This window comes from Anguilla anguilla, chromosome 10 (assembly GCF_013347855.1).
Source record: "Anguilla anguilla isolate fAngAng1 chromosome 10, fAngAng1.pri, whole genome shotgun sequence".
NCBI lineage: Eukaryota > Metazoa > Chordata > Actinopteri > Anguilliformes > Anguillidae > Anguilla > Anguilla anguilla.
In genome coordinates, this window is record NC_049210.1 from 138,911 (window position 1) to 210,999 (window position 72,089).

Below are 72,089 nucleotides of genomic sequence, written 5' to 3' on the forward strand. Positions count from 1 at the left end.
TCACCTCTCTCTTTCCTCTCGCTCGCTCTCCTCTGTCACTCTCCTCTCTCTTGCTCTCCTGTCTCACTCTCGTTCTCTCTCTCTCAATCTCTTCTCTCTCTCTCCTCTCTCTCTCTCTCCTCTGTCTCACTCTCTCTCATTCTCCTCTGTCTCACTCTCTCTCACTCTCCTCTCTCTCTCGCCCTCCTCTCTCTCGTTCTCCTCTGTCTCACTCTCTCTCGCTCTCCTCTCTCTCGTTCTCTCTCGCTCTCCTCTGTCTCACTCTCTCTTTCCCAGAGTCTATGAAAGGACAATTCAGACCCACTCCCTGTTTCTCCTCTCTATCTGCAGGGTACAGGGGTTATATAAATGGCTTCTGGGGGCTCTAAGTTTGTATCTGAGTAGAATTATACAAGGCTGTGCTGAATATGAACATTAGGATTCTTACAATCTCTCCTGGATACCAGCCATTTCCTAGTTTCTCCCAAATGCCACATTCTTCTGCTGAATGTCCTCAGAAAGTAGTACATAGGGCAGCTAATTATAGGCTCATTTCACAGCTTACTGGCCACAATACACACTAATGAAATGTTGAATATGAGGTTTTGGGATAATTGACTTTAATAAGTACATTAGTCAGATTTAGATAAGCCAGTCCCTCTTCCACACCTCCACCTTTCCACACCCTCCCAATCAGGACAACCATCCTCCCCTGATCATTCAGTGAGCATGCATGGGCATGGCCCCACCCTCTTGCTACACATTTAAATTACTTCACATCAGTTATCTTCTGTTATGGTGGACAACAGGGGTTGACCTGCTGTGTGGATCTGGAGAATCTGAACCTTACATCTTGGTCTGGGGTTTCTAGGTGTTTGGTGTGCAGAGGTTTTTATCCCTGTGTTTTTTTTTGTTTGTTTTTGTTTGAATATTCAGCTGTCTTTTGGTTTTTGAAGTTATTAGCCTTGGTTTTCTTGGGGCTATATTTGGAGAAACAGGCTGTAGTTTGGTATGTTCTTTCAGTCATTTCTTTTGCGACTGTAACCTGTCCATGTCCTTCATCTTTATAAGAGACATTGAATATTCATTGTAACTTAATACATTTCTTAATTTTAATATGGTTGTGAGTTGTACATTTTGATAAAGGTTGATTCGGCCGGTTTAACTGATAATTGATATTGTTGCTAATAATAATAATAATAATTATTATTATTATTATAATATAAGTACCAAATTAAATTCAACATATTTACTCAATGCTCACTTCAATCTGAAAGAAACAAGTCAAAGATTTCACGCTATATAAGTAACACATTTATAAAAGATGAAAACTTTATTTTTTCTTTTAAAATATATTTTCAATGTAGCTGTATAACCAATTCAAAAGCAGCAATGTAGGGATAAAAAAAAAAGATTTACCACAGTTACAGAGCTATAAAAATAAATTGATTGATTGATTGATTGGAAGCAGTTGGGCTTAAACTGTAAAACACAAATGGGCTGGTGACTCAAACGGAGGCAGAGTTTCATCTCTGAAAGACAGCAGCTGTTGGGCCCTGGAGGAAGACCCTAGTGAGACTGCAGAAGTGCTCACAATGTGAAAATGAGAAAAGGCTCCCTGCTCATGGAGCACACCGCAGAGCAGGATGTGATCTCATCTCCTGAGACTCAGAAGCAAACAGCACACACCGCAGAGCAGGATGTGATCTCATCTCCTGAGACTCAGAAGCAAACAGCACGCACCGCAGAGCAGGATGTGATCTCATCTCCTGAGACTCAGAAGCAAACAGCACGCACCGCAGAGCAGGATGTGATCTCATCTCCTGAGACTCAGAAGCAAACAGGACACACCGCAGAGCAGGATGTGATCTCATCTCCTGAGACTCAGAAGCAAACAGCACACACCGCAGAGCAAGATTTGATGTCATCTCCTGAGACTCAGAAGCAAACAGCACGCACCGCAGAGCAGGATGTGATGTCATCGTCTGAGACTCAGAAGCAAACAGGACACACCGCAGAGCAGGATGTGATCTCATCTCCTGAGACTCAGAAGCAAACAGCACGCACCGCAGAGCAGGATGTGATCTCATCGTCTGAGACTCAGAAGCAAACAGCACGCACCGCAGAGCAGGATGTGATCTCATCTCCTGAGACTCAGAAGCAAACAGGACACTAATGAGTGGAAAGCTCTTCAGTGAAAGAGCAGTGCCTGCTACAGGAAAAGCACAAATGTGTTTCTGCTGACCTGCCGAACAGACTGTGCTCCTGCCGAGGTTGCTGCGAGGGCTCTGTGCTGTAAGGCTGTGCTGTGAGGGCTCTGTGCTGTTAGGGCCCTGTGCTGTGAGGTCTCTGTGCTGTTATGGCTCTGTGCTGTTAGGGCCCTGTGCTGTGAAGGCCCTGTGCTGTGAGGGCTCTGTGCTGTTAGGGCCCTGTGCTGTGAAGGCCCTGTGCTGTGAGGTCTCTGTTCTGTTAGGGCTCTGTGCTGTTAGGGCCCTGTGCTGTGAAGGCCCTGTGCTGTGAGGTCTCTGTGCTGTTAGGGCTCTGTGCTTTGAGGCCCCATCAGCACTCCATGTATCAACAAGCAACAAAGCCATGAAATCTCCTTTCTGTTCGCAGACATTTCACGCACTGAAATCAAGACTTGGGGGAAAATAATCAAATCGGAAAGAGAAAAATTAATTACAGACTTCTGGCAAATGGAGTTTTCTGAAATCTGGTCTGGAGTTAGCAGTGCATTCTGATGCCCCTGACTGAACGCTGATCACAATGAGGACACCAGGCTGGGATGGATGCTGGCACCATTTTGGATTGCTGGCCCAGGTGGGGCATGGGCCCAGGGGACAGGTTTGGGTGGGGGAGAGGTCTGGGTGAGGTTCAGGTTCGGGTGGGAGACAGGTCTGGGTGGGGGACAAGTCTGGGTGGGGAACATGCAGCATATCATGTGCTGCTCAAAGTTCCCCTGGAGCTGAAAGACTCTGGGAAATCATGACTCCAGAGGAAGAGGGAGAAAATGTGTGAATGAACGGGACTGTGGCTTTGCACTCTGCCAACACCGATCGAGAGGAAAGGGAGGAATTGACGAGGAGATAACAGCGCACAGCTAAGTGCTGAGCCCACCCACGGACACAGAAGAGATCATTATCTGCAGCCGGTGAGTGGGTGTGCCAGTATGAGAGAGATGCTGGTCTGTATCAGAGGCAGATGCAGGTCTGTATTAGAGGCAGGTCTGTGTAAATATAATGCTTTAAAAACATGCCTTTGTTGGCAATGAATTTGTGGGTGCAGTAATTTTTTGTCAGATTTTTGTACTTTGAAGGCCCCCATCTCATTTAAACAAAACCCATTGACTGCTGATGGTTCGGTACAAAGTGTCACAAGTATATTTTCTTGCTTCAGATACTCAAGAATTTCATTGAGACAATAAATATGATCCCAGCATAGTGAGGTTCTCCCAGTGTCCTATCAGAGGCCAGCATAGTGAGAATCTCTCAGTGTCCTATCAGAGGCCAGCATAGTGAGGATCTCCCAGTGTCCTATCAGAGGCCAGCATAGTGAGGATCTTTGGTGTCCTATCAGAGGCCAGCATATTGAGGATCTCTTGGTGTCCTATCAGAGGCCAGCATAGCGTGGATCTCCCAGTGTCCTATCAGAGGCCAGCATAGTGACGATGTAGGCCTGTGTGGTCTCCGGGTTGCTGACAGGTGAGGTTCTTGCCCTCCTGGCCATAGCCCTGCTGTAATGTACTGCACTAATCAATCCACAGATGTTGAGACTAATCTCTCCATTACTTTCCAAATCCACTGCATGGGACACCCCTCCCACCCCCTCTGTCCCAGTGGTGCTATATCTACCTCGTAGAGGAGTAATGGGTACATCCTGTCCTCGTTATTTTACTCTTCTGAATTTCACGCTGTAATGACTGGCGGCTGTGTGACGTGGCGTACGTGCAGTCCTGGTGGAGGTGTGCAGGTTAATGCAGGACTCGCGTGGTCTCTGATGAAATCTCTGTCCATTGTGGAATGTCCAAGTCATTCCATTTCTAATTGAAGTGGTCAATAGCAGGAACAGGCAGTACTGCTTACAAATGTATTATTTGCACTTTGGATGACTATCAGTGCTCATGTAATGAAGCATTTCTCATTGTCCTATTGAGTCATAAGCCTCAAATGAATCTTCAGGGAGTGGTTAAGTTCTGCCTGCTTCCTCATACGGGTACTTCAGTGCTGTAGCAGGAATGTTGTGACGCGCTGGATGGGTCTGAACAGCCACTAAGGACTTCCCCGTTTACAGTCCCCAGCCGTGAGGATCCACTCGTACTGCATGTCGTCGTGATGCCATGGCGTCTTTAAGTGTATCACATTACTGGGGGATGAAACGTTTCAGCCAGCTGGATTCTGTGGAAAGCAGGAGTGCCCTTTTCCCACGGCTGAGTCTGACGGAAAGTGGAACTCCGACCTTGTTTGTTGTTTAAGCCTTTGTAAAGTAAAAACACTTAAGGGATTTCTCTAGCCTTAGGAAAGCACATCAGATGTTTTATGCAACCTCCATCTACGAGTCCCCAGGGCAGAGGAAAATCCATTAAGGTGCCGGCTTCCACTGTAAGCAGCGCTGCTCTGTGCACACATTCTCCGCAAGGCCTCTTTACCATTATCGCTTAACATACATATTTAATTGGAGCTTGAAATTAATTTCAAGTGTTCTGGAAAAGGCAATACTTATTTTTGTAAAATGAACTTGAGGGAGAATGTGCAGCATGATGTCTTGTGCTTTCTGTGATAGTGTGGACATCAGAAGCACAGACATGTATTTGCATTATATAATTTGTAATAGATTCTTTTCTAAAATATTATATAGTCTGCACTGTTCCTTTATCTGTTTGGCAAGCCATGGCAGTATTTTTATGTCAGATGTGTTAACAACTGACATGCTGATATATCTACAATAATCTTTATAAAATATACCATATCTACTTGCTGGCTATGTGAGCAAGTTAAAAAATGCAAAAGAACACTTTTTTAAAAGCTCATTTTAGATTACATGTGGAGCTGGATCCTCACTAATACATGATAGAAAAACTGGAACGGGACAGAACTCTAAACTGGCATAAAGCTTCCGGTTTATTTGTGTAATTTATGTTTTAAACTCAGCCAAGCGACCATGTTAAAATAAAATGTACTTGTGATCGAACAGATTGACCCAGTCAGGCTGCAGATGGACCCATATGAGCAGAGATTATGTTCTCCACCTGCAGGACTGAGCATGCTAATGTACACCCACCTGAGAGGTAAGCATGCTAACGTGCTAATGTACACCCACCTGAGGGGTAAGCAGGCTAACATGTGAATGTGCACATACCGGAGGGCTAAGGATGCTAACGTGCTAATGTATACCATCTGCAGGACTGAGCATGCTAATGTACACCTACCTGAGGGCAAAGAAAGAGGACACAAAGTTGTTAACCCCAACAGCATATAAATAACAAAGAATGGTAACAATATCATTAATGAAGCAGTAATCAATATTGTGCTAAAATCTAGTGATAATTACTACCATTATATTACAAAGCCTTAATTCAGTTTCACCCAAGATAATCAAAAATCACAAACTGATTTCAAACTAAATATATATATGACATTGACTGAACTCACTCCATAAGATGGGCTTTGTGTATCGATTATTGGAATGTTAATCACAATAGTTCTAATAATACTTGTAGTGTTTGTATTATTAGAGTCTAATAATGTGCTCATTGTATTTAAAAATCATCTTTTGGGGCATAGATTTTACTCATTGTAATCTTGGAATGACCTGGAATAAAATGGGTGAAAATATTGCCTGTGCTGCTGTGTGCCTGTGCTGCTGTGCACCTGTGTTTCTGTGTCGCTGCCCAAAGGACCGGCTTTGTCTGGCTGCCTGTGCATTTGCCTGTGTGTTTATCTCAGTCAAAGCTGCAGTTCCACACATCCAAAATAAATAATGAGGGCTTCTGGGTAAATGAATGTTGGGGGTCAGTCAGCTCATGAATAATGGAGGGTACGGTTGAGGCCAGGAGGGTACGGTGGAGACCAGCGCTCTACATCTTTATTTGTCTTTATGAGTCGAGATCTTCTTTAAATCTCTCCCTTCAGATGATCACACACTCTACCCTGCAGCAGAGACCCAAACTAATGATCCAGACCTCACACCTCATCAATCACTCCTACCACCTTCCACCTCCCCCCTCCCCCTGCCCCTGCCCCTGCCCCACCACCTCCCAACCTCCGCCTGCCCAACCTCCCTCCTTCTGTTGACACATGTATAAGGTTTAGAATCATGATGTCAGGCTCCATGTTCAGGAACATGTTAAAAAGTGCTTTAGCGAAGCCTATTCTCTGTGACTCATTGAGGGAGTGCCCTTGGGGACCTTGGCCTTGGCATCATAAATCACATGACCACTTAGCTTCCTCACAGGGTGCTTTTGTATCTGCAGATGCTCAGCTGTCTGTCTGATCCTCCATTAATCGTTGTGTTTGTAAGGCAGGTGGAGGCACTGCCTGCATGTATAAAATCTATACCTCCTCACAGGCTTTCCTGTGCATTGCTGGAATAGCCGGTACGCTCTGTGAGGCAGGAGGAGTTGTACCATCTTCAGGCTTCAGTCCTCCCTGCGCCCAGAACCATAGGAAGTACTCTGGTCAACCCACTCTCTGCCCCCCTTCACACACGAGAACAAATCAGTCTTTCAGTGGTCAATAAGGAGACTATAAGGGCTCACCTAGACACACTCACTCTAGCCAATTCAACTCAGAACATGAGTTATGTACATCACCTGCTGGTCTTTCTACCTGTAACCAGCCTTTCCCCAATCCTTACCTCCCAACTTTCACCAGCACATGATGTTCCCCTGCACTCCCTGCCCCTGGTCTAAATAGCTCAACCCTCCAGCTGGAGACAGAGATCCATTACCCTTACGATTACTCAGAATTGTCTACTTAACAAATCCTGATAACATATCAAAATTCTCTTGAAAATACACTGTTTGACCAAGCTAAATGAATGTCAGCCTGGTTAAGTTTTAAGACACCCGAGTGTCATCTGCCTATGTTGACTTTTACAGGAATACACAGTCATGCACAAATGATTCTGTTACAAACGGAGGTGGCGTTGAAAATGAAGACCTTATAGAAAACTTGGGCCTTGGTGGTTCACAGGGTTTATACAGGAGTGAGCTATATTATAAGAGTGATTAATTTAAACAAATCAAAGTGAAATGCTCAGGACAAGGACCTCCTTGCATAGATTTAAGAAAGTTGTGCTGCAAATGCCAGAAGGTTTTCAATATTCCATGTGAAAAATAAAACTCTTTTCACTTAATCACAGTAGCCAAGCATTGAGGCGAGCTACTCCAAGTCTGCTTTCAGGTGGAAACTCATTACTCAATCAGTCAAGCTCTCAGTAACTGAATTTACCACTTCTGTCAGATAATTTAAGCATGCCCTCACTCAAAGAACATGTGGGAAAAATTATTTGACATTTGTGTCATATATATTACACAAATTAATACTTAGACCACCAAGGAGCCGGCTGGAATGATATCCAATATTCTCCTTTAATTAGCTTTCAAAGGACCTCCACTTACTGAAATACTAAAAGACAAGATCATGACAAGAGGGGCAGAATTAGCCATTTCAGGCAAGTGAGCGTAATTTGCATTGTGACTTCAATGCCACAAGTATTTACCAAACTGCCCACATATCAAATAGTTTGAATGGTAAGCAAACCCTGTTTAGTTATCCAGTTAATAATATAATGACAACTTAGGCTTAATGAGTTAACACAGCAGTTGTCTACGATCATGAAAATGCACTTTTGTACGTCGCTTTGGATAAAAGCGTCTGCCAAATGAATGTAATGTAATGTAACACAATGGTCGTATTGCACTGAAAGCCAGTAGATTAATGGCAATACCTTTGAAGCTAAAGGAAACCTGATCTCAAATCTTGTCATTTTCAGGCGATACTAAAGGTGTGTGTTCTATCAACTATGTGAGAGGTAACATAAGCAAAAAAATCAACCTTGAAAACGGTTACATTTCCGCCACCCCTGATCTGAGCTGGATTTATAGGATGGTGTGGCCATTACATGGTATGCAAATTAGTTAAAGACGTCACATGTATATAAAGGCACATGACTTTGCATGGTTGCTAGGCTGCACACTGTATTTTACCATCGATGCTGCTAATATTTCTATGGTGAGGCCATGTGAGTACGAGGAGCCGGTAGAAGATGTCGCTGGGGAAGATGATGTCGCTGGGGAAGATGATGTCACTGGGGAAGATGATGTTGCTAGAGAAGATAATGTCCCTGGGGAAGATGCCTTGCTGTGCTCCGCACAAGTTGGCGAATGGTAGATTTAATTAGCCTGGTGAAGAGTGTATTGCTGCTAGTGTTGTCACATTACAATAAATAGCAAGCTAAAATAAAACACGTCTAGCCAACATACTATACATAGCTATGCAGCAAACTTTACCTCTTGTGTCTCATTTCCTGGGAGTTGTTTCTTTGTCCTCAGTGCCAACTGTCATTCCAAATTTGGACATCCCCCCATTCTAATGATGTCAAATTGTCTGGAACTTCCTGCTGGTTGAGAAGCATCTGACTACAGACTGGAGGAGGGCGGGGCTTGATGTCAGACCCCACCCACTGACATCTATCCCCGCCCCCTGCAGTCAGATGTAATTGGGCTGGCTGGCTGAATAAATGACAAAAAATATCTAAAGGATTTTAACCAGGAACTCAGAGTTGTTTTTAATATTGCTTTGGGTTAATACCATGGCAGTCAGTAGCCACAAAGATGTGTACGATTCCAAACTGTGGGATTTTGGTTAAATTTAGCTTTAAATGTAAAAACTTTTTGAAATGCCAGTGTGGTTTCCAGGTAATGTGCACCCTCAGAATTTCAGTGAAGATGGGCAGTTATGAATATGTTAGAAATCATAGTTTTTCAACCAAAACTAATCAGACTTGAGATTGCACTATAATTTGACCAAACATGGCGTATGCAGCTCCAGTTGTGTGAGATTGCATTTTTCATTTGTTAGGAAAGTGTCAGGATAACATTTCCTGACAAGAGTTTCAGAAGAATGAAAGAACTCCTGGCAGATCAACAATGCCATATTTTGCCGGTTTTTGTCTGAACCACAAGCTCTATTGTAATCAGCTGCTAATTATTCTTAATTAGACTAATTTTTCTTAATTTGCCTTTTTTAAACATCCAGAACATCACATTATGCCAGAAATTGCTATGTATGCCCTTAAAAATAAATATCTCATATTCATATCCCAGGAATTTAAATTGGCCAAACTTCATTTACTCTGCTGTATGTACTATATGGCAAATAATTGAAATAGAAAGAGGCTCCATTTTAAATTGATTCAGTTACAGACTGACAGGTGAAATCAGTTGGGTCCCATTCCCTCTGATAGTGGACACCTAAAGCCAAGTGTAAAATGAATGGAGTTTACTGGCTGCAAATGGCAATGAGCCAAGCCTGCATTGTGTTAAAATATGTTTAACCACACAATTATGGGAGAACACATTTTCAGCAACCTTAATTGATTAAGAGATGACAAAACCCAGCATGCACAGCGGGTCTTCAGGACTGGGCTGTGCTACATTACAAATATTAGGCTTTACTAAGAGCCCAATGCACATTGCAGAGAGCCTGCTGAATCATTGTGAGTAGAGAATGGGATTATTAAACCAGGCCATTGAGGGCAATACTAGTTCTGGTTTTCTTTTCTACCCATAGTTAATTAATCAGTTAATGCCACTGGTTGGCCAGGTGTTCACACCTGGTGTCCCAGGTGTTGTGGTTGAAATCAGTCGTGATTAGAGGGGAAGAATGAAAAGCAGCAGGACTGCTGGCCTCCAGGGCCAGATCTGAGTAGCCACTGCTTTTACTGTGACACTTATGAATCACAGGTTAGAATTTTTCACATTATTATTAACTGGCTCTGTGCTATTTCACAGAGCAGCACAACACAACCTGCAACTCCCTGTCAATTTTCCCGGTGGGGAACATCTCTGTTCTGATGATGCTGGCACAGATCATTTAAGAGTGCATTGAGCCTGATACCTGTGTGACTATATATATATTATATAGTCTAACCCATTACAGCACACTGCGTAAGATATTAAATGTGGGTGAATATATATATATATATATATATATATATATATATATATATATATATATATACATACATATACATGAGCTTGGATGGTAAGATTATTGACTGTGGGAGAGAGAAAGAGTTAGTTAGTCTTCACTCTTCACAAGCAGTAGGCCTAAGTCTTTGATTTCTAATTGGATATATTTGTAAAAAATGTCCCATACCATCAACAGAGGAAGAGGGCCTTGATGGACCAGATGGAAATGTGCTGCCAGGTTTCACCAATCATCCTGGAAAGCTTCGTTTAAGGTTTTGGAAACATTTTCCCCCCATGAAACCACCACTAGAGGAGGCAGCCCAGAAGACCACTGGCAAACAGGTAAGTGCTGCTTAGTACTCCAAGTCTAAGTGTTTTGCATCATCGTTAGTTGGCGTACAGCAGTGTTAGGTTAGCTAGCCTTATGCAGCTTTATGTTGCTATCCATATGCTGCTTTATGTTGCTATCCATATGCTACTAGCTTTATGCAGCTTTATGTTGCTATCTAGCTATATGCTGCTAGCTTTATGCTGCTTTATGTTGCTATCCATATGCTGCTAGCTTTATGCTGCTTTATGTTGCTATCCATATGCTGCTAGCTTTATGCTGCTTTATGTTGCTATCCATATGCTGCTAGCTTTATGCAGCTTTATGTTGCTATCTAGCTATATGCTGCTAGCTTTATGCTGCTTTATGTTGCTATCCATATGCTGCTAGCTTTATGCTGCTTTATGTTGCTATCCATATGCTGCTGGCTTTATGCTGCTTTATGTTGCTATCCATATGCTGCTAGCTTGATACGGCCTCATGTTGCTATCCATATGCTGCTAGCTTTATACTGCCTCATGTTGCTATCCATATGCTGCTAGCTTTATGTAGCTTTATGTTGCTATCCATATGCTGCTAGCTTTATGCAGCTTTATGTTGCTATCCATATGCTGCTAGCTTTATGCTGCTTTATGTTGCTATCCATATGCTGCTAGCTTTATGCTGCTTTATGTTGCTGTCCATATGCTGCTAGCTTTATGCTGCTTTATGTTGCTGTCCATATGCTGCTGGCTGAACAGCTAGCCAACAAGCTGCTGTAAATCTGGAGTTTGGCTTTAGCTGGCTTATGTGCATCCCTGAAAACTACTATTATATCTGATATTACTGATATTTTATCTATCTCAGTTTGTTCAGACTGATGGGAAACTTAACGGATCCATGAGGCTCATTTATAAAACTTTATTTAACTCTTTAAAAAAAGAAAAAAAAAATTCTGTAGATTTGATCTAACATGAAAAGTGATGCACAAGTTGAGATTTATAAAATTGTACAATGTGCCATATAATGTACATTTCTTGGCAATATTACTGTATATACTTGTTTTCATTGTTTTTCTCTTGGCTGTTACACTGAGAGTGAATGATAGACTGAGTGAAATTCCTTGTGTACACAAACATATTTGGCCAATAAAGGCTGAAGCTGATGTGAAAGCATTCTTATACATGCATAAACTCCAGGGAATGGGAATAAACATTTCCTTGTGGTAATTGAGCTATATTGCAAGCTTGACTTTTTTTTTTCAGATGTGAAAATATTTTGCCAAACCCTTTACATATGGAGATGTATAGGCTATTAGACCTTATACGTGTCATTTATTTTTTATGATAAGCAGTGTAAGACACAATAATAGCTATTGCAGCAATTTAAACACAAACCATGTCATAATGATTGATATACAGAAATGCTATAGTTGAGTTCTGTTGACAGCAAGCAAGTCTTGTAATGATTGACGTCAATGACAAGTTCATTTAAATAAAATAATTGTAACAAATATTAAGCTACGCACCACTGAATTGTATAGCATTTTCATTGTTGTTAATTATGAAAAAAATAGAAGGAAAATAGCAAAATGGCTATATATCAGTTTTGTATCCCGTGACAACAGTCTTGTAGCGATTATATGGCAGAAAATCATAGGAGATCTGAGGACATTCAGTGGTTGTGGCTGATCAGCTCATTCACATGTGCACAGCTGTGTGGGGTGGGCGGGGCTGTGTGGTGTGGGCGGGGTTGAGTAGAAGGAGATTGTGGGGTGGGTGGGGCAGAGTGGAGTGGGCGAGACTGAGTAGGAGGAGCATGTGGGGTGGGTGGGGCAGAGTGGAGTGGGCGGGGCTGAGTAGGAGGAGCATGTGGGATGGGTGGGGCAGAGTGGAGTGGGTGGGGCTGAGTAGGAAGAGCATGTGGGATGGGTGGGGCAGAGTGGAGTGGGTGGGGCTGTGTGGGGTGGGTGGGGCTGAGTAGGAGGAGCATGTGGGATGGGTGGAGCAGAGTAGAGTGGAGTGGGAGGAGCAGTATGAATAACTATAGCACATCTCTACCTTCCTTGTTTCAGTGCATTTGTTTGCCTCTCTGTTGCCCTGCTGCTATCTTAATTAAGATTATCCTGATAGCTCTTTGCAATTTATGCCATATGCCCAATGGCCATCAACAACTAATGGTGGAATGGAAATAAGTGATGGTGGGATGGCAGAATGAAAGGATGATTTAGTGGGAAGGACGTGTTATCAGGGCGATCGTAATGGCCTGAATGCGAGTGGGATCTCAAAGACAGGCACGGCTGAGAGTTGAGCATCAGCGATGACAGAAAAGTGAAAAATGATCTGTGCTCTTTTTGACTTTTACGAAGAGGATTCCATGGCAACCTTAAGCACAGCCGGCTGGGCGTGGCATGTCACGTGGTCTTTATCGGGAGTCGTGGGGAGAACATGCGCTGGCCTCATTTAATGCTGTCATTTATCCTCATTTCAAACATTGATTTGCACGGAGACGGGCTGAAGTCTTCCTTTTGCCAGCTCAAAATGCCTCTAAACTGCTCAAGCGCTTTGAAGCTACCATACAATGAAGTTATATTCTTATATCCTGCTCATCCATTCTACACTCAAACTGAGAGAGTCGGATGCCCTGCTGTTCGGGGTAATTCGGGGGCTACTGGTTGGACCCTGTGCTCCTGTTTCCAGGTTTTTCATGAGCTGTCTGGAGATATTTTTATTAAGATGTAAGCTGATGGTGGATATGAGAGGGGTGGCTTACAGGAGCCTAAATTAAGATGCAGTCGTTGTAAAATCGTTAGTGGTACCTGGCCAGCTTCCCTGCTCTTCTCAAGGTCAGACAGAGATGCACACACACACGTGCACATACATACACGCACACACACACACACACACATACGTGCACACACACACACACACACACATACGTGCACATACACACACACACACACACACACGTGCACATACACACAAACACATACGTGCACACACACACGTGCGCATACACACACACATACACACACAATCACACACAGGCAAGCGCATGCGCACGTTAGCCTGTGCTAGCTATTTGGTGGTTAAGGCCGGGTGTTTGCTCTCTTTGCTGCTATTTAAAGTGTCTTTGTGACTTGTAAAATTGCACTCTTGCACAAACACACATGCACACACAAGGCTCTGATAGCACTGAAGAGAAATCAATAAAACAGGTTTTCTTTAATTGAATGGGAGATCCTCTTTTGGCAATGGGATGGAGAGCATGTGGGGTAATCTGTATAAGTGCTGTTAGATGTCTCCTTTCAGGCTGAAATTCCGTAGGGCTAGCTGGGGGTCAGAGGTCACCGCAGGGTGGCAGAGCGTTCGCACAGTCCCAGCTCTAACTGGATTTGCAGGTGAGCTCGCCTCTCCTGTCCTTTCAAAATAACTGAGAGGGTAGAGGATTGGATTCCCCTGTATCTGTGTGAGTTCCCTGTATCTGTGCAGGTTTCCCTGTATCTGTGTGTGAGTTCCCTGTATCTGTGCAGGTTTCCCTGTATCTGTGTGTGAGTTCCCTGTATCTGCGCAGGTTTCCCTGTATCTGTGTGAGTTCCCTGTATCTGCGCAGGTTTCCCTGTGTCTGTGTGAGTTCCCTGTGTCTGCAGGTTTCCCTGTATCTGGGGGTGGAGTGGGGTCGGGTGGGGCTGAATGGGGGTGGAGAGGGGTGTGTGGGGTTAGGGTGGGGCAGAGTAGGGGTGGAGAGGGGTGTGTGGGGTTAGGGTGGGGCAGAGGTGTGCTGGGGTGGGGCTGAGTGGGGGTGGAGAGGGGTGTGTGTGGGGCTGGGGTGGGGAGGGCAGAGTGGGGTTTTTACCGTGGGAAAGGATACGTGGTTCTTTGGCGGTGGTGGCAGTTTGGGCTTGTCTCTGGCAGCGCTAAAGCTGGCTCTGTCGGGACGCGCTAGTTTGCTGGGTAGTTTGCTGGCTTGTTTGCTGGGTAGTTTGCTGGGTAGTTTGCTGGCTTGTTTGCTGGGTAGTTTGCTGGCTTGTTTGCTGGGTAGTTTGCTGGCTTGTTTTCTCTCTGCTGTCAGTTAATCTGTTTAAACAAGGATGAGCGCTGACAGACACTGAGGCTGCACACGCTCAGGAAAAGCTTCTGAATGCACACAGTCCTGAATGCACACAGTCCTGAACACACACGGTCCTGAACACACACGCTTCTGAACACACACAGTCCTGAACACACACAGTCCTGAACACACACAGTCCTGAACACACACAGTCCTGAACACACACGGTGCTGAACACACACGGTGCTGAACACACACGCTTCTGAACACACACGCTTCTGAACACACACGCTTCTGAACACACACGCTTCTGAACACACACGGTCCTGAATCACACACGGTCCTGAATCACACACTTTGGCAAAACGTGTGTGATTAGCGTCTGAAAAGGGGTGAGAGCAGCCCTCTGCAGGACTGGAATGTCTAGATTATATTCGCCACTAGAGGGCAGAAAAGGGCTGTGTTTTGCTTCTGCTCAAGCCTGTGGGAAGATGGATAGATGTGCAGCTTTGGGTACAATAGCTTATTTAAAGAATCAGGCTCTCAATGTCTGTTGTTTATTGACACAAACTGAGATGAGATTCAAAGAACTGCAGCGAATTGCTATGTAAGACAGCCATCTGTCCTAGTGCAGAGATCCCCAAATGTCCTGTGTACATCACCAGGTTCAATATTTATTATTGAGCTCTAAGTTCCTCAGAAATAAATGATGACAGTGCTTTTTGAAAAAATGTCCAACTTGCTTGTGGGGGGTTATGAAAATATTTTGGACTGTTTAATAATCAAATCAAACTAGGACAGTTTCATCCTGTTTAGAATTAGCTGTGCTGCCCTGTTTGAATCCAGGTTTTATGTTTTATTCAGATGCTCTAGATAATGCAAATGAACACAAGGACCATGTACTTAGTCCTAAATGGAGGGTGTGTGCGTTGAACAGCTAACATCGTTTCAGAATTCAGTCAGAGCCTTCACAGCACAGGGCCCATTACAGAAGAAACTGTGTTTGACTGTGTTTGGTGCCCCGTGGCAGGCCTGTTACTGGGGTGCTGGTCGGGATGAACGGAATGTGACTGGAGAACTGGGCTCAGGCCAGAAACCCCGCCTGGCTGCTCTGCATCCTGCACTGCTTCCCAATGCCCAGCTGGGACCCGCTGATCTGCAGCCAATCTGAGGGGTGAGGGGTCATCGCCAGGTTACAGGGAACCTCACATGGTTACAGGAGAACTCCCATGGTTACAGTGGAACCTCACACGGTTACAGGGAAAGAAGTGGAGTCTAGAAGTGTGAGTGTGAATGTGTGTGTGTGAGTGTGAATGTGTGTGTGTGTGTGTGTGTGTGTGTGTGTGTGGAATAAACCATAGTGTCTGATCTGTGCTTTATAACCACACAATGGCTTGCTAATGTACAGTACATGCCAAGGACATCAGCCCAATGACACCTGAGGACAGGGAAATGATGTTGGTGGCGTATGACTGATGTGAGCATGGGATTCAGCTGCAGTCAGCTGGCTTTATGCAATTAGCAGAATGGCCTCTTCCACATTGGTGGCTGTGTTGAATGAATTCTTTTTGCAGGGTTGAAAGGAAGATGAACAGAAGAGGGTTTATTTCTGCCCCTTGCCCACGGAACAGCAGAATTAATGAATGCAGAAAACACAAAGAGCTGGTTCTGGACACATTTCTACTGGACTCATTTACCAGATTTGTTTTCTGAAAACTGGAGAGATTTTTTGCACTGATTTCAGACGGCAGCCCCTTACCCCACCCTCACCCCACCCCTAAGCCCACCCTCACCCCACCTGTCTGCTGTAGGTTCATCCCCAGATGCACATGCATGACTGCCTTCTCCTGGCCCAAGGTTCGAGGGGGCCGTCCGCTGGGGCTTCGGGTGTTTGAGCAGTGTAACATGCTTATTCATATTTAGGCCTAAATGGTAAATGGACTGCATTTATATAGCGCTTTTCTCCAAAGCGCTTTACAATTGATGCCTCTCATTCGCCAGAGCAGTTAGGGATTAGGTGTCTTGCTCAAGGACACTTCGACACGCCCAGGGCGGGGTTTGAACCAGCAACCCTCCGACTGCCAGACAATCGGTCTTACCTCCTGAGCTATGTGGCCCTCTCCTCGTGCACACTGCTGCCTGTTTCAGTGCCCATCTCTGTGTAAATGGGACTATCTGTCCTGATGATTAATTTCACAAACGGCTGCTGGGTTAACACAAATGAATAGGTAGACACAGATTTACATTTCTATCAGCGGTAAAGAAGCGGCCATTTTAAAGTCACGCTGACGGGTGTGAGGCCTTTCGGGGGGGGAACCCAGAGAGGAGCACATCAGAATGCATGAGGACTGGGATTGATGTGGGAAAGCAGAGTGACAGCAACATGACTCCTCCTTAAATCGCATACCTGCCTCTCCTCTGTCATTACCAGACTCTGCAGCTCGGCTGCGCGTTCCAGAGAGCATGTTCATAACGTGACCCCCGCGTGACCCCCGCAAGCACGTGTGTGTGCCTAATGCCTGACAGCTCTGAGGCCTGGAGTCTGGGGTGAGAGAGAGAGAGAGAGAGAGATGCACCAGGGCTCAGTCACAGATAGTGTTTTAGAGAGAGGGAGAGAGATCAGGGCTCTATACATGACTTTGTGGCTTCTCCTTCACTCTCTCCTCTTATGAAGTAAATGCTTTATAAGATGGTGGAAGACAGAGGACAGATAGTGGGAATTGTTGTCCTGTGTGCCTAACCGAGACAGGCATGTTCCAGGTATCTAATATTGCAGCCCATTCCTACTGCCATTCATTGTTAGGGTCTGACAAAATCTGGGAAATACTCAGAGATATAAAGTGCAGATCCCCTCCAGGAGGGAGGCATGGTCTGGAGCCAGCTCCCTGTCAAAGGTGCACCTGGTCTTACAGGATAGCGTCTGAATTTGAAAATATGACCGGTATAATTTCCCCTGACATAAAATAGGAAAAATTGGTGTCAAGATGGGAGGTGGGGGGGAGTTTAAAAGTTTTTTTTCATAGAATTGGCCAAACCTTTTAGTTATTCCTATTGGTTTTGGGCGTTATTGTAGGGGTGGGGTGGGATGAAAGTGAATGGCACTAATATGATGTTAATGGCTAACTGATCTTCCATAATTAACTTACCTTCCCTGTTCTTTGCGGTCCGATTAACCAATTAGCCTTCTGTGCTTTTCAGATTAGTCCAGTACCGTCTAACAGACCCACAGTTCCAGTTTCTCTCCGCAGCATAATATGCAGTAGATAAGGCCTTCACTCTACCTGAGCCGGTAATTACCTTCCCAGCATGCTCTAAATGTTCAATTAACTTCACTGGAATTTTTCTACACCCAAGTGGAAAATTGATTGCACTTGCAGGAAGTCATCAATGTTTGATTTTTAGCTTGGTCTCAAACATGCCAGGTTACACACTGCATTAATTGGCTTCCTGGAATAAATTAATAAATAAAAAAAATAAAGTGTTTCTGCCACGGCTCATTAGATTATGCTTTATTAATGTAGTTATGAGATTGCACTTCAAAGCCAATATTTTGAAGCACTGAGAAAAAGAAGTCGCTTCAACTAGTGAAACTACAGTGTGCCCCCTGCTGGGCGTTGCGCTGAACTGCTGCTGTGAGAATGCTCATTCAATTACATTAGAAATTGCATGCTGACTATGAGAATGGCTTATTGCGTATAAATCACTGCTGATTGGCTAACCTAAGGGTGGGATATTGAAAGTCTGCTAATGAACTCATGAACTCCTCCAAGCATGACAATTTTATTTTCATACTCGCAAGTATATTAAATGTTGATTAATCAGCATTTTTTTTGACTTGGTCGGAGTCCAAAGTGCCATTCCACCCACCTGAAACACGGTTATTAGTTTGGGACTCCCGCTAAAATTCTGTAATTATAAAAGTTGATGAGGATCATTTTATACGAAGGACTTATTCTGCTTGGCTTTCCGCTGAGTGAACTGGGCATGATGTGTGGGGTGTGTGTTGTCCTGTCGTTGTTCAATGTCACACACTTAATTCAGCACATGGATGCCATGGCATTGTGTGTTTGAAGCAATTAGCTGCTGCATTCCTGTCTTCTTTCGCTTTCTTTCTCAGAAGGGGAAAGAAAACAGGAATCCTGAGAAAGGACCATGGCCCAATTACCCTCTGATATTTGAGCTGTGAGTTTATTCATGGCGGGGGGGGGGCCCTGGGGCTCGGAGGTGGACAACCCTGTTAGATCCTTCACATCTGCTCTTCAGGGCATTTACCCATCAGCCACTGCAAACGCCCCAGGAAACAGGCCCCGCAGACAGATCTGCAGTGCGGTTTGCAGCCAGTCACACACGGGCTGTGTGGAGTGAGCTGTGTGGAGCGAGCTGTGTGGGGCTGTGTGGAGTGAGCTGTGTGGGGTTGTGTGGAGTGAGCTGTGTGGGGCTGTGTGGAGCTGTGTGGAGTGAGCTGTGTGCAGCTCTGTGGGGCTCTGTGGAGCTGTGTGGAGCTGTGTGGGGCTCTGTGGGGGCCGTGTGGGGCTGTGTGGGGTTGTATGGAGCTGCCAGTCGCATGGGCTCGGCTTGTGTTTGGCCAAATGCAGCAGCTTTTATGCAGAAATGCCCTGAATACTGCTGAAGTGCAGCAGAGGCCCTGTAGGACAGAACCTACACGTGCGTGAGCCATCTGCTGTCTGACTGTCTGCTCTGCTATTCTCCATCATGTAAGGAAAGATTACTGAAATATGTCATCTGCTTTTCCACTAGCAGTGCTCAGGTTTACAGTCCAGCCAATGCAGGCGGTGTTTGAGTGACAGGTGTGGTCATGAGGCTCACGCAGGGATCCACAGAGGTCAGCCAAGGGCAGACTGACAGGCTGACCTTTGGTCTGCAGCAGTCCTTTCCCTCGCTGTGATTTTAGTCTTTTTGGAGATCTACAGTCAGGACAGACCACATGTTTTATGCACTTGATGTTGTTCAAAATGTTCCTGTTCTATTTCTTTATTTCAGTATTGCTTCCAAAAGGTTTTTTTGTTCCTACTATGAAAAAGGAACGGTTGGAAGGATTATTATTCTTCACTGACCTGACCATGCGTAGGGCAGGCTGTGGTGGGGGTCTCTTTGACGTTGTCATGAGCCAGTACATAAAAGCTAGCTATATTGATTCAGATCTGCGCTCTGTCGCAGAGTCATTTCTACGTGATCCTATATGTATTAGGTTAGTTTGTTTATTTTCCTCACTCCCTACGTAAAGGGACTCATTGCGCATGGAGAACACAGTGGGCTGAAAGTGAAGTAGTTTACCTGTTTAACATTTTACCTTTTCAACCGATTTCCGCTCTCAGTACTCCGAAGGAACTGGATTTTGTCGCATTTTTAACTGGTTCTGTGAGTGTTGATGTGAATGATGTGTCTGATTAGAGTGCTTGGCTGGTGGTTACAGGACATGTATGAATGCAGTAAGGAGAATGCTGTCCATAGTAGTGATGGGGCTGCAGAAAGACTGTCTGGTTTGTCTAAATGGATGCAGGAGTCAATTGATGTGGAGCTGAAGTCAACATTTTCTTAAGGCTGTTTATTTTTTATTGGGAAATAAATACACATACATACACATACACTGTCTCTCTCACACACACACACACACACACAGTCTCTCTCACACACACACACACACACACACACTTAACACACACACACACACACACACACACACAGCCTGCTCTGTTATCGCTCTGTCATTCCCCAGTACACTGTGTAACTCCGCACATTTCACTGTCAGGTTTCTTGGGTTTAGACGTGCTGTTCCTGCATTATTGCTGACACTTTTCCTGGTAGAAAACCGAACTCCTAAAACAATGGGGAAGAAGCATCTTTTGTGGCTTGCCTTATCGCATTTGGAAAGTTAATTTCAATTCAAACCTCTCATCATAAATGAAGAGCAGAAATAATGTAAAATACTTTACTGCTGAGATGGCAGCTCCTTTTGAGAATGAATTAATTGAATTGCCAGTTAACAAAGAAATAATGCAATTCAAAGCATGTCGCTGAGGAACTTTCAGAGGCGAATTGCTCTGCTTGACAGCTCTGTTCTTACGGGTGATGCTGGATGCTTCTTTCGAAGCTGTTTCTAAGCAGAGAGAAACTCCTTTATGGCCACTGTTAGATCCAGACCAGCCCCAGGACCACTTCCTGTTTCAGCATACATGTCCCTGTATGTTGCTGAAGCTGGTTATTACTTTGTTTGTGTAGCTTAGTCTGTTCATATAAACTTACCACATTGTGACACATGCCCCTGATGTTGTCATGTAACACGGCACATTTAGTTCTGAAGCATGACATCATTTATAAAAAAAACACTAGTTTAAAAAATTCAGTTCTCTATATTTATTTGTTATGTTTCATGCATGCATGTGTATGTCAGCATATGGAAGGCCAGTTGTACCCTACAGGGGAACGGTACAGTCCCAAGAGAGACAGCAAGTGTGGTGCTGAACGGTACAGTAAGTTATGCAAACCAGGGGTGGGACTTTTTTGGGAGCCTAAAGGCTGTTTTCTAGTAGTCGACCCTTTTAAAGGGACCCTTTTAAAGGGACCCGCTTAGAGGGACCCGCTTAGAGGGACCCGCTTAGAGGGTCCAATAACTGTCCGGCTTTAGTAGACTTATATGCTATAGACATTGTTTGATAAACATTTTGTTTAGCTATTCTGGGAAACAAAGACTTAAAATTAGATAAAGCTGGGCTACATCTCTATATTTATTTGTTATGTTTCATGCATGCATGTGTATGTCAGCATATGGAAGGCCAGTTGTACCCTACAGGGGAACGGTACAGTCCCAAGAGAGACAGCAAGTGTGGTGCTGAACGGTACAGTAAGTTATGCAAACCAGGGGTGGGACTTTTTTGGGAGCCTAAAGGCTGTTTTCTAGTAGTCGACCCTTTTAAAGGGACCTTTTTAAAGGGACCCGCTTAGAGGGACCCGCTTAGAGGGACCCGCTTAGAGGGACCCGCTTAGAGGGTCCAATAACTGTCCGGCTTTAGTAGACTTATATGCTATAGACATTGTTTGATAAACATTTTGTTTAGCTATTCTGGGAAACAAAGACTTAAAATTAGATAAAGCTGGGCTACATCTTAGAAATCTTGGCCTAAGAAAAACAATGCGCCTCAAGCTTACTGTCGTTTTCCATCCCTTATGTGCACTGCACTCAAAGTGTTGGAGGATGACAATGATAAAAATGAGGTATTGTGGAATATAAATGGCCTAAATGAAGTTAACAATCTTTTGCACTCGAGAGTCAAAACCAAACAATTTAAAAAGAGATGGTGACAATTAAGAACACGTGCGTGATGCTTGCACAAGAAAAAAATGTAAACTTCACAAATACAGCTTGTACTGCATATACTGCATATACGGTCTATACTGCATATATAGCCTACACAAAATGGCTGCAGGATAGTGACCCAGCCCCCACACACAATGGCTGGAGGATAGTAACCCAGCCCCCACACAAAATGGCTGCAGGATAGTAACACAGCCCCCACACAAAATGGCTGCAGGATAGTAACCCAGCCCCCACACAAAATGGCTGCAGGATAGTAACCCAGCCCCCACACAAAATGGCTGCAGGATAGTAACCCAGCCCCCACACAAAATGGCTGCAGGATAGTAACCCAGCCCCCACACACAATGGCTGGAGGATAGTAACCCAGCCCCCACACAAAATGACTGCAGGATAGTAACCCAGCCCCCACACAAAATGGCTGCAGGATAGTAACACAGCCCCCACACAAAATGGCTGCAGGATAGTAACACAGCCCCCACACAAAATGGCTGCAGGATAGTAACACAGCCCCCACACAAAATGGCTGCAGGATAGTAACACAGCCCCCACACACAATGGCTGGAGGATAGTAACCCAGCCCCCACACAAAATGGCTGCAGGATAGTAACACAGCCCCCACACACAATGGCTGGAGGATAGTAACACAGCCCCCACACAAAATGGCTGGAGGATAGTAACACAGCCGCCACACTAAGTGTGAAATCACAGAACTCATCAACAGGAATATAGCTGTACTGCATCTTTACATTTAAACAACATCTTCATTTCACACATTATTATGGTTTTTCTTTTTTAAGGTTTAAAAACCCTGTGCAGTTTTAGATTAGCTGAATTTGCGTATAGTGCACTGTAACTGGTAACAGACTGGCCATTTTGAGATTTGCTCTGGGCATGGCAGATGTGTGGAAAGCACAGCATTGGGCTTAAACTTAAACACCCGACTCAGACCAGACCCCACATTCAGCAAGCAAAAAACTAACTGGTACTGGCAGGCGGCTGCAGAGCTCGGAATTACTCCCAATTAAAGTGACCGCGACATAATTAAAGGAGAATTCCGTAAATCCAACCTAATTAAAGCAGAACTCGGGCTAACGCTTGAGAAGGCTGCAGAGATGCTTCCCTCTAACTTAGCTGCTTTCCTCAGTGCAGAGGCTCCTCTCAAATGAATTAATTTCACGTATTAAATCAAATACATAAGGCAATTAGCAACAGGACATTGGCAATTAATGCTCCTGAAAGGGTAAAAGCCCTCTGTGAGCTGAGAAATCCATGGATGACACAGGTGGTGAGATTGCCTATCAATCACGGCGCGTTTTCAAGCTCTCTCGAACACGGCCGGCCCAGAGATGTGACAACAGAGACAAATGGTGCTGTATTTAGGGAAACAGAATATCAATAAATACCAAGGGGAAATGCATATACGCCCCTAAGGGAGAGCAGCCACAGGTTTTAAACAACCGGCTGAAAAATGGGCCAGCCAGCCGGCGACGGACAGATTAATCACCAGCATCGCTCTGCAGCTCGGCCCCCGCCTGACAGACAGGACGTCTCTAATAAAACCGCAACATAAAATGGAGTCCTTGTGTAGTCAATTTTCATAAAGGGAGGGGGGGCGTGGGGGGGGGGGCACGTGCAGCGTCAGACTCATCAAACAGACAGGAAGTAGAGTTGCAGTCGCTGTGTCTCTGATGCCAGACCATCAAAGACTTCTCACTGGCACAGAATCTGAAGTGTGCTGTGTTTACCTTATGAAGCTGTTTACACCTTATGAAGCCACGTTTACCTTATGAAGCCACGTTTACCTTATGAAGCCACGTTTACCTTATGAAGCCACACTTACCTTATGAAGCCACGTTTACCTTATGATGCCACGTTTACCTTATGAAGCCACACTTTCCTTATGAAGCCACATTTACCTTATGAAGCTGAGGCTCCTTTGATGTGTGCATGTTGTCAGCAGGGGTCTTATACAGGAGGTGTGATTTTAATCAATGTGCTGTGTGTTTATTCTCCTACTTTGACTGCGCTGGCTGCCTGCTCTGTCTGTCCTATTTGCTCTGGCTGCCCTGACTGCGCTTGCTGTCTGCGCTGTCTGTTTGCATGCTTCCAGTGCTCTGATAAGGAACATACTGTCATTCCCAGATGTTTTTGCTGCCTGACAATCACTGAAGTGATAATACACTATGTGAGGGCTGTTTCCCGATCTGCCCCAGACTGCCCCAGACTGCCCCAGCTCTGATATATGAGCCCTGCTCCCTCCTCAAGATGGCTTCGTAGCAGCTTCATGGAGGATGTCATTGAAGCCCCTGCAGCTCAGTAGGAGAGGAAACTCTGCTCATATGAGGCCTGGCCTCACTGTCCTCCCAGTTCAGGCTTAAAACCTCTTCATTATAATATCCTTCAGGGGCGGAGCCCCACGCCTCACCTTCTGCTGCCGCAGCTGATCTGCCAGGTCAGCAGTAGTTAAGTGGAGCCAGAGGAGGCTTGTGGGTAATCTGTGCTTTATTAGAATGTGCCAGAGACAGCAGGTCCATTTCACCACAGTGTGGTGTGTGATATTAGATCCTCTCATATTAAACTCATTCACAGGTTAGTTTCCTCCATAGGGCTGGGCTTGCTGGATTAATGATTGCTTAATGAAAGAGTCATTTGCAAGATCTTAAAATGTTTCTGTTTAACAACGAATGGAGCAGGAGGGTGAGCAGTGATCTTATGTCCCAACATTTTGCAATGACCATGAGACAGATACCCCTCATACCCCACACTGCCATGAGACAGATACCTCTCATACTCCACACTGCCATGAGACAGATACCCCTCATACTCCACACTGCCATGAGACAGATACCCCTCATACCCCACACTGCCATGAGACAGAGACCCCTCATACCCCACACTGCCATGAGACAGAGCTCATACCCCACACTGCTGTGTGTATGTTAGACAGGCTCATACCCAACACTGCAGTGTGTACGTTAGACAGGCTCATACCCCACACTGCTGTGTGTATGGTGCACAGATTATTCCTGATGATTCGGCTTCCTTGAATGAGCTGTAAGGTAATTGAATAATATGCTGTGTGTAGCGGGCTGTTGGGTGCTTAATGAAACTGCCTGCTTCACTGAGGTCCTAACCTCTCTGTAATGCACACACAACCTTCTCATTTCGCATAAGCTGATGCTTAACCTCAGAGATTTGGAGGTGCTAATAGCACAGGTATTAAATTACACTTTCTGGTAACTGCAGATAATCTTGTTTGAGGAGGTGAGATGAGAGACGGAGGAAAGTGCGTTATAAAGCTGTCTGTGTGGAGGGAGCCGTGCACGCCATGCCAGGCTGCAGCCGGAATGCTGGTGGAGGGAATGGCGGTGGAGGGAAGGCCGCTGCAGGGAATGGCGGTGGAGGGAAGGCCGCTGCAGGGAATGGCGGTGGAGGGAAGGCCGCTGCAGGCAATGGCGGTGGAGGGAAGGCCGCTGCAGGCAATGGCGGTGGAGGGAAGGCCGCTGCAGGGAATGGCGGTGGAGGGAAGGCCGTTGCAGGGAATGGCGGTGGAGGGAAGGCCGTTGCAGGGAATGGCGGTGGAGGGAATGCCGCTTCAGGGAATGCCGCTGCAGGGAATGCCGGTGGAGGGAAGGCCGCTGGCACGTTGCCGGCCTGTTCTGGCCCCTCAGCCGCGGCTCTTTCTGGGTCCCTCTCTTCCACAGAGAGCATCCTGGGAAATTATGACTGGTTAAAACTGGAAATGTTTTTATTTTGTATTTTTTATGATATGACACGATTAGCTTATTTTTGTGTCCGTACTTGCTTCAGTCGTACAGGCTGCTAGCGGTGTGCACACAGGGCTGCCGTTTCCACTGTTGCCGGGCGACCTTTTTCTCCCAGCGCTCATGGCTGATTGGCTGGAGCTTTGCGTTTCCTCTCTCTACAGTGATGGCATGATGGAGTTCTTGACTGCGTGTATGCATGTTGTACTATGCGTCATGTGACTGCGTGTATGCATGCTCGACCATGCATCACATGACTGCGTGTATGCATGTTCTGCCATGCGTCTCATGTGGCTCCTCATGCCTGTACCAAGAGCTGGCTCAGACATCTCTTTAGTTTAAGTTCTGGTTTGTTGGTTATTGAGTTACGGATGTACTTGTTTCTGTTTTTTCAAATAAACAGATGATAATGTTTTTCTTGACACCTCTTCTGGAAGTTTCTTTTTTTGCACAGAAACATTTCCAACTGGCTGTTTGCACTGTCGCCAGAAATAGACATAAAACTTTTACATGCAAAGGAACAACGATCAGACTGCTGTCTGCAGACACTATGCATAAATAACTGTGATCCCATATAAACCCTAACCCATAAGCCATCATCCCTAATACATAAACTCTAACCCCTAATCCCTAACCTCTAATACATAAACCCAACCCCTAATCCCTAATACACAAACCATGACCCCTAACCTCTCATCCCTAATGCATAAACCCTAACCCCTAACCCCTCATCCCTAATACACAAACCCTGACCCCTAACCCCTCATCCCTAATACATAAACCCTAACCTCTCATTCCTAATCCATAAACCCCAACCCTGATACTATGTTGCTGCTTGTGGTAGTTTTTTCTTTAGCTTATTTGTACAGTTTTGTGACTCTATGGCAAACAGGCCAGGAGCTGTATACTTAAGTTTTCAGATGTAATCTGCAACTATAGCGCCACCTTTCTGTCGACTGTGCCATGGTTTTGGACACAGAATAACTATGAATCAGAGGCATTTTTTTGGTGATTAGTCTCCTGAATCAGATTTTGAAGATCATGACTTCTGAAAATAGCATGTGCTAAAATGTATTCAAATGGAGAAAAACTCTTTTTCTTTGAAAAAAAATTATATTTTGATTGCTACCATAGTGGTAGAATTATAGTTGATTACAGAAATATCTGGTATTTTGTGGTGTAATTTTTATTAAAAAATATCTCAGTATTTTTTACTTGCTGGAAATATGGCTTCGTTCTTATATATAAAATGTCAAGATATTTTTGTCAAAAGGCGGAGTTTAAAAGTAGCTCTAATTTTTTGAATGATTGCTTAGATGTGCATTAATCTGCCTGGCACTATTTACTTGAAGGTTAACCAAAAATCGAGCACGATTACTGCACTGCATGTCTCCAACAAGGAATAAAAGTAGGGGTCTGGTAAACTATCCCCTCTTATATTCAAACATTTTAATTCAGCCAAAAATAAGGTTGAAATGATAGATAAAAATGTTCACATTCATTGAACTGTGCAAAACTGTAATTTGGGTTAATATTAACTAAGTGCAGATCTTAACTGCACTAGTTTTTATCGCTTTTAATCACTGTATAAAAACTTTAATTTTGTACATTTTTTTAATCATAAAAGTTGTATTGATGGTAGGTTTGCATGAGTGTAGATGTGCTGCAGGCAGATGTATGAGTGTAGATGTGCTGCAGGCAGATATGTATGAGTGTAGATGTGCTGCAGGCAGATATGTATGAGTGTAGATGTGCTGCAGGCAGATATGTATGAGTGTAGATGTGCTGCAGGCAGATATGTATGAGTGTAGATGTGCTGCAGGCAGATATGTATGAGTGTAGATGTGCTGCAGGCAGATATGTATGAGTGTAGATGTGCTGCAGGCAGATATGTATGAGTGTAGATGTGTTTCAGGCAGATATGTATGAGTAGATGTGCTGCAGGCAGATATGTATTAGTGTAGATGTGTTTCAGGCAGATATGTATGAGTGTAGATGTGCTGCAGGCAGATATGTATTAGTGTAGATGTGTTGCTGTCTGACTGTTTGACCGTGTCTGCAGTCTGTCTCCAACTCCTGCAATGCTCCAGTGATTCAAAATAGTTATAAATAGAAAAAGGGAATGAGGAGTTGTAACATTTTCTAGATTACTCAATTTCATACTCTAAGGTTCTCATATTCACTCATTAATATTGTAATAAGGTTCAGTTAATATATTAAGCGAGTCTCACAATATTGCCTCATTATCACTATATAAATGTAAATTCATTCCTTCAGTCAATCCTTCTCTGTAATTTACTCCATTATGCCTGTCAAAAGATCACCATCTCAGATTAACTATAGATCATATGCCACATTTCTTCTGCCCTCAGAAGTTAATATGATTTTTTTATTTTGCTAAGTGATTCAATAGGGAATATTTGAGTCATTCATCAGAAAACTTGTATATATTTAACTTTTTCTGATATGAAGATTGTTCCTCATTGCAATAAGTAGGCTCTTCTTTGTTGCAAAAGTTTTACAGAACAAACTGAATGCAAGCGTAAATACCCCCCACCCCCCCTCAAAATTATTATTAAAAAAAATAACGATCCAGACGTATGACACTGAAAATATTCCAGATGGAATGTGTGGTCTCTTTAGCCAACATGGCACATGTAAACACATCTCGGATCCAACCAGATTTGATCTCTCCTTCACCTTTTGTTCCTCTCTTTCCTCTCTCCTGTCTTTTTCTCTCTCACCATTTTTCTTTCTCTTTATATTTCTTTCTCTCTCCCTTTCTTTCATTCCCTCTCTCCTGTCTCACACTTTCCCTTCCCTTTTCATTGCTCTTACACAACTGTCTTTCTATTTCTCTTACACTACACAACAATCTCGTGCTCTCTCTCTCGCGCTCTCTCTCTCACTCTCGCTCTCTCTCTCTCACTCTATCTTGCTCTCTCTCACACACTCCCTCTCTCTCTCTCTCCCTCTCTCCCTCCCTCCCTCTATCGCTCCTGATTCCCCAGGCTTCCAGCCCCTGTGTTCAGGCAGTTTCCAGACAGGCTTAATTTGATGTCTAAATAAGCATAGCAGCTCTCAGGGGCTTTCAGCAGTGTATGGATGTGAGTCTCCAGAGGGGACGGGTTCTGCTGTCGGAATGCCGTGTGGAAACACTGGGAATGTGATCCCAGAAAACCTCGGCGTTCCCGGTGCTGTGCCATGGGGCTGTGTGTTGGGTGGACATCTCTGTGGCCTTTTGCAGTGTACACATACTGTACCAGCTGCTGTGTTATGTAGGGCATAAGCAATAAATGTCATTTTCATGCTGTTTCACATAGGAAAGGCAGAGGGAGGGTCTATCGACACGTTGATTCTCTGGTCTGTAAATCCAGGTACAGCATCAGTTCTCTCCGCTGTCCACTCGCTATCCTGTCCTGAATTTCAGTCATTTTGACACTTATATTTCATTCCTGTTCAGTTAGCATTATAATTTTATGTTAATGCAGTAAGTAATCAGTCAATCAATTACTGTCAATTATTAATTGAGCCAGCTAATTATTCCTTCTAAATGAGTTATTAAAGACCCTGTACATTGAAAATGCTCATTTATTCATAAGATAAAGATGTATGCTCAATTTTTTCCAAATTTCTGAAAATGAAATAACGTTTTTTTATGTACAATATGGCTTTTCTAAACACGAGTGTTGGAGGTCCGCCAGTCATTTCTGTTCGGGCACTGCAAAGCTGCCCACTGATTGGTTAAAATGTAAATCACCATGGTAATTATTTAAAGCTAAAGGAAACCTGATCTTACATAGTGTCATTTTCACATTATAGTAGAAGTGTGTGTTCTATCAACTATGTGACACAGTTAACATGAACAAAAAATGGATCAGCTTAAAAACTGGTACATTTCCAACGACCCAGTCTCGGATCAGAGCGTGCTTTACAGGATGGTGTGGGCGTTACATTGGTATGCAAATGAGTTAAACATCACATGTAAACAAAGGTGCCTAGCTTTGGTTGCTAGGTTGCACACGGCACTGTGCCAATTATACTTCAATGATGAGGCCATATATGTATGAGCCTGTGGAGTCTGATCAAGCACTAGATGATGTCGCTGCGGAAGCTGGCTTGCTGAGTTCAGCTCAAGTTGGGTTGGGAAAGTGTGTTGCTATTAGTATTGTTGCATTATGGTACATAGCGAGTCGAATGAAAAGACACGTCTAGCTAACATCTAGCTATGCGGATAAATACCTCTTGTCTGTAGTTTTTCAGGAATTTTTCTTGTTCTCATTACATTCCATACTTGGATATACCCCCTTTTCTAATGCCATACAAAAGTCAGGTTGTCTGAAACTGCGCTGGTTGGCTGAACAAAATACAAAAAAGTTAAGGGAGGATTTTATCCAGGAATGCCTGCAGAGCGTTATTGATGTTGCTCTGGGGGTTAGGGCCATGGCTGTCAGTGTCCAAAAGACGTGGTTTTTGGTTAAATAACGTTCTGCACATAGAAGTGTGTGTTCTGCACTTTACAGGAAGGTCCGCAGAAAACCACCTGGCTCGGGTCACTGAGGGTGAGCCTGCTGCTCGCTCACAGGCAGATACTTCCTTGTGTGAGAAATCGAATGAGATCACATCCAGGGGTGCGCCATCTGGCAGTGAGATTAGGGATGGATGATGATGCCAGTGTTGCATCAGTATTGGCTGATATTAGTGTAAAACAAACGTATTAGTGTCGGTGCCAGTGTTCTGTTTCTGAAAGAGCGCAAAAACGACGTGAATAACACTGTTGTTTTATAGCTAAAGCGGCCTTGTTTAGCTTGTTAACCTTGTTTAGCTTGTTTAGAACTGGTGCAATAGTCATTCTGCCGCTATAGCAGGGAGAAGCTTTGGTTCGCACGTTAGTTTCCTCCCTGATGTGAAGACTTGGAGCACTGATGCTAGACTGTGTTAGCAGAGCTAGAGCCTGTTACTGCCCCATGTTGGGCCTCTGCAAAGCCAGGACTGAAGCTCAGCTGCTGGTGCACGTGTCTGCTCTGAACAGCACAGTCCCTCCTCACTGCACACACAGCGCTGGATTAGCTCACCGCACACACAGCGCTGGATTAGCCTGCCGCACACACTGCGCTGGATTAGCTCACCGCACACACTGCGCTGGATTAGCCTGCCGCACACACAGCGCTGGATTAGCCTGCCGCACACACAGCGCTGGATTAGCCTGCCGCACACACAGCGCTGGATTAGCTCACCGCACACACAGCGCTGGATTAGCCTGCCGCACACACACAGCGCTAGATTAGCCTGCCGCACACACACAGTGCTGGATTAGCTCACCGCACACACAGCGCTGGATTAGCCTGCCGCACACACAGCGCTGGATTAGCCTGCCGCACACACAGCGCTGGATTAGCCTGCCGCACACACAGCGCTGGATTAGCTCTCCGCACACACAGCGCTGGATTAGCCTGCCGCACACACAGCGCTGGATTAGCCTGCCGCACACACAGCGCTGGATTAGCTCACCGCACACACAGCGCTGGATTAGCCTGCCGCACACACAGCGCTGGATTAGCTCACCGCACACACAGCGCTGGATTAGCCTGCCGCACACACAGCGCTGGATTAGCCTGCCGCACAGTGCCCTGAAACCACACCCCTGCTGCAGAGAGGCAGGGCCTCAAACGCACTTCAGCTCCGCTAATAAAACTGTGCCCTGTGGTAAATCTGTCACGCTCCATTTCTCCATGGAAATAGAGCGACCTTGGTCAGAGTTTGTGGCCCATCTTTTATCTTGTTTATAAGCCGTTTGTTAGCTGCTACCGCACGGACTGTAATGTTAGACTGCAACAGATGTGGCACCCAGTCTGCCAATGAATTATAAAATCCACATGGTCCAGCATTGTCCTTCTGCAATTTATCATAAATCTTGAGCCTGACTTTCTCTCTCTCGGGGTATGCTGGTACTACATAGGCTATATGCAGCCTTACAGGCTTGTGTGTGTGAGGTCACTGGTAATGGGTGAGAGGCTACAGGCTTTGTGTGTAATATTACAGGCTAATATGGTATTACAGCCTAGCGTGAGTGAGGTCACAGGCTTGTGTGTGTGTGAGGTCACAGGGTTAGGGTTAGAGTTAGGTTTTAGACTTAGGGTTAGGGTTAGTGTGCTGTGACTGCTCCACATGTGGAATGTGAGTCTGGGAACCTCTCTTTGGCACTGGCTAGTTTCATCTGCAGGAGGGAATGAGACTGGACTGCATTAAGATTCACACATTCTAATTAAAATGTTGATCAGAAAATGTATTTGTGCATATAATATGGTGATGATCATCAGTAATCTCATAAAATATGCTTAATGGCTGTGAATAATCATGATTCACCTGATTGAGGTGCAGCACAGTTTGAAATGGAAAGGAAAGTGTCTGTGCATCATGTCACTGATATAACGTGAGAAACGAACAACAGCAGAGCAGCCCTTTAGAGAAGAGCCCATGAGCCACGTGTGGAGAGGCGCTCTGCTCTATTCACTGTGGCCTTGGGCATCTGCGTGCGTGCGTGTGTGTGTGTGTGTGTGTGTGTGTGTGTGTGTGTGTGTGTGCACTGTGTGTGTGTGTGTGTGTGTGCGTGCGCACTGTGTGTGTGTGTGTGCGCGCGCACTGTGTGTGTGTGTGTGTGTGCGCGCGCGCACTGTGTGTGTGTGTGTGTGCGCAGTGTGTGTGTGTGTGTGTGCGCGCAGTGTGTGTAGAGTGGACGGGTCTGGTGGTGTTTGTGTGCTGTGTGTGTGTGTGGCTGTAGGAGAAGCCCTTCTGTGACTAAAAGGAGAATAAGACCACACCAGTGTCCTTCAAACTTTTATTTCAACATTTGGGAGCAACATTATATTCCATCTTTAGTGCAATAATATTTGATTACAGTGAATATTAGATATTAATGCGTTGCTTGAAAATTATGCTTTTCACAGAATCTGTGAAGATTTCACAGATAGCGTAGAGAGAATAATTGTTAGAATGACTGTTTAAATGTGCATGAAGCTGCTTGGTTAATGCATTACAAGCTTTAATCAGGTGCACTTTCATTAATAACCGAGCTCCAGTCTTTCACTGCAGCCCTGGGATTTGAGTCCTAATGAAGCAGCCAATAAGAAGCTTCTGGCAGTCTGTGTGATCAAGCAAAGCCCCAGTAAGCTTTTCTTTAAAAGACTGTTTCCTACATTACTGAACATTAGCTTCTTGCTGTCAGACCTTTGACTTCAGTGTTTCATCTCCATGGTAACATGACATGAATGGGAGAGCGTTCCTCCCCCCCGTCTCACCCCCGGCCCACCCCCACCTCACCCCCCCGGCCCGTGCGTTATTCATGCGCTTTGAGGGTCGAGTCACTGACTGCCAGAGGTGTCCTACGGCTGGCGCTCTCTCCCCCTCCCCCCCATAAGTCCCCCCTCCCCCCCCCGTAAGGCCCCCCTCCCCCCCGTAAGGCCCCCCTCCCCCTGTAAGCACTCCCCCCGTAAGACCCCCCTCCCCCCCGTAAGGCCCCCCTCCCCCCTGTAAGCACTCCCCCCGTAAGACCCCCCTCCCCCCCGTAAGGCCCCCCTCCCCCCTGTAAGCACTCCCCCAGTAAGGCCCCCCAGCAGTGCCTGCCATTCGGCCGACAGTGAGGTCATTGCTTAGATAAGCAGGGTGACCCATCTGATCTGTTCAAGGCTTCTGCTCTTAAGTATTTCATTAGCTTGACCATATCTTGATCCGACATATGTATGAACACCAGCTAGAGCCACAGACAATATTTTACAGAGCTGTCAGAAAACCAATGCTAGGGTAACTGGTTGGAACAAAACCTTGTTAGACCCTCTAGAAAATAAATATGAATGAGACACCTGCATTGGTGAGGTGGAAATGGAACTATGAATGAAATCATTAACATGATTGGTGGGAGAATATGGGAGATTATCAGTCTCAGCACAGAGCTGTTTCTCTGTTTATCCAGCGCGGATAAGCGGGCTTTTGTTGGTCTGAATGTAAGTATCTGTGAAAACATCTCTGTGGGACAAGCAGAGTAATTAAGACTGGCATGCGTGCCATGTTCGTTTGGAGTCCTAATTAGGTGGCACTCTGATATAACACCTCACACACACCCTGACCCCGATAAAAACTGACAGAGACGCTGCAACCATGCTTAATTAACACACTGACCTTTCTCTGTTGCATTTGCACACATTTGCCAAGATTAATAACACAAAAGCAAAGGACCGTGAGCTCTGTGGCACAGATTAACTGTTGATTAAGGAAGAACAGCATCGACCCCTGGGGTTAGCTTTCTGCATGGCTCATAGAGCCTCATGGTAAGACCATATGAAACCAGGCCACATGGAATTTCACTAGGAGCTCACTCATTTCTGTTTCCATGGCATTTTGTCCAGAAATTCATGAACAGCTAGAAAAATCTGCATATTCTAGAAATTCAGTGAAAGTGCATTATTTGAGGCCTTACACAGCTCTCACTCAGCTCTTACACAGACCTTACACAGCTCTCACAGCCCTTACACAGCTCTTACACAGACCTTACACAGCCCTTACATAGCTCTCATACAGACCTTACACAGCTCTCACACAGCCCTTACACAGCCCTTACACAGCCCTTACACAGCTCTTACACAGCTCTCACACAGACCTTACACAGCTCTTACACAGCCCTACCACATCTATAGTTGGCTCACTGCCGCTAGTGCAGTTTGTTTCTTTCAACCTGTGTTAGTTTATTAGAGTCACATAGGCTAATTTTATGTTTGGATGTTCTATCCCCTTTCCCATTTAACCATCATTGCTTCCCTGGTTCATTTACTGAGTCAAACATCAGGTTTATCCATAAGGCCAAATAAATCTGCTTTTTTTGACAGTGATGAAATCAAAAAGTAAAAAGCAAGTTTTTGCACGTGTTGCAGTGCTGAAAGCTGCCCAGATTGAACAGCTCTACAGCCGTACACAGCTGCTTTTACAGGCTTTCAGGATGGGCTTCGAGCAGCAGCCCCTCATAGTGATGTTATTACAATGTGCAGCTGAGATGGCAAAATACTTCATTTATTCATAACTTTGTTAATTGAAAAATTAACTGCAGAACATGTGATATATGATTAGAAATGTGAGTTTTCTCATCAGTGAGCCTAAAATAAAAAAACTTGGAAGCCAGTCTATTTCAGCAGTGATGGAACAGTGCTGTGGACATGATAACATTCAGAAACTTCAAAAATGCAATTATGACTGTGACTTAATTATGACTGTGACTTAAATCTGTGGCATAAATCTACTGTTCAGAATCTCCGAGACACATTGGTGAAATTTTGGGTGTTAGTAGGGAATTGAGATTGTTACTGTAATCAGGCCCAGGGCTGTGCTCTTAGTTACTGCTGTAGCTCTTCTGTAGTTGGGAAAGGCAGTCTGTCCCTATCTGTTGCTGTCCGAATGGTCTGTTACTATAACAACAAACAATCGAGGTTCTCAAATCACTGTGGGCTGTTCCAGTCTACAGTAATGCCATCACTGTTCCAGACTACAGTAATGCCATCACTGTTCCAGTCTACTGTAATGCCATCACTGTTCCAGTCTACTGTAATGCCATCACTGTTCCAGTCTACAGTAATGCTCTTGCTGCTCTTGCAGTTTGTGTGAATCCCAGATCTGTGCCACATGCATGATCAGGATGTTTATTCATCAGAAAATATAAGAATTGTTTACTCAGAATATCTACATCAAATGTAAGCAGAATAATTTTGCAGGGGCAGCATGGAGCAGTGCTTGCCTGGATAATTCTGTGTGGTCTGAGGTGCTGAAGGTGTAAGATGGTGACTCCCTCTCAGGCTGCTTTCTGTCAGTTCTGCTTGTGGCCACCAGGGGGCTGCAGGAGCTGGTGAGTGAGCTGTGGGTGGTTAGGCCAGCAGAAGGGAGAGGAGCGGAGAGCTGACGTGCTTTCATTAAGGTCCCTGTGGGGGCCGGGGTGTCCGTCAGGCGCAGTTAAATTAAAGCCCTGCTCAGTGCGGGCCAGCCTCGGGTGCGAGCACATGGCGGTCAGGCGCTGGGCCGTCTTATTGCATTCAGCAGGCGTTTCTTCACACTGTCTCCCTGACTGATGTTAATTAGAAAGAGATGCAGCCAATTACACCAGTAACATTCTGAGGCGAGGGGAGAAGCGCCGGGCGCGTGCTCAGCGATAAATAACTTTTGACAGTTGTGTAAATCTATTCCATTCTGGTGCAAGTGCTTGTCTTGTATTTCTCTTTTTGGCAGTAATATAATTGATGTTTTTGTGGGGTTTTTACAGTTCATAAATACTGTAGCAAGAAACTTGTCATTCATCAGTTACAACGTTGTCAATTATCAATTACCATTGCAATTCCTGCAAATATAGGAGATTTTCCATTTCTGAATTATGAAACAAACTGTGTAACAGGACTTTAGGAGGGTGACGGAGCGTGTGTGTGTGCGCGTGTGTGTGTGCGCGTGTGTGTGCGTGTGTGTGTGTGTGTGTGCATGTGAGACTGGTGTGCGTGAGAGCATGTGAGTGAGTTCTGTTATCTGCGTATTGTAATAAAGGTGGGAGATTGAGCTGTCACCGTACACAGGCAGCCCACCAGCCGCTCTCTCAGAGAAGGTTCCGGAGAAGAGGAGACGGTGAACTTGTCCCTGTTTCTGTGCGCTTTATTCACCTGCTCATAAATCACCATCTGCCAGCGCCCCCCCCCCTCTGCCAGCGGGCCCCCCCCCTCTCTGCAGGGACAGACAGTGATTCCCGTCGCCCTGTGAGAGATTCCTGGCTCTCCAAGAGAGCCACATGAAATCACAACTCTGACCTGCCCCCTGAACCCAAAGCTGAGTCTGGTCCCAGAGCCTCCCCTGCATTCCCTGTGACTGCATCCATACTGTGCCTCTCCACACTCTCAAACCTCAGGTCCAAGCGTGAAGTTTAGGAATGTCAAAAAACCATTTTCCATTCCATTCGCTTAATTACAGATAACCGTTTGAGTCTGAGTTTAGGGATTTAGTGTATTCTCTACAGGTAACTCCCCGGCACAAGTACTCTAAACAGACTTTCAGGGTGTTTCTCAATACCAAGAATGTAAAGTTCAGACATGCGTTCTGAACTTTACATGGGGGGGTTAATGAGGCTAGGTGCTTAATGTTGCTGGGGGGGGGGGGGGGTCGGTGGCAGATGTACACAGCAGAGAGGAGGAAGAGAGGCCCAGGAGATGGGATGGGATGTGTGGAGGACCTGAGGGGCGGAGAGGTGCCTGGGGGGGGCAGGCCGGGGGGCCAGATGCTTACAGGGAAGTTGCATATTTGTTGGCTTTGGGGGAGGGTGAGGTAATTAAAATAATCCGCTGATTGCTGTGATGCTTAATGCCACCGTAATGATTGTCTGGCGCACTCCGCGCTGCCATCTGCTGCCCAGCCGCGGGGGGGGGGGGGGGGGGCAGGGATGTTTGGGCATGTCTGATTACCACACCGCCATATCTGCCACTAAAACCGCACAAGCCGGACACACCTGTGCTTCCTTCCTTCACACAGCGCTGCTCTTCTGTGAGAAACGCTTCACAGCACTCCTCCCTGTGCTCTCCTCCCCGTGTACTCCTCCCTGTGCTCTCCTCCCTGTGCTCTCCTCTCTGTGCTCGCCTGTGCTCTCTTCTCTGTGCTCTCCTCCCTGTGGTCTCCTCCCTGTGCTCTCCTCTCTGTGCTCGCCTGTGCTCTCCTCCCTGTGCTCTCCTCCTCAAACTTCACCCCCCACCGCATGCCTCTCCAAAGTGCACTGCGTATGCAGCCCTTGACATGAGAGCAGCGTGTGTGTTCCTCTCTGGCTCGTAAGTGAGCTGTGTAATTAAATCTGCTTTGTCATTCAGGCTTTGGAGTTTCCATACTGCAGCCCACAGCCCTGCTCTTCAATGGAATTAACCTTTCCGTTTTATAATCGCCATGGAGACACCGCCAGAATGCCTCTATTTCCTCTGAAGCCTCGTTAGGAACACTAGTATTAATGTGCAAAATGCTTTTTGAGGATTTGGAGACCACTGACATCTTAGTTTCACATTTGGTATTAAGGAACTAATCATAGGGCATTTCAGAGAAGTTTTAAGTTTGTTGAAAATATTCTGTGCTTTGAAGCCAGTCTGACTCTCAACACCACATATGGGTCACATAATTGCACATGCTTAATGTAGAATATCTGTCCTGTTCCTGTCACTTACAAAACAGAACATCAGGCTTTTCTACTTTATGTGGAATCCGGTATGATCAAAAACCCTCCATCTATCTTATATATTATGAGAGGTATTTCTCTGACTCTAATGTTTAGGTCATGCTTGGTGATATTCTGAGCGATTGATGTAAGAAATGAGAATAATGCAGTTCCTCTGCTGTAAGTATCTCTATTAGGTTGGTCTGTGTTTTACCCCAGTGGTTTGGGTTGCCCTCCTCAACTCTCTGGCTAACAGAGGAATACTAATCTCAGCAGTGATGACATCACGTCTGCATGTGCAAAAGTTTCATTGTAGTGTCATAGTGAAAGGCCCTTTTGCTGATCATGGAAAAATGCAAACAATCATTTGTGCTTCTGTTTCAGCCACGTGAATGAATTTAACTACAAACACTTGTTATGCAGTTATACAAACACAGACAGTTATGCAGTTATGGAAACACAGACAGTTTTTCAGTTATACAAACACAGACAGTTATGCAAGTAGCAGGTCTGTTTAGCCAAAAGCTGTTGTAAGAGGTGGATATGCAAACCCACACACTGTAGCTCACACTCTTAAACAGAGATCTCATCTATCCTGAAACTGTATTTTTCTATTAGAGTTGTTTGCTTCTGTTGAACCTCAGTAGGGGATTGTCATGTATACAAACATAATCTACGTAAATGAGAATTATATTTAAGTATCTATTTTCCAGACGTGTATGTATTTATGATCTGAACCAAAACCAATGTTCAAACATACAAAAATGGCATTGGATCAAAAATTACATTTATATCGCTGCAGCCCCGCATAACAAGCCCCTGCTTGGCAAAGCCTGCGACAGCAGTCTGACGTTTCAGGGCCTGTCTTGCAGTCATGCAGCTGTGTGAGTCATGAGTAGGGTTTGGGACCAAAGGCCGGTGCCCATATGTCCGCCAACGTTGCCTGCCGAACGGAATCGCAATGCCGGTTTCGGGGCTGAATTTCGGTGCAGTCTGTGATGGTGTTGCACTAGCTCTGGTGACTTGTTAGCAAGCTAACTAATATTAAACGCCGTAAACATTCTGAAAGTGAAATGTGGCTGTATTTTACCCAGAAGGATAAAAAGTGACCTGCCTCTGCAATAAAAAGGACGTTCTTTAATGTCGTAATTTGCTCTTTCTTTTAAAGAAGCTAGACGACCGGTTCAGGTTTGAAAAATATTGTTTTAGCAGGGGTATCATCAAAATATGAACAATACTCATCCCTAGTGTAGAAACGATATTATGTGGAGTTTGTATGTGAAATGATACAGAATGCATTTTAGAAATATAAATGTAAAAATGTATATATGTAAAAGCAATTTTTTTTCGCCAATTATTAGACTGCAAGCAAGCTATCTTCCACACAAACCAAAGATGGGAGACTAAAAGCTTTTTTTTTTTTTTTTTTTTTAAACGTGCACGTATGTCCATTTTGCGTGTGTATTCAAGTTTTCTGTGAGTAATTGGCTACTTTCATGATCCAATGTTGTCGTTGCCTGATGGAGCTAAATGTCCAATGGGGAGAATTACTGGTTCATATTGGAGCATGTGTGATGTTGTAAATTGCAGGAAAAAGAAGAAACTGCAAAATCACCCAAGTTTGAGGCTTGATTGTGTGGACGTGTGAAGTTGTTTGTGAATTGTGTGTATTTACATGAGGTCAGAAGGTAATGTTCTTAAACTGCGTATTCGGTCATGTATTTTTGAGCGCATGAAAGGTGTGGAAATATAATTTAGAATATGTAATGCAAATGATCTCTGCTCAGAGCTGCTAAATGTATCAGTCCAGTCTGATTTAATGAGGGGGAGGAAGTGTGCTTCTGTGGATCAGAGTGAGTTATGGGCAGTGTGGAGTTTAACTGCTGGGGTGTAACCCTGATTTATTTGTGTGTACCCACAGCTAGTTATAAGCTAGTTACAAGCATCCGTTTGCCTCCCATCAGACAGCTGATCCATGCGTAATGAGGGCGGATCTAATGAAACGTATCATTCAGCCTGAGACTCCTGGCCAGCTCAGACGCAGCGCTGACAGGCGGTCCGCGCCGTGATGAAAGACTCGCTGAAGTTCCGACGCGTCGTTAAGTAAAGTTTCCCCCGCGCTCATATTCCTTTGCAGTTTGCCTGCTGGTTTGTGTCCGTCCCGTTTACTGGCTTTATTCAGCTTCTCTTTCAGTTTTAACGCTGCTCTTACGACACTCTATTCCCTGAAGAGCTGTGTTATTAATGCCTCTGTTCATCATCTGAGAGGCACTGCTCTGTGCAAATAGTGGTGTGTATAACAGGAAGTGTGTATAACAGGAAGTGGAATTCATTATTTACTTTATTATGATAAGGCACATTCGAGTAAAAGATAAATGTGGGAGGACGTCTCTTAACAAGGGCAAAACCAGAATGGGAACGAAATGGTGTAAAAGACAGAGCGGAGGAAAAGAGGCCTGGAAGAGTGAATCTGGGACTCATTAAATACAAGTGCATTTAGAGGACTGCTATCCTGACCAGAGACTTTTTCATCTAAATTTAAATTGCAAATTGCCATGAATAGCTAATGTCCAACACCATCCCTATGATTATGGTATGGAAATTTCCACCAACTGAGAAATACAGATTTTCTTATTTTGCATAAATGATGATTTAACTTAACCTGTGTAACATGAAAAATATGCAAGGATAGATTGTGTCATATAATGAAACACTGATATCTTTGTTTGAAACAAGTGGCTCTGCATCAGAAACAATGATAGCCTGTTTAAATGTCCCTCCACACCATCCTCTTAAGCGTTTTCAAATGTCATTTCATCCGTACAGAATCTCAGTATGGGTTCGGACCACTGCTATTCGTCTGTTCCTCTCAAAAATACTGAAATGACAATCCTCCTTTTTCATTTATTTCTCTGCAGCCCAATTTGTAACATTTTGTTCCTAGACAGAACATTATAAAATATTTTTTCAGTGTGTTGAGTGCCAATTTCCATTTTCACGGTTTTAAAACATTGCTTCAAGCTGTGGTTGAGACTTTGCATGGATATACACAGTTGGCATACTTTGGTAGTTGTTTTTGAAGAAACTGTGCAAAACAGGGTATGTGGATGTTTGTGAGTAACCGTGTGATTATATTTGGAAAGAGATGCTGCTGTTGAGTTTTTCTAATGTAAATTTTTGGCACAGTGCCGCAGACATCGGCCCTGTTTAGGTCCGTTATATCAGTGTGTGTCAGTGTGAGCTGTAGTGCATATCAAGAAAACTCATCAAATCTCAGTGAAATTGTCTGGATGAGAGAGCACTCCAGACAAGTGGAAATATAACTTTATAAAATTTTTGGGTCAACTGCCCCTTTAAAAGTGTAGACTATGGTCTCACTGAACTCTCATGGGATTGGCTGATTGCTTCTGTAGCTCCTCCCCCTTGTGACCCTGTCCTGGGTGAGGCCCCGAGAGCTGTGCTGCGGCTGAGAGCCTGACAACACGGCAGGCCTGGTGCATGCTGGGAGAACTGGCCCCGCCCGGCTGCATGCTCTAATGGCATTTCTGAAGTTGGGCTGCAGAGATTGTTCTGGAACTGTCTGGGGAACTGACACCAATTTCAGTGTGAAGACATTCCGCGGAGCGACTGTTTACTTCTCAGGATTGGAGGGCTGTTGGCGGGAGGTTTCTCCGTGCCGCCGCTGTTTGTTTGCTTTGGGTTAGGGTTAGGTTTCGACTGATGGCGGTGTCACATGCCATTCCACCACTACATCCGTGGCCCTCTGCTGGCCTGCACCAGCCAGGAAAAAGGGTCCTTCAGTGACCAGCCCTGCCACAGGCCCAGGGCTGAGGTTGTTTGCCTCAGGACCTGTACTTCAGGAACCGCCAATCTCAAAATCAGATTCTGTTTAACAGGAAGTACAACAGCTACACAGCACCATTTAACAGGAACTACAACAGCTACGCCACACAGTTTAACAGGAAGTACCACAGCACACCGTCCAATTTAACAGGAAGCACAACAGCAACGCCGCGCAATTTAACAGGAAGTACCCTAGCTCCACTGTGCAGTTCAACACCCAGATGCTTGCTTCAGATCCGAGTGTCTGTCCACTGGGAGGTATCGTCCTGCCATCCCGGTGAAACGATCAGCTTGCTGAGCTCAAACCCGCCTTTTCAAACTCTAATACTCGTTTATTATGCTGCTGGCCATGGTTATTGTGTTGTGTAATTTATATGTTCAGTTTATGAAATGTTCATTAAATGTGGGTCGGGTGGCAAATTAATTTTATGTTTGCCTAGAGTAGTGTAGTGGTTCTGCCTTCTAAGCAGTTATAATAGTGTTAATAATTAACACTAATGATTAATTGCAATAATAAATGATTAAAGTGGGCACTCCTTTAATGAGCAATGTAAATATATGTCGTCTTAAATGAGTTACTTCAGGACCCGTTTGGGATCACCTAATGATGCAAAGGAAGCCAGCGAGAACACACATTAATGCTGCACTCTTAAGTGCTCTCAACCTGCACACTACAGGAACCCTGTGTTCTTCAGTACTCAACATGCACACTACAGGAACCCTGTGTTCTTCAGTACTCAACATGCACACTACAGGAACCCTGTGTTCTTCAGTACTCAACATGCACACTACAGGAACCTTGTGTTCTTCAGTACTCAACATGCACACTACAGGAACCCTGTGTTCTTCAGTACTCAACATGCACACTACAGGAACCCTGTGTTCTTCAGTACTCAACATGCACACTACAGGAACCCTGTGTTCTTCAGTACTCAACATGCACACTACAGGAACCCTGTGTTCTTCAGTACTCAACATGCACACTACAGGAACCCTGTGTTCTTCAGTACTCAACATACACACTACAGGAATGAGTCTGAGAGTCACATGTGGAAATAGGGATGTGAGTCTGAGAGTCACATGTGGAAATAGGGATGCGAGTCTGAGAGTCACATGTGGAAATAGGGATGTGAGTTAGAGGCATTCGATAATCAGACACTCGCTGTTTCTACTCTAATACCGTTTGAATTCATTAAATGAAATGCCAAGACGATAAGAGCCACAGTCCCCATTGCATCGCCTGAACAGAATTGTGCAGCACTTTTTGCAGCTTCCATTCTCTGATTGTGTGAAATAATTTAATCATATGCTACAGTGATTTACACAGCTCTTACACAGCTCTAACACAGCCATCACATATGCTGCAGCAGTCTTGCTCCAAGTCCAGCCCAACCTTATGTTTGTCCAGTATCACCCTCTTGCATTTAGGAGATGTAATCTACATGTACAGTTTTACATTGCATTGAAAATAAGAGTTTTATGGACATTAGCTGAATATGTATTATTTGTTTGCTCTCTTACGGGAATCTAATGAAACGTATCATTATGTACGGGAAGGTCACTCTGCATCCCAGTATCAAAAAAAACAAAAATGAGCACAGAACATAATTAAAATAATAATAATAATTGTTCCATGGTAAAGGTGTTTGACCTTACAGGGTTTGTACAGGACTATGGATCCAACTTACGGAAGGATTTTACTTTTAAGTCAGCTTGTGTCAGATCATTATTATATTCACTCTTTAAAGCTCATTCATTTTAATGTCATCTTCACTTATTTACATTGTGCCCAAGAGATTTGCAGTCATCGTGGCAGTACTGACTGGTGAATGTTTTAAAAGGCATGCTAAATTAAACAATTAGTGGAAATGAGAGAAGTGGCTTGTTCAGATTCGGTTTATATTTTCATTACACCTGAACGTAGGAACGTTTGATACCTATTACGCAAACTATTTTCTTATCCCACATGGCCTCACTGCTATAATTGTTTATTTGTGTGCATTGCATAAGAAAAAGAGCCCAATAAACTATTTGTATATCATGTTGTGCGTTAATTAGAAAGCACACAGACAAGCTTATCAAACCAGGCCTTTGTGCTCCTCTTTGGAAGGCGTCCAAAATATTTCTTGCTAGAAAAAGAGCATACAAGAATATCTCTAATAACCAGGGGATATAGTCAGAATAGAAAAAAGTGGGTTTTTTTCCCCACTGTGAGAAATCCGTCATTCCCAGGGGGTCTGTGCCTTTGAGAGGAGGGAGAGGCCTGTGGCAGTCTGCTGGCTCTTTTCCCCAAACTTTAAATGAACACTTTAAACTGCTTTTATTGTTAATCACCGTGTTTGCAAATCATTAACTTGCCATTAACTTAGTTCACCATTAACTTGCTGAACTCAGAATCTGTGGCTGTGCAGATGGGGCAGTTGCTGGTAGTGCCTGGCAGTGCTGGGCCTGATACTCATAGTAAAGAACTCCAGAAGAGCAGCCCAGCGAACTCACAAACACATCTGGAAGAGGCGACCTGCAATCTTCAAAGTGAGGCTGGGCTTTTAAATTCAATTACATCTCTTGCTCTACTAGAAAAAGACACAGCCTGTGTTCTTGATTTTAGCCCAGCTAAAAGCTGGTCTAATTGCAATAATAGGGGTAATTTGTAAGAGAAGCTCCTTTGATGTGCGGCTGTACTTTCTGTTCCCTTTTAAAGGGTCAAATAACCTGCTTCCCTCTTACAGGGGCCCGGCTGGCCCCTCCGCCATGACAAGCTACCCTTAGCAGGAGCTGTTAAAATGGCCTCTCCCCAGCCGGCCGGCCCAGGCTGTAATGAAGCTCCCTGCAGACGGGCAGCCGGGAGAGAGCCGGCCTCCCTGCTAAACTCCAGTTACAGTGGCCATTTCTACACCCCCAAACTCACAAAACCTAATAAAACAAGATGAAAGCCGGCATTGAAAGTCAATACGAAATTTTCAATGGTCTCCTCTCCAGGGAATGAAGAAGAATTGAATCATAAATATTGGCTGTCAGCCTTGCAGTCTCAGGATTATCAGTAGCGCTATTGATTAGCCCTCGCACACAATTCTGCCTTTAATTGCATTTTTCTGTGATTAGCGGACTGCGCATTTTTACGTGAAGATTTAGTCACTCTTCAGAGGGTGTTTCTCTCTCGCTGTACTACACATTTTTTGTAGACTGTTGGAAATTAAATTGATAATTTGCTCACAAAAAAAGCAATATGCATCAGCTAAACTGTACAGTAAGCAAATTTTAAAATCAAAGCCTGAGATTTATGTTTTAAAACAAGCAGCACATATTTCTAAAATTTAAGTGTGCATATTATGAACTATATGCTGTAAAATACATACTGCAGTAAATATATGCGGTGTCATATCAGATCTCTGATCTCATATTTACCCATTAGCTATTTAACGCCTTTAGGGAACACGGTGTCTCTTTCATAAGGACTGATACTAGAATAGGAAACATTCCACAGCACAAAACTATCATTTGTTCCTTCATCTCAGTAGAAACGGCGTTTTTTACGTTCTGCATCTGAGCAGCTCCAGGAGATGTTCCTGTTATGGCTTTTGCACAGAGTCATAATTCAGATTATTTAGACATGTATCCATCCTTAGGGGGAACTTTATTAGTGTGATGTTTGAATCGAGATAGATGCACACCTGGATGTTCCTGCAGAATGTATGCTTACTGATTAAAACTTTTTAATTGTACAATTGTTTAATTGAACATGTTCCCATTTCAACTGATAGGTTGTACATAGTATCTACCATCGTGTGTGTGTGCGCGCGCGTGTGCGCCTGTGCGCATGTGTGTGTTTGTGTGTGTGTGTGTGTATGAGTGTGTGTGCGCGTGTGTGTGAGAGAGGTTTACAGACTTATTTGTAAGATTTGGGCACCCTGTGACAGCTCTGAGGGACTGGCTTTGCTTTCTTGTCACACGGCTTTGTTTGGAGTTCTTTTCTTTCACACCTGAAGGGAGGAACAGAGGACAGGAGCTTGAGCCGCACTATGAATATTAAACGCATCAGCCACAAACCATAAACGCTTCCTGACAAATGTCACCGTGTGAAGTAAGGCAAAAACTAACACTGTTTAAATGATTCAGCTCTGTGTTATTGTATCTTCTCAGAGGCCAGCATGTCTAAATAAAAAACAACCAGCATGTTTTATCCTGGAGAGGAAACCAAACACAGTTTCAGGGCCCAACATTGTGATGACACTCCAAACACCCATTTAAAAATGCTAATGCAGGAAGAACTCAGGTCAGCTTCTAAGACCGGGCTTAGAATACGAGAGACACTCATCATACAGCCTCTCGTCCATCCTGGACCCATCCTAGCACTCACGCTAACCCTAACCCTCTCATCCCATCCTGGACCGCACTCACCCTAACCCTCTCATCCCATCCTGGACCGCACTCACGCTAACCCTAACCCTAACCCTCTCATCCCATCCTGGACCGCACTCACGCTAACCCTAACCCTAACCCTCTCATCCCATCCTGGACCGCACTCACCCTAACCCTAACCCTAACCCTCTCATCCCATCCTGGACCGCACTCACGCTAACCCTAACCCTAACCCTCTCATCCCATCCTGGACCGCACTCACCCTAACTCTCTCATCCCATCCTGGACCGCACTCTAACACTAACAGTAACCCTCTCATCCCATCCTGGACCGCACGCTAACACTAACACTAACCCTCTCATCCCATCCTGGACCGCACTCATGCTAACACTAAAAATACAATAAACACAAATGTTTACTGGCCTATGATAATTATAGGTGCAGTTACACCATGAATATTTTAAATAAAAGTGTGTTATGCACAAAAACAATCTGGACCAATCAGCTGGAACAAAACATCATCCAGCACAGGGAATGAGAAATTACAGAAAAGAGCGGCTGCTTCTGTGACAGGAATATTAAAGAGCAGCTTGATCGCGGAGCGATTCCAGAGTTAGGGTTAGTGATTCCAGGGTTTGGGTTAGGGTTAGTGATTCAAGGGGCGTTAAAAGGGAAGCAGTTTACAGACGTGCTTCCGTGTGCCTGGTCTGTGGGGTTTGTGCTGGCTGTGCTAAAAGCTCTCAAGTGCAGGTGAAGAGCATTTATAACTGCACAGAACCCATTACACACACACACACATACACACACACACACACACACACACACGCACACACACATACACGCACACACACACACACACACGCGCACGCACACACACGCACGCACACACACGCACACGCACACGCACGCACGCACACACACACATACACGCACGCACACACACACACACACACACGCACACACACGCACACACACACATACACGCACGCACACACACACACACACACACACACACACACACGCACACACACACATACACACACAAATACACGCATGCACAAATACACGCACACGCACGCACACACACACACACACACACACGCACGCACACACACACGCACGCACGCACACACACACACACATACACGCACACACAAATACACGCACACGCACGCACACACACACACACACACACACACACACACACACACAAATACACGCATGCACAAATACACGCACACACACACACACATACACGCACACACGCACACACACGCACACGCACGCACACACACACACACACAAATACACGCATGCACAAATACACGCACACACACACACACATACACGCACACACACACACTCACACACACAAATACACACACACACACACACACACACACACACACACAAATACACACACACACACACACACACACACACAAATACACACACACACACACACACACACACAAATACACACACACACACGCACACACACACACACGCACACACACATACACGCATGCACACACACACACACACATACACGCACACACACGCACACACACACACTCACGCACGCACACACACACACACACACAAATACACGCATGCACACACACACACTCACACACGCACAAATCCACACACGCGCACACACACACACACTGCTCTGCTTGCTCCGATGCAGACCGCTTCGCTCCGCCTGTCCCACGCAGACCACTCCGCCTGACTGACACACAGCGGGGTCAGAGCAGGGTCAGAGCGGGGTCACAGTGGCATCAGAGCGAGGTTTGCTGCCAGATTACTGAACAGGTTCCTTCTGCCAGCGACACGTCCTTCCTCATGGTAGTACGGATCCCCGATCACATGATTTACTCAGTATTCCTTCAGGTTAAAGTGCTTTTCTTACATTATGGAGGCAGTGCAAATGGTGACCTTTGACCTCCGCAGTCATTAGTGTCCATTTGTGCAGTTATCCGTATGAACCCGTCTGGCAGGCAGCCATCGCTTTCATATTGGCCCGTCAGCCTTGGTCAGTAAATCAAAGCTACTGCAACATTAATTAAATCCATTCAAAGTGACCAAGGCCTCAACATGCGCTAGGTCCTTAGCGCTTTGAACCCGTGTCTGAGTCATCGCGGCCTTCAGGTTCTCTGCTCAGATGAATGTTTAGCTGGATCCGGCAGTGTGCGGTATTATTTTAGTTTTTATGTTAATCCCGTCTCACAGCAGGTTACATTTTTTCAGTCGTTACTCGATCTGTAATAACTGCGCTTCCCTGGTGTACAGACTCACAGTCCCAGGGACACTCGAGTGCTTTAATCTGTAATAATGAGAGGGCTTCTCTGCTGAACACTGGGACTCTCTGCACTCGAGTGCCACTCCAGACCTCCGGCCTGCAGGACCACAGCCGCCATCATCAGGACAACCGCCGCCATCATCAACCAACACAGTCGTATAACCAGCACTGTCACGTGATAACCAACACAGTCACATTATAACCAACACTGCCACATAACCAACACAGTCACATTATAACCAGCACTGTCACATGATAACCAACACAGTCACATTATAACCAACACTGCCACATAACCAACACAGTCACATTATAACCAGCACTGTCACATGATAACCAACACAGTCACATTATAACCAGCACTGTCACATAACCAGCACTGTCACATAACCAACACAGTCACATTATAACCAGCACTGCCACATAACCAATACAGTCACATTATAAACAACACTGCCACATAACCAACACAGTCACATAATAAACACAGTCACATTATTACGAACGCAGTCACATTAGGAACACAGTCAGATTATAGCACAGTCACATTAGGAACACAGTCAGATCATAGCACAGTGTGCAGCAGGTGTCGTTCAGAAGCAGTGATGAGTGAGTGATGCGCCTCAGCGTGGCAGTACTCCTGTATAAATCGGTCTCTTTTGAAGCCCAGTCAGAGGTGCCTGTGGACCGCGATTATGATGGACGTCTTTGGCAGACGTGAGGAATTGTGGGTGATGAGGACGGCAGTGGCGTCTGTGTTAAACGTAATTGAAGGAACTCTGATCTGTGCTGATGTTGTCAGTATCTGTTATGTTCCTGACAGCTGCACAGAGCTGCTTGCTATCCTCAGCCCCCCCCCCCCCCCCCCCCCCCCGAGGAGCGCAGGATTTATTTAACTGATATTATGTCTGCCAGCGCCTGGCTAAATACAATCTGACAGTGAAATGATTCTGCCCCCCTCCCCCACTGAAATGACTTTCAGCACCACTGCTTGACAATAACTTTTATTTATTATCTAAATGATTTCAGCATCTAGAAAAAATGCATTACTTCCATTAAACGCCTCCCCCTCTGTTAAAATGGATTTGAGCTGAAATGTCAATGGCTCTGTGGCTTTGCAAGCAGAAGGCTGAAACAGGTCATTATACCCCTCTCCATCAGCACCACCTTTAAATCAGACCCTTGCAAGAAATACTTATCCAACAATGAAAAGTATGGATTAGCATAATTTAATGTGTTGCATTTTCACCAGTAAAGTCTCAGATCCAATATTTAATAAACCATAAATACAGATGCATTTTACATTATGGAAGGCAAGCTGTAGAATTACATGTATTTATTGATTCTCCTGGAGACGTGTTAAAGTCATGGGAATGCCAATATACCCATCTGAGACCAGAGATGTTTGGCTTTATAACTTTCATTTGTGACAAGTTTGGCTTCATAACAGTTTCATATGTGAGAAGTTTGGCTTCATAACTGTTTCATATGTGAGAAGTTTGGCTTCATAACAGTTTCATATGTGAGAAGTTTGGCTTCATAACTGTTTCATATGTGAGAAGTTTGGCTTCATAACAGTTTCATATGTGAGAAGTTTGGCTTCATAACAGTTTCATATGTGAGAGGTTTAGCTTTACAACTGTTTCATATGTGAGAATTTTGGCTTTATAACTGTTTTGTAGAAATTTCAACCTGGTGTGGTATTATTTTTCCTACTTTGTAATGTTTTCCTACCATAGAAGAAAATTACGTACTGTACCTGTGTTCACAACCGTGTCTCATTTTGCTACTGCACCTACATTTTACATCTGAGAGACACTCCGCCTCGGTGGTCACTGTTTGTCTTTATCATAATGGGTTAATTTAATTTACTGCTGAAAGAAGATTTCTGTTTTAATTCGCCTACACACACTGCTGGCATGAATGCTTTGTGTTCGTGTCCATGAAACACATGGCAAACGAAAGCCTTTTTCTCTAAATCACTGTTTACTGAGACTGAGACTGAGAAACTCGTCTGCATATCGTTTGAAGTGGGAAAAATAATTTTGGCATCGTTAAGAAGTGCAATTAGTCCACTGTTCCAAAGTTCCAAAGTATGTAAAAGTCTCAATGTTTTGGGGGTCAAAAGGACTGAAAAAATGGAATTTAAAACCTAAATTTATAATAAATAACGTGTTTTGATTTTATGTGGTAAAAATGTATGACTTGTGACTTGTGAGCAGTGATGTAGTGTTAAAAGTGGGCATTCGCTGATGCTGTAGGCATAACTCTGTTAATCATCACAAAGTATACTGAAATAATTATTTATTTATATATGTATTTATTTATTTTATATTAAGATACCAGACATTTATATGAAATAAATGTGTAAAATACAAATGGCCAGGGCTGGGGTGGAAAGTAATTGTGGACTGACTGCCTCAGCTGCATGTTTATCTTTTTGGGTTTTGGGCACTGCGTGTGTGCCTGTGCCCGCTCCAGCCCCAGCCCCAGCCCCAGCCCCAGCCCCACTGCACAAACTCACGGCCAATAGAGAAGAATAAACAGCCGCTCACTTTGCTGGGCTTGTCATAGTTTTTAGGTTACAGTCGTTAGTGGCGGGATGGCGGGGGGAGGGCTTCTTTAATGAGCCCCCTTGCTGTGCGGTGCCCTGAGTGGCTGGATCCATCCGGGTCATAATAACACAACCAGCACCATTTTGTGAGCACAGGCACAAAAGCACCCTGGACCAGGGTCTCAGAGGAGAGGAGGAGGCAAGGGGCCCTTTGACTGCTTTCCCATGCAGATAAAGCTGACCATCAAGGTTTCATTTCTATGCATATCCCTGCATAAACGCTGCAAAAAGGTGCATATCTGTGAAATGAAAAGGTGTGTAAACGCTATATGTGAAATAAAATGGTGGGTAAATGATTTTTATGAGCATTTGTTCTTCACTACATTCCTGCTTGTGTGAACAGTAAATTTAAATTGGCTAGTTTTTTCCAAACATTCAATAGTTTGCGTGTTGAAAGTAGGAAAATATATTGAGCAGAAAGAAATGATATCAGATTTGCTTCTTGGGCGTTCAGTACAGTAACATTGACACCATAGCATCTAGAATATGAGGATCAAGTACAGTGATGGTTGTGATGTGAACATAAATGATTAAAAGCTGAGCATTATGAGATACATGCAGTCCAGGTCAAAAGTCAGCCAGAACAAAGGCCAGGGGACCCTCCCTCTGATGAATATGTAGTGGGAAGAAAAGGCCCGAACAGTGACGTTTATTTTTAAGCAGCTGTTGAGTTATCTGTTCTTACTTTTTCTTTTACAGTGAAGCATTTATAGCGATTAGGCTGCTGGTGCAGATCGAAAGACCAGTAATCAGAAAACTGCCAGCACATCTATCACTGTAAGAACAAATAAAATGTCCTGTTCGGTACAGCGAGGAAAAATTAGACAAATAAATGATTCTCCCCAGGCAGCGTGGGAGTGCGGTTTGCTTCCCGCGGATGATGAAAGTGAGGCCGTATTTGCAGAGACAGAGAGGCCGTGTGGGGCTTGGCAGGCTGGTGGGGCTGCTGTTTACCCGGGCCCCCGAGGGACCCACGCTATTTCTCATCTGCACCGACCCCCGGGCCGGGCCCCGAGCTCCACTCCCTCACCCCAACGAGGAGTGAGCGTGATGGAGCGCCCAGATACATGCTAACACCCCGCCAATCCGTGCGCCAACCATCCTGCCATCCCGCCATCCCGCCAATCCACGCACTAACCATCCCGCCATCCCGCCATCCTGCCAATCCACACACTAACCGTCCTGCCATCCCGCCATCCCGCCAATCCACGCACTAACCATCCCGCCATCCTGCCAATCCACACACTAACCATCCTGCCATCCCGCCATCCTGCCAATCCACACACTAACCGTCCTGCCATCCCGCCATCCCGCCAATCCACACACTAACCATCCTGCCATCCCGCCATCCTGCCAATCCACACACTAACCGTCCTGCCATCCTGCCATCCCGCCATCCCGCCAATCCACACACTAACCATCCCGCCATCCCGCCATCCTGCCAATCCACACACTAACCATCCTGCCATCCCGCCATCCTGCCAATCCACACACTAACCATCCTGCCATCCCGCCATCCTGCCAATCCACACACTAACCATCCTGCCATCCCGCCATCCCGCCAATCCACACACTAACCATCCTGCCATCCCGACATCCTGCCAATCCACGCACTAACCATCCTGCCATCCCGCCATCCTGCCAATCCACACACTAACCATCCTGCCATCCCGACATCCTGCCAATCCACACACTAACCGCCCCGCCATCCTGCCAATCCACACACTAACCGCCCCGCCATCCTGCCATCCTGCCAATCCACACACTAACCATCCTGCCATCCTGCCAATCCACACACTAACCATCCCGCCATCCTGCCATCCTGCCAATCCACACACTAACCGTCCTGCCATCCTGCCATCCCGCCATCCCGCCAATCCACACACTAACCATCCCGCCATCCCGCCATCCTGCCAATCCACACACTAACCATCCTGCCATCCCGCCATCCTGCCAATCCACACACTAACCATCCCGCCATCCCGCCATCCTGCCAATCCACACACTAACCATCCTGCCATCCCGCCATCCCGCCAATCCACGCACTAACTGTCCTGCCATCCCGCCATCCTGCCAATCCACACACTAACCGTCCTGCCATCCTGCCAATCCACACACTAACCATCCCGCCATCCTGCCAATCCGCGCGCCAACCATCCCGCTAGTTCTGATTCCAGCCTTTTTGTTTGCCTTTGCCTTCTGTAAAGCGTACAGGCCGTGTGAACTCTGCCAGCTGCTCCATGTGCCTGACGCTCTCCAGGTCTGAGGAACGTGCAGTTACCCGTGAAGCACGCAGACAGAGCGCCCGGCTGATTACGGACATTACTGCCACCTGGCCGCTGATTGCAGGGCTCCTGATTGCTCTCGCTTCTTTTCCCTCAGATAAAAAAACCGCTCGAAGGAAATAATAAATCCAGAAAACTATTCAATCTTGTTCATTTGTTGGAAGTGACATTGGACAGCGATAGATGCACGCTGCTGACTGCTAAGGCTATGGACTATTGCCTGGTCTCCTGTTTCCTATTTTATGTTGTTAGAACTAATATGAAGGCGAAGGCTTCTGCTTGCTGTTTGGGGCTAAGGAACGGGGCAGCCAGCTCAAGGCTCCGAAACGGGGAAAAGGCACTGGGATAGGGAGTGTGCAGGAGGGGCTTAAACCCGAATGTTACTGCTCCTGCATGTTGGTGTGCTCTTTGTGAGATTATATGAGCTGTATGTGTTATTTTTGATAGTGGTTCTGTTCTGCACATATTTTTGTTCTTTGAAATTATATATGCAGTGATATCCCTAAAATCAGTGCAATAATGTCCCTAAAACAGGGCAGTGCAGTGCTGTCCCTCCCTAAAACAGGGCAGTGCAGTGCTGTCCCTCCCTAAAACAGGGCAGTGCAGTGCTGTCCCTCCCTAAAACAGGGCAGTGCAGTGCTGTCCCTCCCTAAAACAGGGCAGCGCAGTGCTGTCCCTCCCTAAAACAGGGCAGCGCAGTGCTGTCCCTCCCTAAAACAGGGCAGTGCAGTGGTGTCCCTCCCTAAAACAGGGCAGTGCAGTGGTGTCCCTCCCTAAAACAGGGCAGTGCAGTGGTGTCCCTCCCTAAAACAGGGCAGTGCAGTGCTGTCCCTCCCTAAAACAGGGCAGTGCAGTGGTGTCCCTCCCTAAAACAGGGCAGTGCAGTGCTGTCCCTCCCTAAAACAGGGCAGTGCAGTGGTGTCCCTCCCTAAAACAGGGCAGTGCAGTGCTGTCCCTCCCTAAAACAGGGCAGTGCAGTGCTGTCCCTCCCTAAAACAGGGCAGTGCAGTGCTGTCCCTCCCTAAAACAGGGCAGTGCAGTGGTGTCCCTCCCTAAAACAGGGCAGTGCAGTGGTGTCCCTCCCTAAAACAGGGCAGTGCAGTGGTGTAAGGGCGGTATGGAGTTTCAGTGTGAAAGTGTGTTTAATGTTGCTCCGTTGAGAGCAGAGTGAGCAGGTGAAAGTGAAGCAGTCTCTTCCTCCATGGGAGCAGCGCTAACAGGGACACTCTGCTGTTTGGCATTGATCCGTTTTAGGGCCCACAGGGGGTTTGCTGTCCCATTAAAGCAGTCTGGCTTATTAACATGATTTGAAACCCTTTCACATGCAGACTGGGCGCTGGCATCTGAAGGGTCCACACCTTTTAAAAAAGCACAAGCTGAACTTATTAACTGCAGCAAGCGCATGGAAGCTAATGCCAGCCTGGGTCTGCGCGTCACCCTGACGACCTGTCTGAGGAAATAGACAGCATGGCCGCGGCGGGCGGACCGGGAGCCACTTCCTGCAGGTGCCGAGCTCTGACCGTGTCAGGCGTCTGCTTATCAGCAGCAGGGGTTCCATTACAGTGCATGAAATCGTGTAAGATTGTTGATGCGTTTTCAGGGTGAGGCAGTATTGGCGTTTGGATATATTAGGTGCTGCAGGATAAATCTATATTGATGATATTGAGGCTCCTTTGGGTGAGGAGCAATCCTGTAGGATACTCTGCCCTGGAATTGCTTTTGTAATATTGTTTGGCTAGATGGCAGCAGAAATATGTGTGCAGTTTCTGCTGGTTTATAGTCTGCTGTTACCTTTAGAGGGGGCAAGCAACAAAGTTTAATTGGCAAAATTTTTTATTTTTCTGTAATACCAAAAAAAAAAAAAAAAAAGATGTCGGCCTGCTTTCTAGAACTTCCCAGAAATTTGCAAAATGACTGAAAATTCAAAACCTTTTATGTTTATTCCTCGCAGTAATCCGAAGCCTATCTAGCGATGCGTGTTGAACATTAGCCTGAGCTGGTGCACTCTATGGTGCAATGCATCCGATGACAGTCTGCTAAATTTGTCAGGGCATTTGCATCTGTCCCTGCTCAAACAAACCATTACAATATCAAAACTTGGAAGTTCATAATCATTGTCAATTCCATTCATTATTTACGAAAATTATATTATTGTCAATTAATATGAACATTTGCTGGGATACGTTTCATTATAAAATTATATTCCACAGGAATGGATGAGCCTGTATTGTTTTTCATAGAACAGCCACATGCAAAGCACATTGTAATAACACCTGTTCATCAAATGATCTGTGATTCCATGGCTTGTATTTGTATTGATCCAAGGTGGGAATTAGGAAACTATAAGAAATAAATTTTAAAAAAAGATCAATTCCTGGACATGTGGAGTTTCGTTCTCCATCACAGCTGTATAGGACTGAATAGCTATGTGCACTACGCACAGACCTTCCTGAATGATGGAGTTCCTGAATGTATGTTAGTGTCTCTCTTTCTAATGATTATCTTTAGAGTGGAGCGCTGGAGACGTAGCAGGGCTGGGATTTCTCCCCCAGTAATTAAGGCGCTGTTAGCATATGCATTGGCCTTTCTTCCCTTCTGGAAATGACAGCTATTTAAACCCTCTCATTCAGCAGAATGGCACAAAAACAGTATTTCAATTAACTTTTCCTCTGTCCCTGCAGAGAGGAATTAAAGCACAGTGTTGGTGATAAGTGGTGCTGCTGAGAGAATGAGGTCACCCTTCCTTTACTGCTTTCTCTGTGTATTTAATGAAGTTTCCCCCCATGTAGAGACAGTTCCTGTTGTTTTTATTGTGCTTTTGAGTTTAACAGTAGAGGATCTTCATATCAGTCAGCAGACACAGTGGATACAGGCTTCATTAAATGACTCTGTGAATTTTCTTCCTCATGAAGGTATTTCATTTAAAATGATGTGTGCCCTGCATATGACATGGGCTTGAAGGACACCGCCATATTACTGCCAAATTACCCCTTTACCCCTGTAACAATACCAAACTGTGTGTGTGTGTGTGTGTGCGTGTATGTGAGAGAGAGAGACAGTGTGTGTGTGTGTGTGTGTGTGTGTGTGTGAGAGAGAGAGGCAGTGTGTGTGTGTGTGTGTGTGTGTGTGTGTGCATGTGCTTTACCCCTGTAAAAATACCACACTGTGTGTGTGTGAGAGAGAGAGACAGTATGTGTGTGTGTGTGCAAGAGTGTGTTTGGTAACTGGTACAATGTTGTGGATGGGGCTTCTCTCTGTTACCCTGAGTAAAATACTCAGCCAGACCTTCTCCACTGCTGCTTCTCTGCAGCGGTTGTGGTTGTTGATGGGGAGCAGGGTGGGGGGGCGGGGGGCGGCGCGGTTGTGGTTGTTGATGGGGAGCAGGGTGGGGGGGCGGGGGGCGGCGCTTTGTTACCCCGCTAACGAGCCGTGCTCGGGGCCCCCCCGCCCCTCTTTTGCTGAGCTGGATGGCCTCCCTCTCCGTCCTGGTGCATCACGTGGCAGACAGATCGGTTTGGGGCTGGTTTGGGGCTGGTTTGGGGCTGGTTTGGGGCTGGTTTGGGGCTGACGTGGGCTGGTTTGGGGCTGGTTTGGGGCTGGTTTGGGGCTGGTTTGGGGCTGGTTTGGGGCTGGTTTGGGGCTGGCGCGGGCTGGTTTGGGGCTGGCGCGGGCTGGTTTGGGGCTGGTTTGGGGCTGGTTTGGGGCTGACGCGGGCTGGTTTGGGGCTGACGCGGGCTGGTTTTGGGCTGGTTTGGGGCTGGTTTGGGGCTGGTTTGGGGCTGGTTTGGGGCTGGTTTGGGGCTGGTTTGGGGCTGGTTTGGGGCTGGTTTGGGGCTGGTTTGGGGCTGGTTTGGGGCTGACGCGGGCTGGTTTGGGGCTGGTTTGGGGCTGGTTTGGGGCTGGTTTGGGGCTGGCGCGGGCTGGTTTGGGGCTGGCGCGGGCTGGTTTGGGGCTGGTTTGGGGCTGGTTTGGGGCTGGTTTGGGGCTGGTTTGGGACTGGTTTGGGACTGGTTTGGGGCTGGTTTGGGGCTGGTTTTGGGCTGGTTTTGGGCTGGTTTGGGGCTGGTTTGGGGCTGGTTTGGGGCTGGCGCGGGCTGGTTTGGGGCTGGCGCGGGCTGGTTTGGGGCTGGTTTGGGGCTGGTTTGGGGCTGGTTTGGGGCTGGTTTGGGGCTGGTTTGGGGCTGGTTTGGGACTGGTTTGGGGCTGGTTTGGGGCTGGTTTGGGGCTGGTTTGGGGCTGGATTGGGCTGGTTTGGAGCTGACGCGGGCTGGTTTGGGGCTGGTTTGGGGCTGGTTTGGGGCTGACGCGGGCTGGTTTGGGGCTGGTTTTGGGCTGGTTTGGGGCTGGCGCGGGCTGGTTTGGGGCTGGTTTTGGGCTGGTTTGGGGCTGGTTTGGGGCTGACGCGGGCTGGTTTGGGGCTGGTTTGGGGCTGGTTTGGGGCTGGTTTGGGGCTGGTTTGGGGCTGGTTTGGGGCTGGTTTGGGGCTGGTTTGGGGCTGGTTTGGGGCTGGTTTGGGACTGGTTTGGGGCTGGTTTGGGGCTGGTTTGGGGCTGGTTTGGGGCTGGTTTGGGGCTGGTTTGGGGCTGGTTTGGGGCTGACGTGGGCTGGTTTGGGGCTGGTTTGGGGCTGGTTTGGGACTGGTTTGGGGCTGGTTTGGGACTGGTTTGGGGCTGGTTTGGGGCTGACGTGGGCTGGTTTGGGGCTGGTTTTGGGCTGGTTTGGGGCTGGTTTGGGGCTGGTTTGGGGCTGGTTTGGGGCTGGTTTGGGGCTGGTTTGGGGCTGGTTTGGGGCTGACGTGGGCTGGTTTGGGGCTGGTTTTGGGCTGGTTTGGGGCTGGTTTTGGGCTGGTTTGGGGCTGGTTTGGGGCTGGTTTGGGGCTGGTTTGGGGCTGACGTGGGCTGGTTTGGGGCTGGTTTGGGGCTGGTTTGGGGCTGGTTTGGGGCTGACGTGGGCTGGTTTGGGGCTGGTTTGGGGCTGGTTTGGGGCTGGTTTGGGGCTGACGTGGGCTGGTTTGGGGCTGGTTTGGGGCTGGTTTGGGGCTGGTTTGGGGCTGGTTTGGGACTGGTTTGGGGCTGGTTTGGGACTGGTTTGGGGCTGGTTTGGGGCTGGTTTGGGGCTGGTTTGGGGCTGGTTTGGGGCTGGTTTGGGGCTGACGCAGGCTGGTTTGGGCAGCTTCATGAGCTGTGTGCAGAAGCTGCTCTTTGGCTGCACAGGTTATGGTCTGAGCTGCTTCAGACATATTGTGTCTTTCTTTGGTTTTATTTCTAAACTCCCATTTGATGGTTTTTTGTTCTGGTACACTGCTTTAAAAAGTGCTGTCATTTGTGTTATTTGCAGTAGTAATGTCCATTTATGTCCACAGAAACCCTGCATTAGGCACATTGATTTTTGTAAGATGGTTTGTAGTTTTCCATTATGCCGTGTTTATAGACCACATCTCTACTGACTCCGCATTAAACAGAGCTTTCCACGGGCAAACTGCGTGATAATCACCGCTGTGAATCAGAGGGACGCACCCTCCCAAATTGTGCCTCTATTTCACACACTCTGCTTCCTTTCATCAGCGTAATCAAACACGCATCCCTATTTATATTACAGAAATGAATCTGTTTGATCATATTGATATTTCTCATCTATACAAAGGATATGCAGACCATTCACTTCAAAAATCTGTTTTCTGTATGCATATAAATCGCAGGCTAAATTAGCTGAAACCAGCTGCATATATAAATGTTCCAAAACATATTTCCACATTTCTAAAAAAATGAAATGAAAATGATTTGACATCCCTTAATTTTTCTGCGGAACTGCATTATAATGTATAATGATTCATATGTGTATGATTAATGCTATGTGTTTGTACCTAATGTATTCTCTCTGTGACCCGCCATCCCGCCAGTGTCCGCGATCCGCTCTCTCTTACCCGCCATCCTGCCAGTGTCCGCGATCCGCTCTCTTTTACCCGCCATCCCGCCAGTGTCCGCGATCCGCTCTCTCTTACCCGCCATCCCGCCAGTGTCCCCGATCCGCTCTCTCTTACCCGCCATCCCGCCAGTGTCCGCGATCCGCTCTCTCTTACCCGCCATCCCGCCAGTGTCCCCGATCCGCTCTCTCTTACCCGCCATCCCGCCAGTGTCCGCGATCCGCTCTCTCTTACCCGCCATCCCGCCAGTGTCCGCGATCCGCTCTCTCTTACCCGCCATCCCGCCAGTGTCCCCGATCCGCTCTCTCTTACCCGCCATCCCGCCAGTGTCCGCGATCCGCTCTCTCTTACCCGCCATCCCGCCAGTGTCCGCGATCCGCTCTCTCTTACCCGCCATCCCGCCATCCCGCCAGTGTCCGCGATCAGCTCTCTCTTACCCACCATCCCGCCATCCCGCCAGTGTCCGCGATCCGCTCTCTCTTACCCGCCATCCCGCCAGTGTCCGCGAGCAGCTGGCTGGGCATGAATGATGTGGGCCCTTCTGGGGAAGTGCTAAGCACAGAGCTGCTCAGATGGACTTTATGTGTTGCTGTGTAAAGTTATCTCAGGAGTCAGCAGAACGCTCTGCAGGACCTTGGACAGTGGCCGCCGCTAGGATTCATGGGAAATCCAATGAGTGTCCGCGTGCTGGATCAGAGCACCTTGGCTTTTCCAAAGCTGTGCAGCTTTACATTTTTTAAAATTATGAGTCCATAAATCGTCCCCGAGGTGTTTGCCCCGGGAGTGTGGAGCCCCCCCGACTCCTGGGGAAGATTCTCTAGCGAATACGGCATCGATTTTTCCATAAACGTGAAGATTTCATTTTTTTTTCTCTGCTCCTTCCGCCGCTGACAGTCCCATGGCTGCCCCACGCTGCGGTGAAATACGGCTCTTTCCCCTCACACCTCTCACCCTGAGTCACGGCCCCACAGGGCCCCGATCACCCTGAGTCACGGCCCCCCAGGGCCCCTCTCACCCCAGGGCCCCTCTCACCCTGAGTCACGGCCCCCCAGGGCCCCTCTCACCCCAGGGCCCCTCTCACCCTGAGTCACGGCCCCCCAGGGCCCCTCTCAGCCTGAGTCACGGCCCCCCAGGGCCCCTCTCACCCTGAGTCACGGCCCCCCAGGGCCCCTCTCACCCCAGGGCCCCTCTCACCCTGAGTCATGGCCCCCCAGGGCCCCTCTCACCCCAGGGCCCCCCTCACCCTGAGTCACGGCCCCCCAGGGCCCCTCTCACCCCAGGGCCCCTCTCACCCTGAGTCACGGCCCCCCCGGGCCCCTCTCACCCTGAGTCACGTTACCGCGTCCCGCCACACGCAGACCCTTTATCTTCAGCGCGCGGCGCTACGCGGCGGCTGATCTCCCGAGGCTGACCTCCCGAGGCTGATCTCCCGTGCCTGACACCCCGGGCTGAAGGGGGCGCTGGCCAGCTTGTCCCGGTGCTGTCTGATCAGGGGCATATTAATAACAGCCCCTTTTATCTGTGCAGCTCTGGGGCTGCCGGGGGCAACAGAACCAGCTGAAGGTATAACGTGGATCAGGCCATGGACCAGCATGCTCTGCTTCAGCTGCACAAACCGCTCTAAGCCTGAAAATGCGATGCATTCTGTAGTACTCTTCAATCACTTTGCGGTTGAACTGATTCAAGAGTCATGCTATGGGTACATTTAATCTTACATTTACACTGACTTACATGCTTCAGTAAAATGTAATTTTGATCTTCCTGTAGACTCCCATCGAGGCTTGGGCAAAGACAGCTTGTAAGGTGCAGAATCCAATGAAGTGATTTTCTCCCCAAAAATCTGAGCCTAAAACCCCCAGCCTCTTACACACCCTCTCCAGAGTGCTGGCTGTGGCTGTGTGCTTTGAGCAGCATTACCCCCCCCCCCCCCCTTTCATCATCTGGGCTGTGGATGGTGTCAGCTACAGATGAACAGGTTTTAATTTAGCGGCAAAATCCCATTCCAACTGTTAAACAAAAAGGCACAGAAAGAAAATAGGAGAAGCCTTTAGCTGTTTGTCTGTTCGCTACACTCAGAAGGGACAGAAGTGATATTTCATGTCAGGTGCAACATTTCCTTCGTTAACCTTTGACCTTCTTTCCATTATTGTTAATGGAATTCGACAAACTGCCTCAACACTGCAGTAGCTGTGCTAATGAAACACAAATGCAATGTTGTAGAATTAACAAAAACCACACGCACAAAAGAAGCCATTTTATTTACACTTACCCATTCTACTAACACTAATATGTAGTCCTGTTCAATAGGTGGCAGTGGAGCTGCAAGCATGGTATTAAAAGGAATCGGCCCAAGTCTGCCGAATATCTGCTTCTTAGTGTGATAGGCGCTGGTGTAGGTGTGTGTGCTGGCAGCTGGTGTATGTGCTCTGCCGTGTCCTTTCCTCTAGATGGACGGTTTCTTTTGTCACGGAGATGTCTAAGTGAGGAGGATGTCAGCCTCTCCCACGCGCTCCATTCTGTGGGCACTGCCTTGAGTTTACACAGACACCTCATCTGTGCGCGTTTTACTGCGCTGCGTTTCTCACTGTGCTGTTTCTCACTGCGCTGTTTCTCACTGCGCTGTTTCTCACTGCGCTGTTTCTCTCACTGCGCTGTGTTTCTCACTGCGCTGTTTCTCTCACTGCGCTGTTTCTCTCACTGCGCTGCGTTTCTCACTGCGCTGTTTCTCTCACTGCGCTGCGTTTCTCACTGCGCTGTGTTTCTCACTGCGCTGTGTTTCTCTCACTGCGCTGTTTCTCTCACTGCGCTGCGTTTCTCTCACTGCGCTGTTTCTCACTGCACTGCGTTTCTCACTGTGCTGTGTTTCTCTCACTGCGCTGTTTCTCTCACTGCGCTGTTTTTCTCACTGTGCTGTGTTTCTCTCACTGCGCTGTGTTTCTCTCACTGCGCTGTTTCTCTCACTGCGCTGCATTTCTCACTGCGCTGTTTCTCACTGCGCTGTGTTTCTCACTGCCCACAGTTTAATACACACCTGAACACTGCTCACAGTTTAATACACACCTGAACACTGCCCACAATCTAATACACACCTGAACACTGCCCACAGTCTAATACACACTTGAACACTGCCCACAGTTTAATACACACCTGAACACTGCCCACAGTTTAATACACCCTTGAACACTGCCCACAATCTAATACGCACCTGAACACTGCCCACAATCTAATACGCACCTGAACACTGCCCACAGTTTAATACACACCTGAACACTGCCCACAATCTAATACGCACCTGAACACTGCCCACAGTTTAATACACACCTGAACACTGCCCACAATCTAATACACACCTGAACACTGCCCACAATCTAATACACACCTGAACACTGCCCACAGTTTAATACACACCTGAACACTGCCCACAATCTAATACACACCTGAACACTGTGTTTCTCACTGCGCTGTTTCTCTCACTGCGCTGTTTCTCTCACTGCGCTGTTTCTCACTGCGCTGTTTCTCTCACTGCGCTGTTTCTCTCACTGCGCTGTGTTTCTCTCACTGCGCTGCGTTTCTCTCACTGTGCTGCGTTTCTCACTGCGCTGTTTCTCTCACTGCGCTGTTTCTCTCACTGCGCTGTGTTTCTCTCACTGCGCTGTTTCTCTCACTGCGCTGTTTCTCTCACTGCGCTGCGTTTCTCTCACTGTGCTGTGTTTCTCACTGCGCTGTGTTTCTCTCACTGCGCTGTTTCTCTCACTGCGCTGTGTTTCTCTCACTGCGCTGCGTTTCTCTTATTGTGCTTCGCGTGATGCTCCGCCCCCTCCGCCCCGGTCTGCCTCAGTGATTTGGGTCAGGCGCTGATTCCGAGCGCTGCTCGTTGATCGCGGCAGATGCTGATGTGGAGGATGCAGGTGTTACTCGGGCGGCAGCTGGGGATCGTGCTGTGTGTGGAACTCTGCCTTTTCTGGGTCTGTCTGCTCTTAGTGTTTACACTCCATCTCAGATCCTCCACGGCTCAGTGTGATAAGCTCTGCCTGTCTTAATGACGCACACATGGCATTGACTCCATGGAAACACACTCGTGCACACAGTTCATCTTTCTTTAATAAATCAATTCGTTGATTAAAATTAGTTTATGGCCACCAGTAGGACCCCTGTTTGCTGATATAAATGTGAATAAATGTAAATGAATCTGACCCACATAACCCAAATTCTGGAGGTCAAGGGTTTACCAGCTGAATATATGTTTATTTTCTATCTATACTTCTAAACTAATCTAAGACGCTCTTCAGCACAGACAGGCAAGCGCTGTTCAGCACAGACAGGCAAACGCCCTACAGCACAGACAGGCAAACGCTCTTCAGTACAGACAGGCAAACGCTCTTTAGTACAGACAGGCAAATGCTCTCCAGCACAGACAGGCAAACGCTCTCCAGCACAGACAGGCAAATGCTCTTCAGTACAGACAGGCACACAGACAGGCAAACGCTCTTCAGCACAGACAGGCAAACGGTCTCCAGTTCTGGGAGTTCAGGGTGAGAGTGAGTAGGAGCCACAGACTCACTCATTAAAGTAATTCAGGTTGATAAAATAAAGAGGAGCGCTGACAGGCTGCAGGCTCTGCCTCTGCTCGGACTCCTGTGCAGTTACGCGGCCGCTCCGTCTGTTTCTCCGTCCATTCAGCCATTCATTATCAGAATTGATTTAGCGGCCTCCCCGTAGGACAGGTCCCCTCGCCAGCTTCCCTGGCCCGCCGCGCTCCGTATAGATCCACGGCCGCGATGGCTAATACATAAATATGGAACAGAATCTTAATGCTTTCATTATACTTACATTCCTAAACAGGCATTAAAAAACAGGGCTGTCCCTTTGACTTTCTGATCTTATGTCTCTCAATCTCATCAGTGGGGGTTCTGAATGCATAAGGAAATGAGGGTGGGAGGGGTGGGGGTGTGGGTGGGGGTGGGGGGGGCAGTCTCAGAGCAAGGCCTGCATGCAGAAAATGGCTAATTACTGTCTGTCCAAGTGGCCTGCATTGCAATCACAGTGATAGCATGTACTCTGTTAATGAATGTGGGCTGTAGCGTTAAGGTTGATGTTAAGGCTGAGTGCACTTGGCTCGGGAAACTCCGCTGCTCTCATTCCTCTATGTTTGTGTGACTTGGGCCTCGCTCTTCAGGAAAACAAACCGCCTCACTTTAGTATTTTGCCCATTATTGTGAATCATTGGGTCATACATAAACACTGCTCATAAATTACTGCACACCTGAACACTGCCCACAATCTAATACACACCTGAACACTGCCCACAATCTAATACACACTTGAACACTGCCCACAGTTTAATACACACCTGAACACTGCCCACAGTCTAATACACACTTGAACACTGCCACAGTTTAATACACACCTGAACACTGCCCACAATCTAATACGCACCTGAACACTGCCCACAATCTAATACGCACCTGAACACTGCCCACAATCTAATACGCACCTGAACACTGCCCACAATCTAATACACACCTGAACACTGCCCACAATCTAATACACACCCCCAAAATCTAATACACATTGGTTGATTTGGCTTTAAAAAATCAGCAACCTGAATTAACCATAAAACTTCATGATCAGCATACCACTAGTAAATAACCACACTTTGGAGGCTGTGTGAACTGCTTATGAAACAAACATCACTCCTGTTGTCTATTGGATAGCCATAAGTCAGCCAATCAGCAGCAAGGCCTCGCAGCTCCATGTGATTGACAAAAACACATCACATGATCACATGGAGGCTGTACGACATTGCTGGTGATTGGCTGTCTTACCAACATCCAATAAATAACCGTGGCTATCTTTTTTTTCTCCGGAAGCATTTCACGCAGCCTCTGAAGTGTAATTGTTTACTAACTGCTTCAGGGATAATTAAAAGCAAAAGATGAAAGCAGGGTAATGCGCCATATGGTGGCTACAGCCATTATTACATTAAACAATGCATCGCCCGTCCCTACCTTTGGCCCTGGAGAAGGTTCTGGAAACACCACTCCACTGTGGATGCGTCAGCCCCTCTTTTACTGCACTGGACTGTTTCTAGGAGACCTTTTCTGCCCCGTCTTCCTTCCTTAAGTGCCAATCAATAACTGGCCAATCCACCCAAGTCTGTATGACAATTTGTCCGACTGGATCAGTTTTACTGCTGCAAGCAATCCTGATTTTTTTCCATAGCGGTGTGACCTAATACATTTTGGAGTGGGTATTTTACAGCCATAACTGTAAAGTGCCCTGAGTTATTCCTGTTATACAAAGAGAGGAAGAAAGGATTTATGTGGTCATTCCAGGAGAGATGGAGAGGGTAGATGAATCACGGGCGTGCCTCAGAGATTTACTGACCTGCCCTCCGTCAGATCAGCAGAACGCGCGCCACAACATAACGTTCAGCTGCTCACGCTGTGTACCAGCTCCTCTGCATGCAGTAAGCAGGCATGAACACTGCACAGCTAAACCCTCAGCTAAATCATCAGTGGAGTTCATAATATGTGTCCAGCTGAGACTGTATGTACTCTGGCAGTTAAAATGGCTCAGATTTAATTTCACTGCGTTTGTGACTCTGTGAACTTCCTGCTCACTGAGTGGCGTAAGCTTTCTCAGAGTTAGACAGCGTAGCACAGTCCAAAGTGCCTCAGCTCTGAGTAAGACTGCGTAGCACAGTCCAAAGGGCCACAGCTCTCAGAGTAAGACTGCGTAGCACAGTCCAAAGGGCCAGAGCTCTCAGAGTAAGACTGCGTAGCACAGTCCAAAGGGCCACAGCTCTCAGAGTAGGACTGCGTAGCACAGTCTAAAGGGCCACAGCTCTCAGAGTAAGACTGCGTAGCACAGTCCAAAGGGCCACAGCTCTCAGAGTAAGACTGCGTAGCACAGTCTAAAGGGCCACAGCTCTCAGAGTAAGACTGCGTAGCACAGTCTAAAGGGCCACAGCTCTCAGAGTAAGACTGCATAGCACAGTCCAAAGGCCCAGAGGTCTCTCCCCTCTGTCTGTAGCCTTCTCCTCTTCCCTCCTCTCTGAGGAAAGTGGACAGATATACATGAAAAGCAGACTTTCCGCTCTTAAAAATACATTCATATAATTTGTGCATTCATGTAAACCGTTTTGAAGAAGTTATGAAGTTATATTAGCTATTACCTTTCTAATATTCAGTGGATTATGCTGTTGGACTTTTCCACACATTGTCATCGCCGGGTTCTTACTTGCCTGCAAAGCACCAAGCTAGACACAACAAAACCTGCAAGTTTGTGTTTGTGGATTTTTGCTGCCCCTGTTATCAGAGGACTTCCCCAGCAGCAGGCTGGATGTGTGGGTTAGGGTTACTGTGTGAGGACTTCCCCAGCAGCAGGCTGGATGTGTGGGGCTGCAGCTGAACATGGAAGCCCAGTCCTGTATTTGACAGGCTGAGAACGGATCACACTAAACCAAAATGAAGCTAAACACTCATATGCAAAATGCAAAATGATTAACCTCACTCATGAGAAGTAAAATAATAAACAATGTGTAGCTGTGCTACGCTGCACTCTCATATTTCCTTACTTTCATCTACAAAACCTGCTGTTTTATAACAGCAAGGTTAATCTTAACACAAAGGCATGAAGTCACTGGTACGTAAAATCAGCTTCTTTTTAATGTCAGATTTTATAGAGCCGTGGCCTTGTGAAATGTGTATTTTTGGGTTTCTTTCTGCGGGTGTGTCAGTGTGGAGTTTGAGTTAGCAGAGCCAGCAGACGCTGGATTACTGTAGGATCCATTGCCATCTGTCAGAAGCAGGGTCTGTGAAAACATTACTGTGAGAGGAGAAATGTTTTAATTGGCCTGCAGGGAATAGTGTTTGGCAGTTGCGCTGTTAAAACAGCTTTTAATGGAGCAGCAGGTGCGCAGGTGAGCATTTTCCTGCAGTGTGTTGGGCCCTCACTGTGTGTAAAAGTTACATGTGAGCTACCGAAAGTCTTTTCAAGATGGAAACACAAATGGAGCTTAGTACTGGCCTTTCAAATCTTCCCAAGTTTCTATGGAGACGATGAAAAACCTAAATAACCAGATCTTCAGTATGTTGGCAGAACAAAGGCTTTTTCTTTCTGAATTATCATGGTGCAGAAATCTGACAGGAACCCATAGCAGTCATCATTTCCTGCTGGTTTTTAATATATTATATTATGATATAGATTTATAGGTGGGATAATTGTGATTTAAGTCTGTTGGTGGGTTGATTGTGACATGAGATTGTGTAAGCTTATTATGATACTGGTTTATTGGGGTTTATTGTGATATAGGTTCATGGGTGGGGTTATTGCGATATAGGTTCATGGGTGGGGTTATTGCGATATAGGTTTATGGGTGGGTTAATTGCGATACAGGTTTATGGGTTTATTGTGATATTGCCAAATCATGTGAATCCAGTCGTACAGTATGTGATTCTGCTGCATGAATACCGGGCTGTACATTTACAGTATAGAGTTAGAGCTGTCACCACAGAGGAAAACTCCGTAAAACACTGTTAAGGCTGCATTTAATCCTGTCATCTCAGCCCATAAACTGGGTAATTACTGTGGCTTGCGAAGAATAACAGGGTGCTGACTAATCCCAGCTCTTTAATGTTCGCTGAAGCGCTTTGGGATTAAAGGACAATGAGCCAGGATGACGGGCAGAATATTAAACGCCATCACGTTCTGGCCTGTCAGGTGAGCCGACGCTGATTCTCTGTTTTGCCCACGAGCCCAGGGGCCTCTGCCTGATTGGCCCCAAGTCATTCTCCTGAGTATGCGAATCCCACCCAAAGCACAGCCCAGTCTATACCTGTGTAGCTCTGCACAGCCCAGTCTATACCTGTGTAGCTCTGCACAGCCCAGTCTATACCTGTCGAGCTCTGCACAGCCCAGTCTATACCTGTGTGGCTCTGCACAGCCCAGTCTATACCTGTGTGGCTCTGCACAGCCCAGTCTATACCTGTGTGGCTCTGCACAGCCCAGTCTATACCTGTCTAGCTCTGCACAGCCCAGTCTATACCTGTGTAGCTCTGCACAGCCCAGTCTATACCTGTCTAGCTCTGCACAGCCCAGTCTATACCTGTGTAGCTCTGCACAGCCCAGTCTATACCTGTCTAGCTCTGCACAGTCTAGTCTATACCTGTCTAGCTTTACACTAATCGGGGGGGGGGGGGGGGGGGGGGTTGTTGTATTGTGTGAAGCACAAAAGTGCTATACAAATAAAGTCTGATTGATTGATTGTTTGATTGATACACAGTCTCTCTGTGCCTGTGTAGCTCTGCACAGTGTCTCTGTACCTGTGTTACTGCACAGTCTCTCTCTCTCTCTGTGCCTGTGTAACTGTGCAATCTCTCTCTCTCTACCTGTGTAACTGCACAGCCTGTCTCTGTACCTGTGTAACTGCACAGTCTCTCTCTGTACCTATGTAACTACACAGTCTCTCTCTGTGCCTGGGTAACCTTTGCTGTGCCTCTCTGTACCTGTGTAACTGCACAGCCTCTCTACCTGTGTAACTACACAGTCTCTCTTTCTGTACCTGTGTAACTGCACAGTCTCTCTCTGTACCTGGGTAATCTTTGCAGTGCCTCTCTGTACCTGTGTAACTGAACAGTCTCTCTCTCTCTGTACCTGTGTAACTGCACAGTCTCTCTCTCAGTGAGCTTGTATTGTTCTGCCTGCACACACATTAGAAGCTCTCCAGGAAACCATTACAGATGCTGTTCATTCTGAAATATGCAGATTGCTTCTGAGATGTGTCTGTCTTTGTTGGGAAATGCGTGTTGCCATAAAGACCTGTTCTGAACACCCAGCGAGGCAAACACTCAGCTACCCTGGATTCACCTCATAAACTGCGAATGTATTCCATGCACAGCATTGCGTTTAGCCCTAATTGCACCGCTTCCACTCATAAACCATTAAACTGAAGATCCATTCTGCCGTAATTGTGTCACATCCACCTAAAAACGCGAAGCGTGGAAAACTGCTCATCACTGCAGTTTGGTTTGCGTTGTGGTGCGGTTCTGTGTTCAGGTTTTATTTGCGTTTGGGGGGGGCGAGGGGGTTGCGAGTGCTGAGTATATTTCTCATTCTGTTCTCTGGTTTTTTGGATGGTTGCTCTGGGGTCCAGCAGAGGATCTGCCTCCCATGTAAGCAGCCAATAAAACTGCTGCAGTATGTCACATGATCTGTGATGTCATTCCATCTTCATGGCCTTTTCTTGTGGATGCTTGGGGTATGTAAATGATGGTTTGTGCTATAAGGTCTGACTGATGTCATGTGTGTCTGTGTTCATTTCCTGTCTCTGCACTTAAGGGCAGTTACAGAGTGTGAAAACATTGCCGCGGTAACCATAGAAAGTGCAGCCTTAGTGAGTCTGTTCCCATGGCGTTCCCACGGCTTCTGCTTTCCAGGTTTTCCTTCAGAGTCTATCCTGCTGATTTTTAAGAGTGATCATTTCTCCCCCGTTTTCCCCTCTGTTTTAATTGAAGCCACTGCTTCCCCAGGATAGTGTTCATTTTGATTCACGTCTCCATTTTTTTCTGACTGATTGACATCTCAGAAGCACTCAGATGGAAATGCAGACCGCCCTGCAGGCATCGATGTAGCTTATTACAGCAAAAGTGCTGAAGATTCACAGACTGGATCAGAACTGTGTGTGAGCACAGACTGGATCAGAACTATGTGTGAGCACAGACTGGATCAGAACTCTGTGTGAGCACAGACTGGATCAGAACTATGTGTGAGCACAGACTGGATCAGAACTCTCTGAATGCTTTGTTCTGGCTGTGGTTCTGTATGTTTACCAGCTGCCTCTGCATTAATTTGATCACTTTCTCACAAATTAGTGGTGGAAGAAATATGGTGTCCTTCTGTTCTTCTGGACAAAGCTGATGTCCTACAATGAACTAATGCGATAGTGGAGGTGTAGACTCATACATTTCAGTGGATTTTATCTGGTTTATATAACTTGTGCTGCAGTTATTGTTGCATTTTGTGTACAGTTGTTCAGGGGTGGTTTTTGATGTGTAGTTAATTCAGTAAAACCCATTCTGATAAACGCAGCAGTAAAGTACTGTAGTTATCTAGTCACAGTGAAAACATACATTCTTCTTCCTGTATGTATACACTTCTAGAACTTTCCTGCAATTCAGGGCGATCTATGGTTTTGTTTCCTCAAAGAGATTATGTAGAAGAAAGACAGGGATATGAGCAATTTAAATATTTTCTCTATTAAAATGGTCCATGCTTTGCTGTGAGAATGTTCTATATTAGATTAGCCTTTTTAAAGTAGTGATGCATGTAACCCCAGATGCAGGGTGGCAAACCCTCTGCAGAGCAGTTATTTCTGAGCTTAATATCACACTGCTTTATATTCGTTTTTACATCATCATGTATATCCGACCTGCCCCTGGTCCTGTGACGGCTTTGTGCATTATTAAACTCTGAACACAGGGACAAGGCATTCCCGCTGCCAAAGCATCATCCTACATCCCGAGGAGAAAAATTACACTTATTACACTTTGGGTCTCTAGTTTCTGTGATGATTTCTGTAAATTATTTATTTCTTAACCAGCAGTAGACTGTTTTTGAGACACTCAGTCATAAGGAATTTATTCATGGTATTGTTTAAAAAATGTATTCACTATATTGTTTAAAGGATAACATTCTAATTTAAATTTTTTCAGTATTGTCAACATATCCTATGAAATAACAAAACCAAAGCTGTTTCTGTCCAACTCTCAGTACTTTTTGATATTTTCCTGCCCCACTTAGCTTTCAACCATGAAAGCCATTCATTTCAGCACTGCACTGAAGTCATTAAATACAGCTCAGACACACATTTTCATTTTCATAAAATGCAACCTATTATCAGGGAAAACATGACCAGTGATCTTTTCACCAAATTTACTTAAAAACAGAGTAAACTGATCATGGGGGCTATTTTCAGTATTTCAGTGCTGCACAAAACTCCTTTCCACATATCAGAACAGCAATCGTTGTCACTTCAAAAAGTTGTTTCAGTATAAAGCACAAAGGTTCTTCGTAATGGGGAATTATGCTGACCTAAGCAGCAGTATGTCTCTCTGACTTGTTTTTAGACTTTTTTAGGCAACAATGTTAATCTATGACTTATCACTTTGATAAATTTGTTGAGAGTTGGGGAGGGCACATTTATGTATTCTGACCTTCATGACCGCGATTCTGTATCCCAATAAGTAGGTACAGTTATTTTAGGTTACAGTTATTTAGGCCAAACCCCACCCCCCCCCCCCCAGGCCAGTAAAGGGGCAGGTATGAAAGCCCCACTGTGAGAGCGATGTGTCACATGTGCTTAATTCCGTTCTGTGTTTTTGTAGGCGGGAAGGCTTCATCTTTAATCTAAAATTCTCCGCGTTTCTTATCCTTCTCTCTCCGACGCAATTAGGATGCTCACTTGTGAACCGTTTGAGATAAAATGGTGCTTAATGAGTTTCTCCGTACCCGTCCCTGGTAATGCTCTCCCCATCTGGTCTCCTGCTTTGTCCCCCTTTTTTCCATTTAACGGGGCGTCTTTTATCCGTCTCGTAATACAAATTTAATGAATTCTGCTGATTAAAAAAACATACACACACAGACAGGCTGATTTGTGATTTGGTCCTGGCTCAGGACTTCATAGAGATGTGTAGCTGCACAAAGCCAGGCTGGACATGCTGACTGCACGCAGCTCTCCAAGGTATCCGCCCGTAGAGCTCCCAGCTCGCACCAGATGGTCAAATCCCAGCGTTATCTAACCAAAATATCAACCATTTGTGGCTTTTTAACAGATCATATTTCATGCGCATAAACACAGCACAGAGACGCCAGCGAGGATGAACCTGGCGTGCTAGCGCGCCGCGAACGGGTTCCGGAAAACAGAAC

At 46.1% G+C, this 72,089-nt stretch overlaps 1 long non-coding RNA gene across 1 annotated transcript; it reads left to right on the forward strand.

The window, feature by feature from the left end:
* The first annotated feature begins 9,864 nt into the window (after nucleotides 1–9,864).
* LOC118237492 lies at nucleotides 9,865–26,050 on the forward strand. Its single transcript, XR_004767187.1, has 3 exons — nucleotides 9,865–9,943; nucleotides 10,368–10,513; nucleotides 25,111–26,050. It is a non-coding gene; the product is annotated as an uncharacterized LOC118237492 (long non-coding RNA).
* Nucleotides 26,051–72,089: the final 46,039 nt, after the last annotated feature.